This window comes from Oncorhynchus mykiss, chromosome 28 (genome assembly GCF_057628025.1).
Source record: "Oncorhynchus mykiss isolate SJ-2025 chromosome 28, ASM5762802v1, whole genome shotgun sequence".
Lineage (NCBI taxonomy): Eukaryota > Metazoa > Chordata > Actinopteri > Salmoniformes > Salmonidae > Oncorhynchus > Oncorhynchus mykiss.
The window spans coordinates 10370915-10440830 of record NC_143049.1 but is presented as its reverse complement, the minus strand read 5'-3'; the positions used below and the strand labels follow the sequence as shown (position 1 = coordinate 10440830).

General features: G+C 43.7%; 2 protein-coding genes across 3 annotated transcripts; one reads left to right on the top strand and one right to left on the bottom strand.

Moving 5' to 3' along the window:
* Nucleotides 1-8997: 8997 nt before the first annotated feature.
* Nucleotides 8998-18496, bottom strand: nop9 (NOP9 nucleolar protein). 2 transcript variants are annotated; one of them, XM_036966724.2, is made up of 12 exons: nucleotides 17923-18496; nucleotides 13247-13433; nucleotides 12434-12800; nucleotides 12101-12337; nucleotides 11772-11999; nucleotides 11587-11694; nucleotides 11306-11447; nucleotides 10735-10927; nucleotides 10236-10496; nucleotides 9879-10091; nucleotides 9618-9723; nucleotides 8998-9234 (listed from the first exon to the last, which is right to left on the bottom strand). In XM_036966724.2, the coding sequence occupies exons 3-12, from the start codon at nucleotides 12744-12746 to the stop codon at nucleotides 9080-9082; spliced, it is 1956 nt and encodes a 651-aa protein (XP_036822619.2). In that variant the 5' UTR covers nucleotides 12747-12800; nucleotides 13247-13433; nucleotides 17923-18496; the 3' UTR covers nucleotides 8998-9079. The 2 variants fall into 2 exon arrangements, with proteins under 2 accessions (XP_036822619.2, XP_021444678.3); XM_021589003.3 differs by lacking the exon at nucleotides 17923-18496 and having other exon boundaries at nucleotides 13088-13272.
* Nucleotides 18497-32774: 14278 nt separating this feature from the next.
* Nucleotides 32775-69635, top strand: LOC110508468 (protein-glutamine gamma-glutamyltransferase K). Its single transcript, XM_021589002.3, has 14 exons — nucleotides 32775-33114; nucleotides 40551-40822; nucleotides 40963-41154; nucleotides 52082-52333; nucleotides 54417-54535; nucleotides 54732-54839; nucleotides 55128-55305; nucleotides 60058-60196; nucleotides 60462-60654; nucleotides 60833-60986; nucleotides 61246-61530; nucleotides 62035-62195; nucleotides 62994-63130; nucleotides 64534-69635. Exons 2-14 carry the CDS (start codon nucleotides 40564-40566, stop codon nucleotides 64676-64678), a joined length of 2322 nt encoding a protein of 773 aa, XP_021444677.3. The 5' UTR covers nucleotides 32775-33114; nucleotides 40551-40563; the 3' UTR covers nucleotides 64679-69635.
* The last annotated feature ends 281 nt before the right edge of the window (nucleotides 69636-69916 follow it).

Below are 69916 nucleotides of genomic sequence, written 5' to 3'. Positions count from 1 at the left end.
GTCTTGAAGGCGGAGAATGAATGTACACATTTGCCATGGGGCTTTGAGAAAATGTTGCATCTTTAAAGCAATTTTTTTTGTATTCTACACATTTTGCCATATGGTGGAGATTATTTTTTCTCAATTTTATACCAAATAACATGCAATTCTACTAAGTCTGCCATGGGGCAAAGATAAGTAGTAACATTTTACAGCAAATTTGCAATTTTATCAATTTTTTCCATTTTAAAACTCATTTCCTGAAATTCTACACATTTTGCCATAATTTATGCAACGTTAATGAGATCTGAGTGAGGGTGACTAACAACATCAATGGGGTCGAGGTCAGGGTCCTGGTTGGTATTCAGAATGTGATTACTACAAGTGTAGCTAGCTAGCTATACCAACTTACCAATGTAAATCATTTTTGTTGACATGGCTAGTTGAGTGACTGTCAGGGACTGACAATTGGAAAAACCGCTGATCCACAGCCAAATTGCACCTTGTGTATTCTAACGCTCAACAGTAAATTGAGACCCCGACTGAGCCCCCAGTTGCCCATCCCTGATGTAATGGCATTGTAAAATAAAGTCATCCTAAAAGCGTATTCTGTAAATATTATAAAAATACCATTGAGGGCAGGTATGTGCCCTAGTTACATTTTCTGCTGTGTCAGTTCTTCTAGCAAAAGTACAACCTCAACACTTTGGGAGATAACTCCAATGTCAAAATGTTGTACTCCTCCAGAACGTTATTGGCCCATTAGTCTTCATCAAGGACAATTGTCTTGGCATTTGCCACTGTCCCATGGTGTACCACATGGTGTACCAACACCTACAATCCCTAAAGGAAAAGCAGTGGAGTGTCTCAGTACTGCGCAGGGCTTTCTGCTTTACCCTAGTTTGTGGGCAAAAATAACATTATACATCATGTTCCATTTCAGAGGGGAGTACACAGCCACAGACACAGATCTATTGGTGAAAGATAGTTAGCTACTGATGTTCATGGATGCAAGCTGGAGTATTTGTTAGCTACTGATGTTCATGGATGCTAGCTGGAGTATTTCACTTAGCTACTGATGTTCATGGATGCTAGCTGGAGTATTTCAGTTAGCTACTGATGTTCATGGATGCTAGCTGGAGTATTTCAGTTAGCTACTGATGTTCATGGATGCTAGCTGGAGTATTTCAGTTAGCTACTGATGTTCATGGATGCTAGCTGGAGTATTTCAGTTAGCTACTGATGTTCATGGATGCTAGCCGGAGTATTTCAGTTAGCTACTGATGTTCATGGATGCTAGCTGGATTATTTCAGTTAGCTACTGATGTTCATGGATGCTAGCTGGAGTATTTCAGTTAGCTACTGATGTTCATGGATGCTAGCTGGAGTATTTCAGTATTTCAGTTAGCTACTGATGTTCATGGATGCTAGCTGGAGTATTTCAGTTAGCTACTGATGCTCATGGATGCTAGCTGGAGTATTTCAGTTAGCTACTGATGTTCATGGATGCTAGCTGGAGTATTTCAGTTAGTTACTGATGTTCATGGATGCAAGCTGGAGTAGATCCAGGTGAACTCTTGAGTGGGAAGAAAGGGGGTAGGGGGAATGGAGGAGTGACAGTTGCTTGGAGACTGTTGTCAAGGAGACAAGGAGTCCCAGAGTCCTATGGCATCTGTCTTTTTATTTGTTTTAGCATCTTCTGGGGTAGGTTGTTTGTTTTCCTTCAAGAAGACAGAAATAGCTAGCAGTGAGGTGCAGTCTGTGGTAAAGTAAAAAGTAGGCGGGAAAAGGATAAGCACATATTCAGCCTAGGACTAATGAGAGCTTTTTAAATACACACATCTCTCTCAAACACTGACAGAGCACACACCCCTGAACACATTCAGAAATATACACTTGAGAAACACCACATTTACATTAACATATCAAAATCACACCAACTTAAAATTACCTGTGGATTCACTGTCACACCGAACACACACGGCACAATGATAAACTACAATTTTGGACTACAGGGGTGAAGCGAATAGAAAATGAGACTGATCAGGCTTCAGAATCATGTCTCAAATCGTGACTGATGCCAGATACCTTCTCTCCCTCCTCTGCTGACTAATTCTCCGGGCATAGAATGAAACAGACTGGGCAAATGAGCAGGAGGGATGGGGAGAGAGAGGTGTAGTACTATCTATGCCAGAGATAATTTTCATTCTGACTAATCTTAACTTGACAAGTAAACAACTTTTTTAGTAAATTGGAGTACTTCTACACACGCTATGCGTGCTTGTGTGTTGGTATGTTATGGAAGAGGTAATTTGGCACGAGGGGGGGATGGAGTAAAGATGAAGGCAGCTGTACTGCGCAACTAATAGCTGCCATGTACTCAAGTAACTAAGACATTGAGTAGCATTGAGTGATGCAACACAGAATCCCAGGGGAATGGATGTGATTTTAAATGCGTGGGGCACTGCCTCATTGTACCCCAAAGGTCAGTGTTCTGCCGTCTCTCATCAGTGCATATAGAGCTGATTAGGAATACACACTAATAAACAACCTAGAGCTTCTGAGGATAAATACAGTGCACTGTGGCTGAAACGGGTTATTCTTATTCATGCAGATTTTGTTGCATAAGAATTGTGCCCCACAGAGTAGAAACAGCTCATCAGGCTAAGTGATTGCATTGTGGGAGCAAAAGTGGCAAATCAACCTCAGTATCGTCTGAACTCCCACTAAATGGTCACTAAATCCCCCTAATGTTGATTAATAGCAGGTCAAGAGGAAAGAGGAAGGCCACGTGGTTCTTAAGCTCTTTTTGGCTAGAGAATTCAGAATGGGTTTATGACATTAGTACTGATTTGAATGGTTGGACATTGGCCTATTGTTGGAGAAAAAACATTGTACGCAATATGAAGAGAATGAACTAAACTGGACGTATTTATGTAACCAGGTCAACATTACGTTTCATTGATTGACCATAGACCAGGACCTCCATCATAGAGAACAAAGCCTTGAGTTTAAAATCAATAACATATCATTTATTTTACTGCCAATGCCATCAGCCTGCAAGCCCAATATTAGACTGAAAATTAACTCACAATTACATGATGTACACAGTATTATCCATACAGATATGTGCTTTATGAGCTGATTAATGGTGACGTCAATGCATGATCTGATTATTTGCTATCACACTGCCATCTAGGGGAGAGTATAGAGCATTGTGTGGTCATATTGTTTTAGTCTTCAAATGCTGAGCCGGAAAGAAGAGGCCCTTTTTACCAGACCTTCATAAAACAATCAGGTAAGTGCTCCCAGTTCTAGTTTCAATACCATTATGACCAAGCACATAGTGGAACATCATTAGAATGACAATGGTGGAGGGAATTCAATTGATTAACCAAAACATTTATTGATTCTTAACTAAAATAAATTTGAATAAGCATGACATCCTTTTCGTGCAGCTTTGATGCAAGTATAATGCGGTCACATGAATCATGCAATATTTCTTTGCAATGGAATAGCTCCTTCAAAGAGGTGCTTCCATAGTACCATCTATCTAATCAAACGTGCAGTAAGTCAAATCAATTGCCTATTTTAGGGAAACACTGAGTGAAACGAAATGAATCTCAAGTGACAAACAAACCCTCCTTTCCTTCATGCCTTATCGACATGAGTTTGCAGACGGCTCTTCAGCTGATCCCTCTTGACCAAACCTTTTCCAGATCACACTGGCGTGGCCTCGCCCCAGACTGGATCTTCTCATGTCTTCTGAGGTGTATCAGCTGGGTGAAGGTCTTCCCACACTGGTCACAGAGGTGTTCCCTCTCTCCAGTGTGGCCCAGCTGGTGGCTAGTTAGGACTCTCCACATTGAGCAGTGGTAGGGCTTCTCCCCACTGTGGAGCTATTGGTTCTTCTTCAGGTATGCTACTGAACTGAAACTCTTCTCACAGTGCAATCGTACAGCCTTCTTTCACTTTGGTGATTCCGGACATGGAGTTTGAGGTTGTTGGTGAGCTAAGGGTTTCCCCGCAGTATGGGCATTTTGTACTCTTTGGAACCGGAGTGGAAGTCTTTGTGTTTCTTGAAAGTGTATTTTCTAGTGAAGGTCATGCCACACTCACCACAGTGAAACGGTCCCTCTGTGGAGTGAACGATCTGATGTGATGTCAGAGTACTGTGAGTATTAAAACCGATCCCATGGTAATCACAGCTGCAAAGTCTCTGGTTGGCATGACTTTTCTCGTGCCATTTGAGGCCGTCAAGCCATTTTTGAAGGTCTTTCCATACTGCAGACAACAGAAGGGCCTGTCCTCCGAGTGAGTTTCCCGATGGCCTTTCAGAGTGGTCGAGCATCGGAAACTCTTCTCACATATGGGGCGGCAGGTTAGAGCGTTGGACTAGTATCCGAAAGGTTGCAAGATCGAAGCCCCGAGCTGACAAGGTAAAAATCTGTCATTCTGCCCCTGAACAAGGCTGTTCCTAGGCTGTCATTGAAAATAAGAATTTGTTCTTAACTGACTTGCCTAGTTAAATAAAAGTAAAATATGGAGCACCTGTATGGTTTCTCCTTGGTGTGGCTATGGAGGTGTATCGCCAGAGCAGCTAAATCTCTTCTCACACTGGTGGTTTTTCAGACAATTGAGAGAGCTGAACATCTTCTCACATAGCTTCTCTCCGGTGTGAGATGAGAAGGCGGAACGCGGTTGGTCTTCAAAGTGTGTCATCTGATGTGTAACAAGCTCATGTTTTCTTGGGAAGTCCTTCACACATTCTTAACAGTGGAAGGGTCTTTGTCCAGCATGTTTGCACATATGATACTCAAGGCTGGACTTTCTGTTGAATGTTGTGTCACACAGAATGCAGGAATACAGACTTTCTCTAGTGTGAAGAAATGTGTGCTCCTTCAGATGGGTTACAATTTAGGCACTGATGAGGTTTGCATCCACTGTGGGCTCGCTCCTGGTTTTTCAAGCCACTCTCAAGCCACTCTCTTGGTGAAGCTCTTTCCACATAAAGTGCAGTGATATGGCTTCTCACCTGTGTGGCTTCGACCACGATACAACAAGGCACTTTTCCTTGTGAAGCCTCACACTGTAAGCAAGGAAACAGCTTCTAACCAGTATGTCGCATATGAAGCACAAGGTCATCCTTATTAGTATAGCTCCTCCCACATGTGGTACAATGAGGCGTATTGCGTTCATGGGTGCGTATGTGAGCCTTAAGCTCACTTGTGCTTCCAAAGCTTCTCCCACACTGAGCACAAATTTCTGACTGGATGTGTCTTATCTGGTTTAGTGTCTGGATACAGTTGACCTTTGGCGACTGAGCTTCTCAGTAGTCTGGACCTGTGCAAGTTGCATCTTCATAACTTGCTGTATTGGGCTGGTTGAGGTTTTGGTAATAACAGGGGAGTTGGAACACTTACGGATCTTTATAGGCCAACTTCTGCCCCTTGTTCCATCTTAATCAGTCTTGAAGAGAAAAGAGGTCATGCACAGGACCAGTAAAATGCTAAACATAGAGAACAAGGTAAGAAGAGGAGACATATCCTACTTCGGCGGAATTGAGAGTAAATATCCACAAATAACATCTGTGATGTTTGTGAGGAAAAAAAACCCAGAGGATATATAGTACCAGTCAAAAGTTTGGACACACCTACTCATTCAAGGATTTTTCTTTATTTTTACTATTTTCCACATTGTACAATAATAGTGAAGACATCAAAACTATGAAAAATCATATGGAATCATTTAGTAACCAAAAAAGTGTTAAACAAATGAAAATATATTTGATATTCTTCAAAGTAGCCACCCTTTGCCTTGATGACAGCTTTGCACACTGTTGGCATTCTCTCTACCAGCTTCATGAGCTAGTCACCTGGAATGGATTTCAATTAACAAACGACCTTGTTAAAATTTAATTTGTGGAATTTTTTTCCTTCTTAATGCGTTTGAGCCAATCAGTTGTGTTGTGACAAGGTATGGGTGGTATACAGAAGATAGCCCTATTTGGTAAAAGACCAAGTCCATATTATGGCAAGAACAGGTCAAATAAGCAAAGAGAAACGACAGTCCATCATTACTTTAAGACATGAAGATCAGTCAATCCGGAAAATTTCAAGACCTTTTGAAAGTCACAAAAGCCATCAAGCGCTATGATGAAACTGGCTCTCATGAGGACCTCCAAAGGAAAGGAAGACCCAGAGTTACCTCTGCTGCAGAGGATAAGCTCATTAGAGTTAACTGCACCACAGATTGCAGCCCAAATAAATACTTCACAGAGTTCAAGTAACAGACACATCTCAACATCAACTGTTCAGAGGAGACTACGTGAATCCGAACTTCATGGTCTTATGTTACTTGATAGAGGGCCAGTCTGGCTCTAACCTCAATGATGATAGGCCTCAGCTCTATCCTCACACTTAATCAGTCATGATAGAGGAAGCTGATATCTCCTCTTCAACTGGCTCAGCTTTCACCTTTTACCATCGGACAACTCTGGACTTTTTACCTTTGCAACAGGCGATCAGGATAGCTCTCTTCTTTTAAATCTTTATAACCCTGTGTCCTCAAACTTTGTCATGTTGTTGGTAAAGCTTCTTAGGGCTGTTGCATTTACAAAACAAGACTCCTTTTCAAAGAAACTCAACATTCCAGGGAGGCTGAGCTTCTCCAGTGCTGATGCAAGCAGTCGTTGCAGAAGCTGTGGCCAGACCTTACATTTGATCTCCAAATCCAAGGCCTCATTTACTGTCACTAGCTAAATATTTGATGGAGAGCCTTAATAGTTGTTTTCCAACATTCACCTCCTTTGACAAACAACCAGAGAACCTTTTAATGAGGTGCCATCAACACACCTGCTGCTCAGGGCCACAATTTCCTGTTAGGTCATTTCCTCTTGATAATATAAACACATTTGTATTTTATGTTTTTATGGTAGTTTGCATAAAGGATTTTAGTAACACTTTATTTTAAGGGTCCATGATAAACCATTTATAAGGCATTTACAAACTGTATGCTCACCATTTATTAATAATTACTCCCATATTTGTAAATGTTAGTAAACTAGCTATTTATACATGTGTAAATATATATTTAAATAATCATCCTGTGTTGAGTGCTTATTCTTATAGCCGGGTACTACAGGATTGTATACCAATGGCATGCCCATCTGATTGTGGGAAACTACACTGGTCCCTCAGACATTTATAAATATACAGTGCCTTCGGAAAGTATTCAGACCTCTTGACTTTTTCCACATTTGGTTACATTACATCTTTATTAAAAAATATATATATATATCCTCAAATCTACACACAATACCCCATAAGGACAAAGCAAAAACAGTTTTTTAGACATTTCTACACATTTATTAAAAATAAGATATGTTTTATGTAAATAAGTATTTAGGCCCTTTGCTATGAGACATCAGGGGCATCCTGTTTCCATTGATCATTCTTGAAATATTTCTACAACTTGATTGGAGTCCAGCTGTGGTAAATTCAGTTAATTGGACATGATTTGGAAAGGCACACCTGTCTATATAAGGTCCCACAGTTGACAGTGCATGCCAGAGCACAAACCAAGCCATGAGGTCAAAGGAATTGTCCATAGAGCGCAGAGACAGCATTGTGTCGAGGCACAGATCTGGGGAAGGGTACCAAAACATTTCTGGAGCATTGAAGGTCCACAAGAACACAATGGTCTCCATCATTCTTAAATAGAAATAGTTTGGAACCACCAAGACTCTTCCTAGAGCTAGCCACCCAGCCAAACTGAGCAATCGGGGGAGAAGGGCCTTGTTCAAGGAGGTGACCAAGAACCCAATGGTCACTGACAGAGCTCTAGAGTTCTTCTGTAGAGATGGCAGAACCTTCTCTGCAGCACTCAACCAATTAGGCCTTTATGGTAGAGTGGCCACACGGAAGCCATTCCTCAGTCAAAGGCACATGACAGCTCACTTGAAGTTTGCCAAAAGGCACCTAAAGACTTTCAGACCATGAGAAACAAGATTCTCTGGTCTTATAAACCCAAGATTGAACTCTTTGGCCTGAATGTCAAGCGTCATATCTGGAGGAAACCTGGCACCATCCCTATGGTGAAGCATGGTGGTGGCAGCATCATGCTGTGGGGATGTTTTTCAGTGGCAGGGACTGGGAGACTAGTCAGGATCGAGGGAAAGATCAACTGAGCAAAATACAGAGATCCTTGATGAACCCTGCTCCAGAGCACTCAGGTCTTCAGACTGGGTTGAAGGTTCACCTTCCAACAGGACAATGACCCTAAGCACACAGCCAAGACAACGCAAGAGTGGCTTCGGGACAAGTCTCCGAATGTCCTTGAATGGCCCAGCCAGAGCCCGGACTTGAAAATAACTGTGCAGCAACGTTCCCCATCCAACCTGACAGAGCTTGAGAGGATCTGCAGAGAAGAGAGAACAACTCCCCAAATACAGGTGTGCCAAACTTGTAGCGTCATACCCAAGAAGACTTGAGGCTGTCATCGCTGCCAAAGGTGCTTCAACAAAAGTACTGAGTAAAGGGTCTGATTACTTATGTAAATGTAATATTTAAGTTTTTATAAATTAGCAAAAATGTGTAAACCCGTTTTTACTTTGTCATTATGGGGTATTGTGTAGAGGATGCTTTAAAAAAAAAGCTATTTTAGATTAAGGCTAACGCAACAAAATGTGGAAAGTCAAGGAGTCTGAATACTTTCTGAAGGCACTGTAAATAGCACTCACTTTAGATTAGTGACTGCAACAATAATGATTAGTAAATTATTTATTCATGTGAAAGTAATGATTGATAAATGGTGAACACACAATTTATAAATGCCTTATTACAGACCCCTAAAATAGTGTTGGTATAGTAAAAAAATGTGTCTGGATTTTCATACTAAAATGCTAGAAAAATATACTGCAATTCTATACAATTAAGCATGTCTTCTGTTAATCTTAATGTGAGATTTGGTAATTAGTGTACTTTACTATCACTCCTAACCATGCATACAAATGAAGAGTGGATGTTTATATTTTTTTTATTTGATCACGTAGAAAAATCACATTGAAATTCCATTAGAAGACAATTCCCAGCACAATTTCTCACTCTAGAATGTCACTAAAGAGCTTCCTCTTCTTCGATTCACCCGTCTGCACTTCCTGCCACTGGGCCCTCCTCTTCACAAAGTGGGTCAGTGCAAATTTGGCCCAAACGTGACGAGAAAACTGGCCTGATCTAAGCTGTGTCTCACAAGGCACTGAGAGAGAAAGAGCAAGAATGGCATTAAACACATGGTCTTAAACAGCTTTTCCAAACTCGGTCCTGGGAACCCCAATTGGTGCACACTTTGGTTTTTAGCTCTAGCACCACAGTTGATTCAAATAATCAAAGCTTGAAGACAAATGTATTATTTTAGGGCAAAAACCAAAACATGCACCCCTTGGGGTCCCCAGGACCGAGTTTGGGAAACGTTGGTCTATGTGGTCCAACCTAAGACAGAATTTGATTATATGCTTGCCCCAAACCCCAACACAATGAAATCAATACTAACCAGTAAACTAGTGAGTAGCTACTAGCAGCTCCATTCTTGGGTGACAACTTAAACGTCAGCAACACTAACACATTTTTGTCGATTTTTACCTAATTCCTTAGCGATGCTCTGTCTCTGGGGGACAGTGGCGCTGTTCCAGACTGCCTCCAACACACGGCTGCCATACCTGGAGCAGGCCATCTGGACATACTGGCCCTGGGAGCCAAGTAAGGACATGGCAGGGAGACAGAGGGGATTAGGAGATATGGGGACTGCTGTGAGAATGTGATCAACAAAACAGTCAGCTTTGGACCATGACTAACAATGAGAGGAAGTACTGTTTCGGTTATCATCTCTCCAGCAAGTACTACCTCCAGTCTCCTCAGGATCTTTCCCCTCCCCTTATCGCTGGAGGAGGTCACCAGGAGCTGCAGAACGTGGCTGCCTGATTGGTCAGTTCCCAGGGTCAGGTGGTCAGCGGGGGTCAGAGAGCGCAGGCTGTTCAGGAGCAGGGAGCGGTCTTTGAACTTGGCCAGTGACTGGACCAGACGTGAGCCATGGTAACAGATAGAGGATAGGGGGCGCTAGGGAGGGAAGAGGGAATACAAAAGATGATAGTGTTGGTCTTTTTATGGATAGACACACAATATGCTTGGTGTCAGATCCAAAGTAGGGTGGGTGAGTGCATTCAGAACATCAAGTTCATTTGGGGACTTTGAGACCAATACCTCTGTTTGTGTGTTGCCCTCTACTGCCTCGGAGCTGTAGTACACCTCGTGTGTGAGCAGGGACAGGAAGAGAGGCAGGCAGGCCGTGTGTCGAGAGGCAGGTTCAGCACAGTGAAAAGCATTAAGGAGGCGTTGCATCATCTCTCCTTGTTTCTCCTCCCGCTCTGCACAGCTGTCTGTCAGCTGGACGATCACACCCATGTGACCTGCTGCCAAGATGGCCTCCAAACCCTCGGCTAGCTCATCAAACACCTTCAGGAACTGAGGTAGGAAGGGAGAGACAAATAGTGGAGGTAGAGTTACCACTGTCATTGTAAACTTTTGTTCTGTTTTATCATGTACCCTGGTAAATACAGATTAAATTCATCAGTATCTACCATCTTATGGATTTCAGGACTAATAGTATGGTATCTGTGTGAATAACACTATTAAGTAACCATGATGCATACATATAACTTAATCACAGCAATAACTATAGGGGGTATACATATTGGCATACCACTTTGTAATTGGTGGAGGCTGCTGTCAGTCTCTGTATGGGGAAGTTGGCGATTGGATGGATGGCCAGGGTTACCAGCTGACCCTTGAGGTGGTTCTTATAGAGGTCACGGAGCAAGGCCTTGTGGGATAACTGGAGGACTATTTCAATTAGCCGACTGGAGGCCTGGTCCTTCAGAAAGACCAAGAGAGGACTAAGAGAAAGACGCAAAAAGAGAGACAAAGACAATAAAACCAAACGTATAAAAAGTAGGGCTGGGATGATACCAGTACAGCGATACTCGTTAGTATCGTGGCAAGGAAACCAAACACGAAGTGGATTTAAATTCTTCAGGAAAACAGCCCTAATGTTTTAAACAAACATCATTATGATGTCATCCAGCCACATTTATTTATTTTCCCAGACACAGCACATAATATTTTACATACAGCAGGTTTTTAAACGAACAAAGAGTCTACTTTGTGTTTTCATTTTTGGCATGGAAATATATTGCAATATATATCGTCCGGGCCCTGATAAAAAAAAGTGCAAAGATACATGGACTCAAATGTCTCGAGGAAATCTCACTGACCTGACTCCAGGAGCAGAGCTGAGTGATGTCAGGTACTCCACGATACCTTTGGTGAGCAGCTTGCAGAGCTTGGGTCGGTTTCTGTGACACACCGTCAACATGGTCTGGAACACTGTACTAGCCACGGCATCAGTCACACACACTGATGGAAGTGGAGAGATAGGTCATGTAATGCCATTGTGACTTGCTTGTATATGTACTATGAAGATCTACTATGAAGACGTACTGCGAAGTGCAATGAGGGTTTTCAATGTACTGTAGCTTGATGACAGAAGACTTACCATTGACATTATCCATCAGGGAGGTAGACAGGGTTTTTAGTTCCCACCAGAATGATGTGGGCGCCTCAAAGTAGGTCAGCTGAGTGGTGACACTCCTGTCCTTTACACCTGGAACAAAATACACAGACAAGATAAGTTATTGTGTGTATGAGTGTGTTTGGATAATTGTGTGCGTGTGTATGTACCTGGGCGTGCTGTGTCGGTGCGGGCTGGACCAAGGCAGCCTGCCAGTACATGTATGAGCGTGCGGGCCACGTGGGAGCCGTGTGTGTGTCTGATGAACTCTGCACAGTGCTCCATCACCACGTGACACAGGGACAGAACCTGGGCCTCTAGTATCCCACAATCCCCCTCTTCCGTCTCGGAATCTCCTTCTGTGGTAGCTGTCTTTTCCTCCTCTGATGAGCTCTTTTCTAAGAGACAATATAAAGGAGATTCATTTCATGTCCTTCTATTATATCTTGACATTTCAGGTGCTAGAAATTGTTTTCAGACTGGTCACAATCAGACTCACCTCTCCATCTGGGCATCTGTCTGAGGGCGCTCTCCAAGACATGACCCCCACATTTGTCACATGACACTGTCTTAAAATCGGACCCAGATTCTCCGCCAAGCTCAGCCAGCACCTCCCCCACCTGGCCGGGGCTAGCCAATGGGAGCAGACGCTGGAGGGTGACACTTCCTGTCACATCCATGGCAACCAGGGCAGCCTGCCCTTTGACCTCCGTCAGCACGTTCTCCACAAAGAGAACTATAGGGGAGGAAGAAATTAAGATGTGAAGCTATGTTGTAAAGGTCACAGCATTGTATGCTCATGCAATCTCCTTCCCTGTGCAAGGGCTCTCACCTTTCTCCTCGTCCTCTGTGAAGCCTTCGCTGAGTCTCTCTCCCACTCTGCGGAAGTATCCCACACTCAAGGCATCTAGACGCTTCTTGGCACCTCCTCCTTCACCCCCTCCTCTTCCACCCGCTCCTCCTCTCTTTCCCTCTCCATCTTCTCCTCGTTCACCTGCTTCTCTTCCTCTATTTCTGCCTTCATCTTCTCCTCTTTCGCACGCTCCTCCTCTTCCACTCACTTCTCCTCTCATTCTATCTTCAGGATACTTCCTCTTCAATCCTGCCTCTCTCCACTGGTTATTTTCCTCCATTTTCGCCAGCATTTTAAAGTAAGGACACCAACGCAACTTGATTACTTGGGTACTGGTATCTTCTGTCTGGAAAAAAACAATGTGCATGTTGTTGAATAAGATGAAAAGCAGATGCTTACCCCCTGGTCACTCTTAAACTAATACGGACCAGCCATGAATACGAGACAAAATATTTGTCAGTTGAAAGTACACTTTTGACTATTAAGAACAACCTAAATTCAAGGAGCTGTCAATACATTAACAATCGGAATCTTCTTCGGTTTAGCTAGCTAGCTAACAACAAGAATAAACTGTTTTGGTTTAGCTGACGTTAGCTAGCTAACAAGAATAACCCATAAGAATAAATAGCTCACAAGCTAGATCACTGCGACCGTTCTCTTCCAGTTCAAATCGTCTGTATATTTGATTGTCTCATAACTTATAAACTATGAATGGACTCAAAAACAAGACACATAACAACATTTTAAAAAGTTAGAAAATGTAACATCAAGCTAGCTAATAGAACAACTCACATGTGAAACGATGGTCTGTTGTTGACGCGTGAAGATGACGTCGATTTCCAAAGGTCAATTTCGTGCATTTCTTTCATCAACATGTAGGGGGCTCTTGGCTTTGCTTCATTATCCACAGGGCAACGGAACGAATCATGAATTGTGGTTGCTGGTTGTCATACATTAGGACTGACTGTATGAATGGGCTCTAATTGATTCAACAAAAATATAATTGTCACAGTGTCTAATTTCTCCTGAGTCCAGATATTTCATCACATTACAGTAAAACCAGTGGGGAAAAGTACTGAAGTAAAAGTACTTTAAGTACTAAAGTAGTTTTTTTGAGAATCTGTACTTTACTTTACTATTGATATTTTTGACAAATTGTACTTTTAATCCACTACATTCCTAAAGAAAATAATGTTATTTTTACTCCATACTTTTTCCCTGACACCTGTTACTTTTTGAATGCTTAGCACAAATGCTTCATTTGTGAAGTATGTCTGTGTTGGAGTGTGCCCCTGGCTATCCGTAAATAAATCAAAACTAATTGTGCCATGCTTAATATAGGGAATTTTAAGTTATCCATATTTTTACGTTTGATTCTTACGTATATTTTAGCACTTACATTTACTTTTAATACTTACGCTACCAGTCAAAAGTTTTAGAACACCTACTCATTCAAGGGTTTTTCTTTCTTTTTACTATTATCTACATTGTAGAATAATAGTGACCACATCAAAACTATTAAATAACACATATGGAATCATGTAGTAACCCAAAAACTCAAACATATCAAAATATATTTTGTATTTGAGATTCTTCAAATAGCCACTCTTTGCTTTGATGACAGCTTGGCACACTCTTGGCATTCTCTCAACCAGCTTCACCTGGAAATATCTTCCAACAGTCTTGAAGGAGTTCTCACATACAGTATGCTGAGCACTTGATGGCTGCTTTTCCTTCACTCTGCGGTTTGACTCATCCCAAACCATCTCAATTGAGTTGATGTCGGTGTATTGTGGAGGCCAGGTCATCTGATGCAGCACTCCATCACTCTCCTTCTGGGTAAAATAGCCCTTACAGCAATTCGACGATGAAGGCCTGATTCACACAGTCTCCTCTGAACAGTGGATGTTGAGATGTGTCTGTTACTTGAACTCTGTGAATAATTTATTTGGACTGCAATTTCTGAGGCTGGTAACTCTAATGAACTTATCCTCTGCAGCAGAGGTAACTCTGGGTCTTCCTTTGCTGAGGCAGTCCTCATGAGAGACAGTTTCATCACAGCACTTGATGGATTTTGCGACTGCACTTGAAGAAACTTTCAAAGTTCTTGAAAATTTCCGTATTGACTGATTTTCATGTCTTAAAGTAATGATGGTCTGTCGTTTCTCTTTGCTTATTTGACCTGTTCTTGCTATAATATGGACTTGGTCTTTTACCAAATAGGGCTATCTTCTGTATTCCACCTGTCATGACGTTGGCCTGGGGGTAGGTTTAAGACAGTCATAAATACCTATTCCCCCCTTTTTCCTCTCTCTACCCTACTGATGTGAAATTTGAAAACCCCTTGGTTAACATAGAGATTATGGGAACATCAGAAGGTGGGGGGAAATTAACTATATTCTGGTCATCCGACCAATTGAACATATGCGGTGGTACTTAATGAATATGATGTCAGTTCGGTTGTCATCTGAGACATTCTCATCAATGATATGACATAAACTCTACAGTGGAAAGTCTACACATCAGAGTTATCGGATTCACATGGAATTGTTGTTCAATTTAAATGTTTGAATATCAAATTATTGGTTAAGAGATTAAATGTAATTTTAGCTTCCAAATGAGAGATTTGTGTTTTCATAAGGTTAGGGCTCTGCTCAATCAGTGGCCCGCCCCTGTGAAGAGACATGGGTTATAAAACTTTTCAGACACACCCTTCTCGCTCCACTATATAAAGCCTTGGCGACAATATAACCTCCTGTTCCGAGGATGTGAGGACGACGGTCCGATGTCAGAATGGTTCAGATAATAACTACAGAACGAAGCCAACATCAGTGTGAGCTTTGGTTGCGAATGGTATGAACTTTGAACTCTTATTCACTACATAAGTGATACCTCCTAGCCGTTAAGTTAGCAACAACAGCTGAAAACGAGGGTTAGGAAGGAACAGACAGAGTATCCCGTCTATCACACAACGATGTTACTACAACGTATCCAATTGACCACCAGAGACATTCTTCAAAGGACAAAGGACTTGGTTTGGCAACACGGTCTTCCATCTACCACCAACCTACCGAAGCGCAGCTCAGAGTAAATATTTATTGCATTTTCCTTTTCCAAATGGGCGGTAATTTAGAATGCATAAGATACTGTATTTACGACAGCACAGCTTCACCCTTGGTTCCTCAGTCTTCCCGCTCTTTCACTCAAACCCAGCCCCTTTTCTTTTGTGTAACAAGCTGTCATATCTGTTCCGCCCGCTAGGGACGTTTTCCTTTATGACGTCATTTGTAATCAAGTTGTGATTAATTATGTGTAAGTGTAATTCTGTGTGACAAGTTAGGTATTTAGTAAATAAATAATTAAACCCGATTTTGTATTGCTGATTCAACTTGTTAGCCAGGGTTTGTGAAGATAACCAAGAGTTTACAACTTTCAGATGAGACTGAATTAAGGTGACGATTAATATTGACTGCTATTGATGTAAAATATTACTAGGTCTTGAAGAGTTTATTCGGAAGATAACAGCTCCATTAATATTATTTTATGGTGCCCCGACTCTCTGGTTAATTACATTTACATGATTAGCTCAATCAGGTAATATTAGTTACAGAGAAATTATTTTATAGAATAGCATGTCATATCACTTAATCCGGCATAGCCAAAGACACGACACACCCCTGTCACACGACACACCTTGTCACACCACAACTGATTAGCTCAAACACATTAAGAAGGAAAGAAATTCCACAAATTAACAAGGCACACCTGTTAATTCAAATGCATTCCAGGTGAATAGCTCATGAAGCTGATTGAAACAATGCCAAGATTGTGCAAAGCTGTCATCAAGGCAAAGGGTGGCTACTTTGAAGACTGTCAAAAATAAAATAAATGTTTTGATTTGCTTAACACTTTTTTGGTTACTACATGATTCCATATGTGTTATTTCATAGTTTTGATGTTTCGTTATTATTCTACAATGTAGAAAATAGTACAAATAAAGAAAAACCCTTGAATGAGTAGGTGTTCTAAAACTTTTGACTGGTAGTATATGTATATTTCAAACAAAATACTTTTTTCAACTTTTACTCATGTAATTTACTGGGTGACTTTCACTTTTACTTGAGTTGTTTTCTATGAAGTCATCTTTTTCTTTTACTCAAGTATGAAAATTGGGTACTTTTCCCACCACTGTGTAAAGCACACAGTGAGGCCAACGCCCTCATGATGTCACCAGATCATTATCTGGAACTTGTAAATGCACTCCATCCCTCAGACACAAGACATGACACAATAAAACATGTATGTGCAAAACATGCACACAGATCATCTGTTTTCTTCATAATTCCCTCACTCCCTTCCTGTTCACATTAATGTTGCTCTACTCATCTATAGGCTCTCTGGGCTATCTTCAATATATATTTTTATTCTATACACTTTTCGATGTGGAGTTGTCTACTTGGCTGCCTGTCAAAATTATTATCGCTCTCGTGTTATCGTTTCCTGTCAGTTGAAGGCATCACTTCCTACTGAATGTTCTCAATTGTGATGCTTTGCTTTCTTAAAACCCAGCCCAACATACAATAAGTCACTATATTAAACATTGCTTGCCCATTTCCATTTAATTTCAGGCTTCAGAACATATGACTAAAATACCCACGCTCTACAATATGCTCTATTGAAATATTGGGGAATTATGTGACTATTTCATCTCTTTCAGATTGTAATAAAAATAAATGTAAGTAATGGGCTGTGGTCAATGTTACAAAAATCGGCCCTGACCAAACCCATATCCTGTAAAAAAAAAAAAACAGATTGACAATCAAGTGATTATATGGAATCAATACCTACAATACCTGCCGCTGCCCACTAAAAAAGACCTTCACTTTCCTTACACCTGTAGCTGAAGTAGTAAACCCCTCAACAGGAATGGGAGAGGTCTGAATAACTCAGTTATTGTTTAACAAAGAGGTGTTACTAAGGCACATACCAATTCTGACTCTTGACCCTCACCCTCAATCACAAGAACTCTCGGCATTTCTAGACTGTGTTAGCTGTACAGAGACACATTTGAGTATAAATATGCAATTTGAAGAAAGAGGCGCTTTTCTGAGCTTATGTAAGACCAACTTTTTCTATTTTCCTTTACCAATATTCTCCTCCAATCATAATAATGGATTGTACTGGGACTCGATTCAGTACATCCAGATGTCTATCTCCGTCATCACATTTAATCACATCATCACGGCTAAAGGTATTACTACAGTGTATTCAGAAGTATTCAGATGTGACTTTTTTCAACATTTTGTTACGTTACAGCCTTCTACTAAAATCTATTAAATCGTTTTTGTCCTCCTCAATCGACACACAATACCCCATAATGACATAGGAAAAAACAGTCTTTTAGAAGAAACTTAACTTAAATATAACATTTATGTAAGTATTCAGACGCTTTACTCAGTACTTTGTACCTTTGGCAGCGATTACAGCCTCAAGTCTTCTTGGGTATGATGCTATAAGCTTGGCACACCTGTATTTGGGGAGTTTCTCCCACCCTTCTCTTCAGATCCTCTCAAGCTCTGTCAGGTTGGATGGGGAGCGTCACTTCATAGCTATTTTAAGGTCTCTCCAGAGATGTTCGATCTGGTTCAAGTCCGGGCTCTGGCTGGACCACTGAAGGACATTCAGAGACGTTTCCCGAAGCCAGTTCTGCGTTGTCTTGGCTGTGTGCTTAGGGTCGTTGTCCTGTTGGCAGGTGAACCTTTAACCCAGTCTGAGATCCTGAGCACTCTGGAGCAGGTTTTCATCAAGAATCTCTCTGTACTTTGCTCCGCTCATCTTTCCCTCGATCCTGAGTAGACTCCCAGTCCCTGCCGCTGAAAAGCACCCCCACAGCATGATACTGCCACCACCATGCATCACCGTAGGGATGGTGCCAGGTTTCCTCCAGACGTCACACTTGGCATTCAGGCCAAAGAGTTCAATCTTGGTTTCAGCAGACCAGAGAATCTTGTTTCTCATGATCTGTGTCCTTTACTTGGCTTTTGGCAAACTCCAATCTGTCTGTCATGTGCCTTTTCCTGAGGAGTGGCTTCCGTCTGGGCACTCTACCATTAAGGCCTGACTGATGGAGTGCTAAAGAGATTGTTGTCCTTCTGGAAGGTTTTTCCATTTCCACAGAGGAACTCTGGAGCTCTGTCAGAGTGACTTTCGGGTTCTTGGTCACCTCTCTGACCCAGGGATTTCTCCCCTGATTGCTCAGTTTGGCCGGGTGGCCAGCTCTAGGAAGAGTCTTGGTAGTTCCAAACTTCTTCCATTTAAGAATGATGGAGGTCACTATATTCTTGTTGACCTTCATTGCGGCAGAATTTTTTTGATACCCTTCCCCAGATCTGTGACTCTACACAATCCTGTCTCTGAACTCTACGGACAATTCCTTCAACCTCATGACTTGGTTTTTACTCTGAAATGCACTGTCAACTGTGGGACCTTATATAGACAGGTGTGTGCCTTTCCAAATCATGTCCAATCAATTTAATTTACCACAGGTGAACTCCAATCAAGTTGTCAAAACATCTCAAGGATGATCAATGGAATCAGGATGCACCTGGGCTCCCAAGTGGCACAGCGGTCTAAGGCACGGCATCTCAGTGCTAGTAGGTGTCACTATTGACACCCTGGTTGGAATTCAGGCTGTATCACAACTGGGCGTGATTGGGAGTCCCATAGGGTGGCGCACAATTGGCCCAGCATCGTCTGGGTTTGGCCGGTGTAGGCCGTCATTGTAAATAAGAATTTGTGCTTAAATAACTTGCCTAGTTACATAACAAAAAATGTAGTCTCATAGCAAAGGGTCTGAATACTTATGTAAATAAGGTAGCTCTGGATGTTTTCCAGTGCTTCATTTTTAAATTGGGAGGTGCCCGAAAAAAAAAAAAAAAGGAAAGGGGGTTGACCTGAGGGTTTCTGAGGTACTGGAAACTTTACATAAAAACACCTTTTTAATAAACCATTGCATGCATTATCATCGCTCTTGCATGCTGACATAGAGTAGTAGAGTATAGGTGAGTACAGAAGTTGCACATAGGAATGTATTTTTTATTTTGCCTCATTTAGCCTTTTATTAACCCATTTCATGCAATTCGACATCATTTTAGATGACTGGAGACATTAGCAGAATATTTTTTAAATACCTCACCAAGGATCGAAATGACAGGCTACTTTGACACTGACAAACTGAAAATCTGAGATCAATAAAAATGACCTTATCTTGAATCCATCAATAGCCTAGGCCTAGGTGTGTGGGGACACACATATTGTCTGTATTGATGATGAAATTAAAGCCTATCTCTCTCTTGTTTTACTTTAAAAAAAACAATGCTCTTTGTTTAATAGACCTATTTGCAAGTTTATACCATATTTGGAAACCTACAGACAGATACGTTTTTTTTTGTTTTCCCGTGATTGTACTTAAAATATTGTGAAAGGCCTGTTTTGGCTGAATGCTGTTCACTGACAGATTTGCAGCATGTTCCCGACTGTAGGAAGCCTTACCTGACACCCTAGACCCACTTCAATTTGCTTACCTTCCCCAATATATCCACAGACGATGCAATCGCACTGCACACTGCCCTATCCTATCTGGACAAGAGGAATACCTATGTAAGAATACTGTTCATTGACTGTAGCTCAGTATTCAACACCATAGTACCCTCCAAGCTCATCATTAAGCTCAAGGCCCTGGATCTGAACCCCGCCCTGTGCAACTGGGGACTGGACTTCCTGATGGGCCGCCCCCAGGTGGTGAAGGTAGGAAACAACACCTCCACTTCGCTGATCCTTAACATTGGGGCCCACAAGGGTGCGTGCTCAGCCCCCTCCTGTACTCCTTATTCACACATGATTGCGTGGCCACACACGCCTCCAACTCAATCATCAAGCACCCCCCCAAACCACATTGATGGGACCACAGTGGAGAAGGTGGAAAGCTTCAAGTTCCTCGGCGCAGAATGAGATTCACGTTCTATGATCTCTCTCCCTCTCTCTGCTCTGATAGACATAAGCCTGCAAGTCATGTATCGGGATATCATTTTAAAAATGGTAACGTAATCACGCTTATGTAAAAGGTAAGGTAATGGACAAAATAGCAAGATTATTTTTATTGGTCAAAAGGCAGCCAAGCATCAATGATCATGTCACCAAAAAAGACTAGATATTTATTGTAAAGGAGCATGAAGCCTTGCACTTTCACCATGCTGTGAAGTAGCCTAATAAACTTCATGCTTTCCCGAGGAGTCGTAGTGGGAGGACCACACAACATGTCATTGCGTGACTCCAAGTTTACTTCCTTATGATGGTTATTATACCAATATTTATGCATAAAAGCATTTCCACCGACTGAATAATGAATTTTACCGACACAAAACCCAGTGGGCAAAATCTGGTTAAAAAGACGTCAGTAGCTAGGTTTCCATCCATTTGGCAACAATCAGTGCATGATGAAGTTGCGCACTGTTACGAGATTCCTCCTGGGAAGGAGAGGAGGACCAAAATACCCCCCCCCCCCCCCCCCCCCCCAAGGAGCGGACTCCCGGCCGCACACCTAAACCCATAGGGTGGTGGCTCTGGCGCGGGACGTGGACCCCACTCCAACATAGTCATAGTCCGCTTTCTTAGCGGCAGATCCTGGCTGACTGGCTGCTCTGGCGGATCCTGGCTGACTTGCGGATCCTGGCTGACTGGCGGCTCCGGCAGGTCCAGGCTGACTGGCGGCTCCGGCTGCTCCATGCTGACTGGCGGCTCCGGCTGCTCCATGCTGACTGGCGGCTCCGGCTGCTCCAGCGGCTCCGGAGGCTCATGACAGACGGGAGACTCTGGCGGCTCATGACAGACGGGAGACTCTGGCGGCTCATGACAGACGGGAGACTCTGGCGGCTCATGACAGACGGGAGACTGGCGGCTCATGACAGACGGGAGACTCTGGCGGCTCATGACAGATGAGCAGCTCAGGCGACGCTGGAGAGGAGAAAGGCTCCGGCAGCGCTGGACAGGCGAAGCGCACTGTAGGCCTGGTGCGTGGTGCTGGCACTGGTGGTACTGGGCCGAGGACACGCACAGGAAGCCTGGTGCGGGGAGCTACCACCGGATGGATGGCTGGTGTGTGGAGGTGGCACTGGATGGACCGGACCGTGAAGGTGTACTGGAGATCTCGAGTGCAGGGCTGGCACCAACCGCCCTGGCTGGATCTTCACCCTAGCCCGGCAGATGTGGGGAGCTGAGATGTAGCGTACCGGGCTAAGCGCGCATACTGGGGACACCGTGCGTTCCACCGCATAACACGGTGCCTGACCAGTACCACGCCCGCCATGGTTAGCACTGCTAGGAGCACTGTAGCGCTGAGCTGGCACAGGACGTGCAAGGCTAGGGAGGTGCACAGGAGGCCTGGTGCGTGAGGCTGGCACAATCTTCTCAATCTTCTCCTCAGGACGAGTATGGAGAGCTGACCCAGGTGCCATCAAATCCCGACACGCTCCGTCGGGCGAATTCCGTGCCTCATGCACCAACACAGCAACTCCCTCATAACTCTCTCCTCCAATTTACCCATTAACTCCTTCACGGTCTCTGCTTCGCTCACCTCCAACACCGGCTCTGGTTCTGGTTTACTCCTTGGCTCCTTACGATAAACAGGGGGAGTTGGCTCAGGTCTGACTCCTGACTCTGCCACACTCTCCCTGTGCCATCCCCCAATACATTTTGTGGGCTGACTCTCGGGAATCCATTCGCGCCGCCATGCTGCCTCCTCAAACCGCCGCCTCTCCGCTTTGCCTGCCTCCAGCTCTGCCTTTGGGCGGCTCCTGCTGCCGCTGCCTGTCACCACGCCGCTTGGTCCTGTTTGGTAGGTGATTCTGTTAAGAGATTCCTCCTGGGAAGGAGAGGAGGACCAAAATGCAGCGTGGTTATGGTTGAACATCTTTAATAAAGATGATAACGTGAACAATATACATATACAATATAAGAAACCGCGACAAAACCGAAACAGTCCTAACTGGTGCAAATCACAGAGACAGGAAACAATCACCCAGGAAATACTCAAAGAATATGGCTGCCTAAATATGGTTCCCAATCAGAGACAACGATAAACACCTGCCTCTGATTGAGAACCACTCTAGGCAACCATAGACTTACCTAGAATACTACACCGAACACAACCCCATCAATCTACAAAACCCCTAGACAAGACAAACACATAATCACCCATGTCACACCCTGGGCTAACCACAAATATAAAGAAAACACAAAATACCAAGGCCAGGGCGTGACACGCACACAAAATGTATCGTTTCGCTTAAGTTTTCATGAACAGAAAAAACATGTTTTGACGTTAATTTGACAAAAGCTGGATCCCTTCTAGCCATGACCCAGATGCAGTGCAGGTAGGCTAGTTTACAGAGAAGGGTGCAATTGCGGCCAGCAATTCCTGCATCTGCAGGAACCCCTCTTTATATCTCTATTGGTACATTTTGAAGCTAGGACAGGTGGAAGGTGGGGTTACTCCAGTACAGTAGGTGGCGTTAATACAAAATAACGTTGGAAGCCAGCCGCAAATAAATCCCACAGAAGAAGGGGTGGGGGCAACAACAGTAGCTAGCTAGCCTGACACTGATAGACCGTGTCCTTCTCTCCCAATGGTTGGGCATGGTTTTCTCCAGTACACATCAGGAGGGAGCTAGCAAGCTAGCACACAGTGTCACTAACTAGCAAACAAGCTAGTTAGCTAGCACATGGTGTCCCCCCATCCTCCCACCTGCTGTGCTAGCGGTAGACAGTGTCCTTCACCCCTGCCAGTCATTACAAGTTTTGACCAGAAGCGGCACCTCCGCTTCACTCCAAAAGATTGGCCGCTTTGTGGGCATGGGCGTGAACGTATTCAAGTAAAGTTCAAGGAGCTAATTGTGGACTACAGGAAACATGTGGGCGAGCACGCCCTCATCCACATCAACGGGGCTGCTTTGTCCACATCACTAAGAACTTAAAATGGTCCACACACACGTGCACAGTTGTGAAGATGGTGGGATAGGGTCTCTTCCTCCCCTGGAGGTTGAAAAGATTTGGCATGGGCCCTCAAATCTTCAAAACGTTCTACAGCTGTACCATTGAGAGTATCTTGACTGGCTGCTTGGTATGGCAATAGCACCGCCATCGATCACATGATGCTACAGAGGGTAGTGCGGACAGCTCAGTACATCACTGGGGCCAAGCTAAGGAAGGCCCGGAAAATCGTTAAAGACTCCAACCACTCAAAACCATAGACTGTGCTCTCTGCTTCTGCACAGCAAGTGTTACCAGTGCATCAAGTCTGACACCAACAGGCTCCTGAACAGCTTTTATCCCAATGAAATAATAATGCTAAATGGCAAAATGGACTATCTGAGTTTACCTTTGTAGTTCATTTCATTTTTTTGCGCTGTCTCTATGCACACTCAAAGGGCCCTACACACAACGCACACTGATACTCCAACACACATACAAACACACATGCAACACACATACAAACACTCCATCATTTGCTCACATACACACATATTATGCGGACTACAAAGGGAAACCCAGACATGAGCTGCCCAGTGACATGAGCCTACCAGACATGCTAAATGCCTTTTATGCTCGCTTCGAGGCAGTCAACACTGAAGCACGCATGAGAGCACCAGCTGTTCCGGACAACTGAGTGATCACGCTCTCCGTAGCTGATCAAGACCTTTAATCAGGTCAATATTCACAAGGCCGCGGGGCCAGAGGGATTACCAGGACAGGTACTCAGAGCATGGGCGGACCAACTGGCAAGTGTCTTCACTGACATTTTCAACCTCTCCCTGACCGAGTCTGTAATACCTACATGTTTCAAGCAGACCACCATTGTTCCTGTCCCCAAGAAAGTGAAGGTAACCTGCCTGAATGACAACCTCCCTGTAGCACTCACGTCAGTATGCATGATGTGCTTTGAAAGGCTGGTCAACACCATCATCCCGGAAACCCAAGACCCACACCAATTCGCATACCGCCCCAACAGATCCACAGATGATGCAATCTCAATCGAACTCCACACTTCCCTTTCCCACCTGGACAAAAGGAACACCTATGTGAGCATGTTTTTCATTGACTACAGCTCAGTGAGCATGTTTTTCATTGACTACAGCTCAGTGTACAACACCATAGTGCCCACAAAGCTCATCAATAAGCTAAGGACCCTGGGACAAAACATCTCCCTCTGCAACTGGATCCTTGGTTTCCACATCACCAACAAACTATCATGGTCCAAACACACCAAAAAAGTTGTTAAGATGGCACGACAAGGCTTTTTACCCCTCAGGAGAGACTGGACATATTTGGCATGGGTCCCCAGATCCTCAAAAAGTATATAGCTGCACCAACAAGAGCATTGGTTGCATCACGAGCAGTTCGGCATCTGACCGTAAGGCGCTACATATGGTAGTGCGTACAGCCCAATACATCACAAGGGACAAGCTTCCTGCCAAAGAGGACCTATTTACTAGGTGGTGTCAGAGGAAGGCTACCGTACGGCAAGCAATATCGGAGGGCCAAGTCTATGTCCAAAAGACTCCTTAACAGCTTCTACCCCAATCCATAAGACTGCTGAACAATTAATCAAATGACCACCCAGACTATTTGCATTGACACCCCCCCTCTCCCATTGTTTTTACAGTGCTGCTATTCTCTGTTTATTATCTATGCATGGTCACTTTACCCTTACCTACATGTAAAAATTATCTTAACTAACCTTTACCCCCATACATTGACTCGGTACTGTTACCCCCTGTATGTAGCCTCATTATTGTTATTGTAATTTTTTTTAAACTTTAGTTTATTTCGTAAATATTTTCATAACTCTAACTCTACATTTGATTTGATTTGCACATACATTTTTACTAACCGTGGGGGGAGTCAAACAATTACGCAGGGCTGAAATGCGGTCACTCTCCATCTCCACCCCTGAAGTGGAAATGCGGCACCCTAGGAAGGAGACTGACTGTTGGAAGAGCAGACATTTCTCAGCCTTGACATACAGGTCATGCTCCAACAGTCGACCAAGCATCCTGCGCACCAGGGACACATGCTCGGTGGGTGTAGCGGATTATATCAGAATGTTGTAATTTTGTGAAGAAGCGCATTGACTGTACCTCACAGTGATTTGGTTGATACCTCGATAGTCAATGCACGGGCGCAGACCTCCATCCTTCTTCTTCACAAAAAATAAACTTGAGGAGGCAGGTGAAGTGGAGGGCGAATGTGCCCCTGCCCCAGGGATTCAGAGACATATGTTTCCATAGCCGCCATCTCCTCCTGTGACAGGGGATACACATGACTCCTGGGAAGTGCAGGGTCTACCAGGAGATTTATCGCACAATGCCCCCGTTGGTGGGGTGGTAATTGAGTCGCCTTCTTCTTACAGAAGGCAAGAGCCAAATCGGCATAGTCAGAGGGGATATGCGCGGTGGAGACCTGGTCTGGACTTTCCACTGTAGTAGCCCCGACGGAAACCCCTAAAAACCTCCCCGAGAACTTCCGTGTCCACCCCTTGAGAGCCCTCTGTTGCCACGAAATAGTGGGGTCATGACAGGCCAACCAGGGTAGGCCCAGCACCACGCACGAGAATCAATAAGGAAAATACTAATTCTCTCCTTGTGACCCTCCTGCGTAACCATGCCCAGTGGAGCAGTGACCTCCCTAATTAGCCCTGACCCTTATGGTCGACTATCTAGGGCGTGCACAGGGAAGGGCATATCCACAGGAACAATGGGGATCCCTAAACTATGGGCAAATGCTCTGTCAATAAAATTCCCAGCTGCGCCTGAATCTACGAGCGCCTTATGCTGGGAATGCGGGGAAAACTCAGGAAAATGTATAAACAAAAACATGCGAGCAACAGGGGGCTCTGAGTGAGCCTGGTGCCGACTCACCTGGGGTGACACGAGAGTGCCCTGCCTGCCGTCTCGACTCCCAGAGGAACCTTCCCAGCACCGACCAGCAGTGTGCTCTCTGCGGCCACAGATGGAACAGGAAACGGCCCCTTCTCCGGTCTCCCTAAGTGCATAACCTCCCAGCTCCATGGGCATCGGAGCGGTGGTGCTGGGGGATGGAACTGACAGGCCCCGATCAGGACGTCTGTGGGTAGCCAGCAGGTTATCCAGCCAGATGGACAGGTTCACCAGCTGGTCAGCCGTAAGAGTGGTGTCCCTGCAGGCCAACTCCCGACTGATGTCCTCACGCAGACTGCACCGGTAGGGATCGATCAGGGCCCTGTCGGTCCATCCTGCACTGGCGGCAAGGGTCCGGAAGTCCAATGCGAACTCCTGTGCGCTCCTCATCCCCTGCCTGCAGTGGAACAGACGTTCACAGACGTTGAACTCCGCGTAATGATCCAACTCCGCTTCACCTTCCCCCCCATACGGCATTGGCCCACTCCAGGGCTTTTCCTGAGAGACAGGAGACGAGGGCGGACACGCTCTCAAGTCCCGAAGGAGCCGGGTGGACAGTCACCAGGTAGAGTTCCAGCTGGAGTAGGAACCCCTGGCATCCGGCAGCTGTCCCATCATACTCCCTCGGGAGCGCGAGCCAAATACCACTGGGACCGGGTGAAGGAGGGGTGAACTGTGGTGCCTGTTGTAGTGGTGCCGGTGGAAGCGCTGGCAGAACTCCCCCTCTCTCCCATCGGTCTATCGTCTGCAGCACGCGATCCATGGCGGTGCCGAAACGTTGCAACATGCTGCTGGACGTGCTCTTCGACCGCCAAAGGGTCGAAGAGCTCCTGCTGACTCCATGTTCAGGTGCATGATTCTGTAAGGATCTGGGAGGAGCTGGTGCAGAGGAGTCAGGCGCAGGACAGCAGAGATGAGTAACAAAAGGAACTTTACTCAAAATATACATGAAGTCATACCAAGCCTTCAAACATTGGACCGAACTTACAAAAAACAATCACGCAACAAAAAACATGGGGAAAACAGAGGGTTAAATAATGAACATGTAATTGGGGAATTGAAACCAGGTGTGTAAAACAAAGACAAAACAAATGGAAAATGAAAAGTGGATCGGCGATGGCTAGAAGGCCTGTGACGTCGACCGCCCCAACAAGAAGAGGGACCGACTTCGGCGGAAGTCGTGACAGGTTCTCTCTCCTTGAATTACAACAGGGCGTGAGGTGTCAACCTTCCACCAGCTCCCTCCTCCCCCCTCTGTGGGTGAGAGAGGGTGTGGTTACTGTCATCCATTGCCAAGCTGAGCTGACCCATTCAGATCCTCACAGGACAGTCATGACACTTGCGTTGTAAATTAAATATGTATACTCCAAATGCGTTTGTAGATAAAATAAATGATAACAGAAATGATAACAGAAATGGAAGAGGGTGAAAGGATATTCTGCTCCAGCTGTCAGAAAAATGAGTAGGTATACTAGCTAGTTAGATATGGCAGGTTGTGGGATGATATTCTGCTCCAGCTGTCAGAAAAGGGAGTAGGTATACTAGCTAGTTAGATATGGCAGGTTGTGGGATGATATTCTGAAAATATTTTCCCATTCTAGTCCTAGATAGGAAGACTATGAAGACAGAGAAATAATAGTCAGAGATGTCTCATTGTAATAATGAAGCCTGTTTCTTTGTGATGTTTTCTATCCTCAGATATGGAGAGCTGCGAAAGCCTGTCTGCAGATGAAGAGGTCCCAGTGAATGTCCCAAGAGACTACTGGCACATCCTTGTATGCCATGGGTCGTATGTGTACTTATGTTAGCAAATGTTCTATACAACAATACAGTTAAAAATCACACACAACGTGGGCTACAAACTCATTACAACCGGAGCAGGCCATTCCAACAGAAGATTTTCAAGCAAACATCTGCTCCTCACCTGATTGGTTAACAGGAGTGGTGACCGCGTCTCATTTGCATAAAGTAGAGCAGAGCTGAACTGCAGAGCTGGACACTGCCTACTGGTTTAGCTAGCTAGCCAGGAGGACTCCGGGAGACTGGGGCAAAATAACGAATATAATACTTTTATTTCCCTTTTGTGACCCACATTCAAAAGTGTCACAAGCATGAAGATGCCATGAGGGACACAAAAAGATCCCTCATGGCGGATGATTAAATGTCGTGTCGCCGTTAATACAATTGTAGTGAAACGTCCTGTTTCCATCACCGCTGTCGTGATTTTGTTTTAAATGGTATGACTTGCATAAAAACTGTGGATGGAAACATGGTTAGTATGACGTATTTTTACAATGTCTTATTCTGGTCGCAAACGTTGGTTGAAAAAGTACTTTTTTTTTAAACTTCTTTTTCTGACGACCATATGACCAGTTGATCATAATTGTGACCTCTATCTGACCAGCTAGTCATAATTCTGACCACTACATTATGTGCTATATTATGTCGCCTACTGGTCATGGTTAGGACCTCATCATAACCTGGTAATGACCACCTGACTACAGCTTATTACCCACACTCTTACAAAAAAGGATTCCAAAGGACACTTCAGCTGTCCCCACAGGACAACCCTCTTTGGTTCCATGTAGAACAACAATATTCTGTGGAAAGGGTCCTACATAGAACCCAAAAGGGTTATACCCGGTACCAAAAAGGGTTCTTCAAAGGGTTCTCCTATAGGGACAGCCAAATAACCCTTTTAGGTTCTAGATTCCACATTTTTTCTGAGTGTACTGTAAAAAGTATTGCAGAGGATAAAGTTGGATATTGAAATCATTGTTCATTACATTTATATTTGTTTCCATAGTCACTAATTAAAGTTATTCTTCAACATATTCTTACATTTAAAACAGATCAAGCAATGGCAAAAACAAATCTACATCACAATTTTTCGCACATCTGCATACAGTAATTGTATTTGATTAATGATTAATAAAAGTGGTGTGATGGCGTAGATCCTCATCAAGGACCTCTGAGCACAGAAGGTGACCTAGAACGTTGTGGCCCTCTTGAAGAGTTGTGTGATTGGTCAGATCTGCATTGAAGAGAATCAGCGCAATCCGACTGATCAATTTTAGATATATACACAAACTAGAAAAGGACATTCTTGAAGAAACTTTGTGGACTCAGCTGGCTAAATGTATTTCCATGGTACTACATGAAGAATTCTGTGGCAGTTGTAGGTTAGAGATGTCTTCAGTAAGGAGCAACTTGCTCATATGCACACTTTGTGTCCTCCCTCACGGTGGTCAGGGAAATATTTTGGGACTTTCCAGAGGGCCAGCAACAAACCAACATCCTGAGTCTCTGGCCTTTCATGACACTTACTGTAAGCATAAAAAGATAAGAAAAATAAATGAGTGATTGGCATAATGTGGGCATGCAGAACACGACAGAACAGTAACGCTCAGTAAAATATTTCTAACAGTCAGAATCTACTAAAAGTGGTATCAAAGGGATGTTTTCTCCTCTGTCCCTTCCTATTGGTACATTCATTCAATGGTCATCAATCTGAAACATTTTAAGAAAGTGGCTATCAGAATTAGACAGTGGTTGGATAATGACAATTTTTAACTAATCTCTAAATGGTAAAGTTGCTTAATCCTTATACATGTTGTAATATAAAAAAAAATTAAAAAATGTATAAACATACTGCTCCATAATCCTGAGGAAATTGTCCCGGACAGAGGTTACCCCAATTGAGTACAGCTTGGCAGTCTTAAAAAAAAGAAAGCTAAATGCAAAAATTTAAGTATGTGTGAAGAGGCGACAAAGAGACAATAAAAGATGATCTTGTTCTATAGTTGTCTGTCATATCAGTCCTGCAACAAACATTGTTAGAAATGGGTGTAACTGGCTAATCTCGTCCTCTTCTTTGGAATTGTACACGTGTGAGTTTGACTGAGCGACAGGGAGAATGAGCAAGAGAGAAATGGGAGAAACTTTACATGACACACCAAGGGAGACTGAATCAGGACACAAGGGTTTTATTTGCTTTACAAACTTATATTGTTCTACCTGGAACCACATTTTTTTAAATGTTTTATTTTTTTTATTCACCTTTATTTAACCAGGTAGGCCAGGTGAGAACAAGTTCTCATTTACAACTGCGACCTGGCCAAGATAAAGCAAAGCAGTGCAACACAAACAACAACACAGAGTTACACATGGAATAAACAAGCGTACAGTCAATAACACAATAGAAAAAAAGAAAGCCAAAGATGGTGTTGGCTTTGGGGATGACCAGTGAGATATACCTGCTGGAGCGCGTGCCACGGGTGGGTGTTGTTATCGTGACCAGTAAGCTGAAATATTCCCATAGAAGATTTGTGGGCAGAACTGAAAAAGCATGTGCGAGCAAGGAGGCCTACAAACCTGACTCCGTTACACCAGCTCTGTCAGGAGGAATGGGCAAAAATTCACCCAACTTATTGTGGGAAGCTTGTTGGAAGGCTTCTCAAAACGTTTGACCCAAGTTAAACAATTTAAAGGCAATGCTACCAAATACAAATTGAGTGTATGTAAACGCCTGACCCACTGGGAATGTGATGAAAGAAATAAAAGCTGGAATAAAGCATTCTCTCTACTACTATTTAAATAGACCCTAGCTCTAAGAAGTTTTTAAGAAAAATGTTACTCCTGGGCTTATTTAGGCTTGCCATAACAAAGGGGTTGAATACATATTGACTCAGACATTTCATCTTTTCATTTTTATTAATTTGTGAAAATGTCTAAAAACATAATTCCATTTTCACATTATGGGGTGTGTAGGTGTGTAGGCCAGTGAAACAAAATCTCAATGTAATCCATTTCAAATGCAGGCTGTAACACAACTAAATGTGTAAAAACTCATACTTTCTGAAGGCACTGTAGATGGCAATGGTTTTAATGGAACTAGGGGTCTCCTTGCCCCCCAGCAGCCAAATCAAAAGGTATTGTGACGTGTTATTGAAAACGATCCTATAGAACAGTGACTGTGTGTATGTTTTCACAGAAATGTATGGAGCACATGGAGACTTGCCAGACGCACAGACAGGCTTGATACTTATGTCTCTAAATTGAGAGACCAGGCACTGGTTTTTGTTCTTGGATTGTTCTTGTATTGTCTTTTTTTATTTTATTGAATGGTATCAGTCAATATGGGGAGATAGAAACCTGGTTTATCAGGAAACTACTATACATCAGGCGGTGTCAGAGGAAGGCCAGAAAATTTGCCAAAGACTCCAGCCCCCCAAGCCATAGACGGTTCACTCTGGTACCGTCCGGCAAACAGTACCGGAACATCTGCTCTGGACCAACAGGCTCCGAAACAACTGCTACCCCAAAGCCATAAGACTGCTAAATAGTCCAACAGCTAAACAGTCAACTAATGGTACTCAAACTATCTGCACTGACTCTATCTTGCACTGACCCAATGAACACTCACTAGAATTGATATACACACTCACTCACACACACACTACACTGTCACTCTCACACAAATCTCTCACACATTCAAACAGTACATACGCACACACACACACACACACATACCGACACAACACAAACAAACATGCATACATACACACGCGCACACTCACACACACACTTTTAATCTGCTGCTGCTTATCTGTTTTTTTATTTTACTCGTATTATTATCTATGCGGATGCGAAGTCACTTTACTCTGCCTTCATGTACATATTTACCTCAAGTACCTCGTACCTCTGCATATTGTACTGGTACTCCCTGTATATACTGTAGCTCCATTCTTGTGTATTTTATTCCTCGCGTTAGTTACTTTAAAATGTGTATCATTCTTTTTTAAACTTTGCATCGTTGGGAAAGGTTCTTAAGCAAGCGTTTCACTGTAAAGTCTAGACCAGTTGTACTCATCGCATGTGATAAACTAAATTCGATTTTGATTAGATTTTGTATACGGGACAGCACACAGGAAGGTATGAACACTGAAATGTTTGCCAATATTTTTTTTTATCCCACCATGTGATAGAGAAGCAATTTTTAGAACCTTATTTTTTTAACCACAGACAGAGAAACGCACCGTTTTCACGTATGTAGACCCTGGTTTGGTGCTGAAGATGGTGAATATGAAGTTGAAAAGTGGTGGAATTGCCCTTTAATTTCTCTCCCTCCCATGGTAAAATTAGTAGAATTGCATCAAATTTGTTATAAAATTGCTACATTTTTCCTCTGCCACATGGCATAATTTCTAAAATCAACTTTAAAATGTAAATTTTTCTCTCTGCCATCAAAAGGGTTGCCACCAAAAAATGTGCCTGCTTGGTTTCCACTGCCTTTCTGCATTATAAACTAACGCGCCTGTTATTGTACTAAGTAACCTGTGGGTTTGCCGTGTATGCTGTCTGCTGGAGTGCCTTGACGCTCCACACAGGATGTCCTCGATAGAGGGCTATGGTTTATTTGATACCATAATGGTGAGGGGGGTAGGTTGGAACTGTCCGAGGCAGGGGGTGTGTCAAGTCACTTCCTATTTGCGTTCCTCCAGAGCATAGGCTAAACCTTATCCAAGAAGCGTCTGTTAGAGACAGAAGAACTGGCACGAGCTGAAACTTTTAAAGCTGATAATACACGAACAAGGATATATATATTAGAAGCTTTAAAAAGTCACTCAAACTTTTTCGGTGTATAAAGAAGCCATCACTCAACACAACGTAAGCAATTGTTCATTTCACTCTTGACAATTAGTTACACTGTGGTAGGCTACTCAAGTGAAGAACTTTCACAAATTTCGCAGTTGGGATGTGTTTTGATGAGGTATGAAGGGAAAAATAAACTTTGATTTGACTTGAAAGTGAGTAGCCTATAGGCTGAAAGCTTGCAACTAGAAGCCTGCATCCACCACATGTAGCTTATTAACTTGGCATGAAAGAACAGGCAGAGGAAAGTGCTTATGTAGCCAATGGATAAATCAAAATAAAAGGCACTTTTAAATGGCAGATAGTTATTAGCTCAGCCGACTGAGCAATATTACGTTTCATTTGGCCATTGAATTACTGAACACTGAATTGCTCTCTCTCTCTCTCTCTCTCTCTCTCACACACACACACACACACACACACACACACACACACACACACACACACACACACACACACACACACACACACACACACACACACACACACACACACACACACACACACACACACACACACACACAGGGTGATGGGTGTTATTGGTTCCAGTGGTACCAGGCTCTGCTCATAAAGTGAGAAATATTTTAGATACCTGTTCCCTCACATAATGTTGTGCGTCAACAACCAATGGAAATATGAGGTATTTTTTGCCTTTCTTTATATATTTATACAGTACCAGTCAAAAGTTTGGAGACACCTACTCATTCAAGGGTTTTTCTTTATTTTTACTATTTTCTACATTGTAGAATAGTAGTGAAGACATCAAAAATATGAAATAACACATATGGAATCATGTAGTAACCAAAAAAGTGTTAAACAAATCAAAATATTATTTTATATTTTGAGATTCTTCAAAGTAGCCACCCTTTGCCTTGGTGACAGCTTTGCACAGTCTTGGCTTTCTCTCAACCAGCTTCATGAGGTAGTCCCTGGAATGCATTTCAATTAACAGGTGTTGTTAAAAGTTCATTTGTGGAATTTCTTTCCTTCATAATGCGTTTGAGGCAATCAGCTGTGTTGTGACAAGGTAGGAGTGGTGTACAGAATATAGCCCTATTTGGTAAAAGACAAAGTCCATATTATGGCAAGAAAAGCTCAAATAAGCAAAGAGAAACATGTCTCATTACCTTAAGACATGAAGGTCAGTCAATCCAAGACATTTCTTTTTTTAATTTTAATTTTATTTTTACCCCTTTTTCGTGGCATCCAATTGTTTTAGTAGCTACTATCTTGTCTCATCGCTACAACTCCCGTACGGGCTCGGGAGAGACGAAAGTTGAAAGTCATGCGTTCTCCGATACACAACTGCACACTGCTTCTTAAGACAGCGCGCATCCAACCCAGAAGCCAGCCGCACCAATGTGTCGCACCTAGCAACCTTGGTTAGCACGCCCTGTGCCCGGCCCGCCACAGGAGTCGCTGGTGTGCGATGAGACAAGGATATCCCTACCGGCCAAACCCTCCCTAACCCGGACGATGCTAGGCCAATTGTGCGTCACCCTACGGACCTCCCGGTCGCGGCCGGTTACGACAGAGCCTGGGTGCGAACCCAGAGTCTCTGGTGGCACAGCTGGCGCTGCAGTACAGCGCCCAGAACCACTGCGCCACCCGGGAGGCCCAATCCAGGACATTTCAAGTACTTTAAAAGTTTTTTGAAGTGCAGTCGCAAAAACCATCAAGCGTTATGGTGAAACTGGCTCTCATGAGGACCACCACAGGAAAGGAAGACCCAGACTTACCTCTGCTGCAGAGGATTAGCTCATTAGAGTTAACTACACCTCAGAAATTTCAGCCCAAATAAATTCTTCACAGAGTTCAAGTAACAGACACATCTCAACATCAACTGTTCAGAGGAGACTGCGTGAATCAGGCCTTCATGGTCAAATTGCTGAAAGCACTTCTAAAGGACGCCAATAAGAGGAAGATACTTGTTTGGGCCAAGAAACATGAGCAATGAACATTAGACGGTGGAAATCTGTCCTTTAGTCTGATGAGTCCAAATGAGAGATTATTGGTTCCAACCGCCGTGTTTTTGTGAGATGCGAAGTAGGTGAACAGATGATCTTCGCATATGAAGCATGGAGGAGGTGGTGTGATGGCGCTTTACTGGTGACACTGGGGGCCTGATTCAGTTTCAACTGTCCTGCCTGCGGCTATGGAACCCTGACCTGTTCACCGGACGTGCTACCTTGTCCCGGACCTGCTGTTTTCGACTCTCTCTCTCTCTCTCTCTTTCTACCGCACCTGCTGTCTCTAACTCTGAATGCTCAGCTATGAAAAGCCAACTGACATTTACACCCACTGTGATTATTATTATTTGACCCTGCTGGTCATCTATGAACGTTTGAACATCTTGGCCATGTACTGTTATAATCTCCACCCGGCACAGCAAGAAGAGGACTGGCCACCCCTCAGAGGCTGGTTCCTCTCTATGTTTCTTCCCAGGTTCCTGCCTTTCTAGGGAGTTTTTCCTAGCCACCGTGCTTCGACATCTGCATTGCTTGCTGTTTGGGGTTTTAGGCTGGGTTTCTGTATAGCACTTTGTGACATAGGCTGATGTAAAAAGGGCTTTATAAATACATTTGATTGATTGATCGATTGATTGATTTATGTAGAATTCAAGACCACTTAACGATCATGGCTACCACAGCATTCTGCAGCGATACGCCAGCCCATCTGGTTTGCGCTTAGTGGCACTATCATTTGTTTTTCAACAGGACATTGACCTAACACGCCTCCAGGCTGTGTGAGGGCTATTTGACCAAGAAGGAGAGTGATGGAGTGCTGCATCAGATGATCTGGCCTCCACATAATTCATTTTTTCAAGTTATTATTACACATTTCACGATTTGCAATTTCAGTGTATTTTGTTCAAAGGCAGTGCTTCTCAATCCTGGTCTCGGAGACCCAAAGAGGCACACACCCCCACCCTCACTCCCACATACCTAACCCCGTTCAGAGACTTGATGGTGAGTTAAGAAGTTGAATAAAAGAAAGATCAAAATTAGCACCAACAAAAATAAAATAATAGGCAAGTAATATATGTAATGTTGTTACCCTTTCACCTATGACACACACATCCTATGACACACACATTTGTACCCCCAAAGCACACACATCCCTGGATCGCTCCTCTTTTCAGTTCGCTGCAGTTAGCGACTGGAACGAGCTGCAACAAACACTCAAACTGGACAGTTTTATCTCAATCAATTCATTCAAAGACCCAATCATGGACACTCTTACTGACAGTTGTGGTTGTTTTGTGTGATGTATTGTTGTCTCTACCTTCTTGACCTTTGTGCTGTTGTCTGTGCCCAATAATGTTTTTACCATGTTGTGTTGCTACCATGTTGTTGTGATGTTGTGTTGGTACCATGCTGTGTTGTCATGTGTTGCTGCCTTGCTGTGTTGTGGTCTTAGATCTCTCTTTATGTTGTGCTGCGTTGTCTCCCTTGTTGTGATGTGTGTTTTGTCCTATATTTATATTGTATTTATTTTTCATTTTTAATCCCCGTCCCCGCAGGAGGCCTTTTGCCTTTTGGTAGGCCGTCATTGTAAATAAGAATTTGTTCTTAACTGACTTGCCTAGTTAAATAAAGGTCATGTGGTCTAAGGACCTTTTCTGTCAAATAAGAGGGGATAAGCTACATTTTTTAGGCCATATCACCCAGCCCTATCTCGATTTTTTTCAAAGTTATGGGCGATTCACAATATATATCTCGATATTTGTACAATTAAAGGTAAAGTACACTGCATTTCAAACAGTCAGCAATAATCTAATGCATTTAGGGCTTCTGAAGTTATACCTAGGCTAAATATAAGCCATCCACAACCATAAGATCCACTGTGTCACGACTTCTACCGAAGTCGAAGCCTCTCCTTGTTCGGGAGGTGCTCGGCGCTCGATGCTCGACGTCACCGGTCTTCTAGCCATCATTGATCCATTTTTCATTTTCCATTGGTTTTGTCTTGTCTTCCTACCCACCTGGTTTCAATCCCGTTCATTACCTGTTGTGAATTTAACCCTCTGTTTCCCCTCATGTCTTTGTTCGGAGATTGTTTGTTGTTCAGTTTTTGTGCGCGACGGGTCCTCGTACTCCATTTTGTTTTATTATGATTCATTCCTTTTGGAGTTATGTTTTGATTACAATCATTAAACAACTCCATTCCATTAAGTTTGATTCTCTTGCGCATGACTTCCCTGCCACCTATACACACGACTCTGACACACTGCTTAATGAGTTTATCAAAATAGTTTAACCTGCTTTTTTGTGCAACAATCACTGATCTGGCTTTCAAGTCTGTCAATGAAAATTCCCTTTTTTGTTACAAATTTAACTAGAACCATGCATAATGCACATTCACTAATAATGACAAACTTCTTGGAGCAGGCATTGGGCTATAGAAAATGAACACAGGTCTCCACAATCTCTCAAGCCCATGTGCTAGGGATTAGCCAAGATAATCTTTATATTTTAAGTTTAGCCAACTTGGATCTATTTGCTAGCTAACAAGGCTGAACAGTGGAATTGCAATGAGCACACCCTTCAGTCTGCCTCCAACTGTTTGAAAGCATGTTAGCCTGTCCACTTCTTGAAATCAAGTGGCCTACCTGATTTCTCAGAATGAGAACGAGTTGCCAATTCCTTATATAATTGTGTTTTATGCTTATTGCACATTTATAAAACACAATTTAAAAAAGACTAGACAGCTAGTATAACAGTCTTTGGCTGAAATACTGCTAGTGATACGTGGTACCCCAATGTCGCGCACGACAAACTGAGCATTCATTTTCCACAATCGATGTTCATTGATACTCTTGTTTTACTAGTGACTGCTCTGTGCGCATTTTGAGTAGTTGAGACATAAAAAGGGTATTGATTGAAAAGTTTACTTCTCCTCTATTACAGTAAAATAATGTCTCAATGTGTTTTGGTGTCCATATGGCCAATTCTGTTTGACGAGTTCAAAGAGAGGAAGGTGTGATCTTCCAACTTTGTTGAGAGGAAAGAGCTTGGTATGTGTGTAAACCACATAGAAAGAGGCAAGGTGAGAGGTTTCACTCTTGTTCAAATCTGTTGGACGGAGACAGATCTCTGGTGTAAATGGAAAGGGGCACACAGCACAGAGGAGCGAAGGAGACGAGACCAAAAATACAATGAGAACAAGCGGACATAAACGCTCATAAAAACGAAAAATAACAAAACATTGATTAGTGGCACTATCATTTGGAATATCGCGCAAAAACATGAATTCGAATGAAACAAATTCATTCGATATATCGCCCAGCCGCACTATAGGTTGCATGTTGTGTGCCATTTAATTTGCAAACAAATGCTGATTTTTATTTATTTATTAATTTCACCTTTATTTAACCAGGTAGGCAAGTTGAGAACAAGTTCTCATTTACAATTGCGACCTGGTCAAGATAAAGCAAAGCAGTTCGACACATACAACACACACATGGAGTAAAACAAACATACAGTCAATAATACAGTATAAACAATAGTTTATAGGTGGGTGTTTTCTACATCTGGCATCAATTTGGGTGACTTTTTATATGTGTGCTGGTGAAGCAGCCTTCAACCCATAGCATTTAAAGTGTGGATGTTGTTGTTGGGAAACAGCATTGAATTAAAGGCTCTTATCTCAGTGGCCCATGTGCATTCTAACGGTGTTTGCATGGTGCTAGCTGCCAAAACACATGGCTTCTGGTTTGGGTATGTACGTACGGTCACTGTTGGGGACAATGTCATCGATGCACTTATTGATGAAGCCGGTGACTGATGTGGTATACTCCTTAATGCCATCGGATGAGTCCCAGAACATTTTCCAGTCTCTGCTAGCAAAACAGTCCTGTATCTTAGCATCTGCGTCATCTGACCACTTCCGTATTGAGTGAGTCACTGGTACTTCCTGCTTTAGTTTTTGCTTGTAAGCAGGAATCAGGAGGATATAATTATGGTCAGATTTGCCAAATGTAGGGCGAGGGAGAGCTTTGTATGCGTCTCTGTGTGTGGAGTAAAGGCGGTCTAGAGTTTTTTTTCCCCCTCTGGTTGCACATGTGACATGCTGGTGGAAATGAGGTAAAACGGATTTAAGTTTCCCTGCATTAAAGTCCCCGGCCACTAGGAGCTCCGCCACTGGATGAGCATTTTCTTGTTTGCTTATGGCCTTATACAGCTCGTTGAGTGCTGTCTTAGAAGAAAACTCTCTTGGTAAATAGTGTGGTCTATAGGTTATCATGAGATACTCTACCTCAGGTGAGCAAAACCTCAAGAGCAAAACCTCATTGCGCACCGGCTGTTATTGACAAATAGACACATCCACCACTTGTCTTACCGGAGGCAGCTGTTCTGTCTTGCCAATGCAAATCCTAAAAGTAAACATAATTGTTTACAACTCTGCTTTTATTTCTCCTAACTATGTGCAGGGCGTATGGCTCGTTAGGGCAGTGAGTGTTTACAAAAGGGATTCATCAGACCAAACTGACTCCACAGGGGCTTCATTGTTTGGGTCCTGGGAGAGAACCCAGGCCTGAGCCAGTGTTTTAGTTTGTTTAGACACAGCCAAATGAAACAGTACAGATGGAGACCATGGTTGGAAACGTATCTTGGTCTTCTTGTAAACATGCCTCATGCTCTTGTTTTTACCTCTCTTGACCTTTCACATTTGACCTTAGAACCCCCCATTATGTTTAGATTTGTAGCCTGGACTCTAGCGTGGTAGCCTGGATCCAGAGTTTCATAGTCTCATGGTTCGCTTAACCTTGCAGTTTAATGAATGGTGGTATAAACAGATGAACTAGACTAACTGAATAATTAAGCATTTTGCATTGTCATGGCAATATGATAAATGGTCCCCATCATATCTAGAGATTACACACACATCTGTGGCTGGGTGGGGGCTATAATGTCTGGTATCAGTCAAGAGGAATGTTGGGGTGTTTGGGGAATTTGGGAACAGCATGCTTTGGGAACAGCAGGCTGTTGTAAAGAGTGAGTCAAGAACGGGGTAATTGTAGGAAAAGTTTAAAAAGAAAACAAGCTGGTTTCAGGAATGGCGGGAGGAAAAGAGGTGGAGAAGAAATGTAAGCAGAGAGAACATGCAGAAGAGAGGTTTACATTGGGGAAACACAGGAGGAAGAATAGGAGTAGTAATGTTAACAGTCTTTCTCAGTAGACAATTGTGCGCTGTGTTGTCCGACTGATATGTGTGCACTTAACCCCTCTCACATTGAATTGTTGACATGCTTTTGCATCTTCATTTGATGTTATTTCATAGATTTATTTCAGTCAATTGCGCTTTTCTCCTATATTTTACTTTTTTTTAAAACTGGGCACTCCTCTTTATGTATCATTATTATTTATCCCTGACTGTCTGCATGACCAATCTTACTGTTTCTTACAATCTCAATCTTACTATCTCATCTCGAACTTGATCTTTCGTAGCACCCCTTTCAGAATGCCAGGAGAACGATTGATGGAGAGCGGTTCTGATGTGGGCCGTTTCCATGGCAATGCCCTGACCATAGTGGAGGCAACCAACCAGGAGGAGGCGGAGTCTAAGGAGCAGGGGGGCTTTCTCCAGGGTGTTCAGAAGATATGCTGCTGCTGGCCACGCCAGAGCAGCTTGTACGATACAGTTGTCACGGACGAAGTGGAGAAACAGGCCCCGCTTCCTGAGCCCCCTCAGCCCCACACTGGAGACAATCAGCTGGAAGGTATAGTCTCAGTCAAGTTAATTAGTTCATAATGGTAAGCCCATGTAGATGGGAAAAATCCTGGCCCTACCTATAAGCAATGATCATTGCATTAACTTTTTCAATGTCTCTCTCTCTCTCTCTCTCTCTCTCTCTGTCAGAGTTGATGTTGTCAGTGCACTCGGTGGATCTACTGAGCTCTAAAACGGGTCAGAACCGCATGGAGCATCACACCGACTGTTACCATGGCAACGTACTCATCATCCGACGTGGCCAGACCTTCCAGATAGAACTGGACCTGTCGCGACCTTTTAACTCCAACACAGACAAACTCCACCTGGACCTCAGGACAGGTAAGTCTGACCTTGATGTCTGTCACAAAAAAGGGAACACAGGTTAGTATTCCTTATTTAGTATGAGGTTAGTATTCCTTATTTAACCAGGTAGGCTAGTTGAGAACAAGTTCTCATTTACAACTGCGACCTGCCCAAGATAAAGCAAAGCAGTGCGATACAAACAACAACACAGAGTTACACATGGAATAAACAAGCGTACAGTCAATAACACAGTAGAAAATACATAAATAAGTCTATATACAATGTGTGCAAATGGCGTGAAGGTAAGGCAATAAATAGGCCATAGTAGCGAAGTAATTACAATTTAGCAAATAAACACTGGAGTGATAGATGTGCAGATGATGATGTGCTAGTGGAAATACTGGTGTGCAAAAGAGCAGAAAAGTCAAGAAAAAAACAATATGGGGATGAGATAGGTAGATTGGATGGGCTATTTACAGATGGGCTATGTACTGCTGCAGCGATTGATTAGCTGCTCAGATAGCTGAGAGAGCTAGTCCACACAATACACACAGAACAAACCCACAAAACAGACCAGCACGACTGTACCTCAAAAGCTAATGTCTACCTGGCCCACCACTCCACACTGGACTTGAACAGCCATTACGAACAGGTTCGCCTCTACAAGGCAGCAATCCCAACTTGTGCCAGGACCCTGAAGGACGTCACCCACAACCATAGCCCCAGCACCTCACACAGGAACAACAGAGCAACGGACACCCCGCCCAGACCAGCGAGACACCCTCCCAGACTTGCAAGACCCCCTCCTAAAGGACCTGCACCGAGAGAACCCACGTCAAGAGGACCTACACCCAGACCACTGCATCGCCAGCCAAACCCCAACCAGCTAAGACCACCCCAAGCAAACTCTGGCCACACCCTATATAGCCCCCCCATATCAGACCTATGCTCCTTCTACCCAACCCATGCCCCCCGCCTCTGCGGCAAGGACCTCAACATGACAGCAGGACATATGCCCAGGCCGTGAGCAGAGCAACAGGCCCAACCCCCACTATTACACCCGCCCAAGCCCCATCCTGCGACCTCAGAGGTATGTATCACATGCCTAACATGCTCTGCTCACACCTACTGTAATGGTCCGGACTTAAACCACACCAAATCAATACTAGACACTATGGAACACAAAGCTTTTACAATCTCATCCTGGAATATACAAGGTCTGAGGTCATCTGCCTTTGGCTTAAAGAGCCGGAACTCAGACTTCATCAAAGAAATTGAAAATACAGACATTGTCATCCATAAACATGGTATAAAGGAGATGGAACCACTGGTTTCCCTCTAGGTTAAAGAGAGCTGGTAGTCCCATCCACCAAACTACCAGGTGTGAAACAGGGAAGAGACTCAGGGGGTATGATAGTTTGGTATATAGCAGACCCACTCTATCAAATTAGTCAAAACAGAAAACTTATTATTAGGCAAGTCAGTTAAGAACCAATTCTTATTTACAATGACAGCCTTGTTCACAGGCAGAATGACAGATTTTTACCTTGTCAGCTCAGGGATTTGATCTAGCAACCTTTCAGTTACTGGCCCAGTGCTCTAACCACTAGGCTACCTGCCAGCCCAAATGAACAGTGTCAATTATAGGAATTAATAAACAAATTGACCTCTTGTGCTACCTGTATCCCCCCCCAATATAATTCCCATACTTTATACTTTAACGATGACAGCTTCTCCATCCTAGAGATTTCCAGGCCTAGGGACATGTACTAGCCTGTGGTGACCTAAATGCCAGAACTGGACAAGAACCTGACACCCTCAGCACAAAGGGGGACAAATACCTACCTGGAGGTGACAGCAATTCCTTGAACAGAGATTTGCTCAATCATGAGGCATCAAAACCAAAGATAATTTAATAATATTAAGAAATGCTCTAGATGGAAGGAAAGTAGTGTGGAAATCTACCAAAAAACAGTGAGGCAGCAGCAAATTCTAGACAATTTCCTAGACAAAATGTGTCACTGTAATAGTGAAGGTGTAACCTTGTCAGTAGAAAACCTAAACAGTATATTTGACCACTCAGCTTCCCTATCAAATCTAAAAAGGTCAAGCAGACAGCCTAAGAAAATTAACATCAATAACAAATGGTTTGACAAAGAATGCAAAAACCTACGAAAGAAATTGAGAAACCTATCCAACCAAAAGCATAGAGTCATAGAAAACCTGAGCCTACGCCTTCACTATGGTGAATAACTAAAACAATACAGGAATACACTACGGAAAAAGAAAGAACAGCACGTCAGAAATAACGTCAGACTCATACATTTCCTCAGCGAAAACTATGTAACCAAATTACCGTATGACAGACCACGTATTCACCCTGCACACTCTAATTGACAAACAAACAAAACAAAGGAAAAGTCTTCTCATGCTTTGTTGATTTCAAAAAAGCTTTCGACTCAATTTGGCATGAGGACCTGCTATTCAAATTGATGGAAAGTGGTTTTGGGGGAAAACATACGACATTATAAAATCCCTGAACACAAACAACAAGTGCGCTGTTGAACTTGCCAAAAAACACACACATTTTTTTTCACGGGCTGGGAGGTGAGACAGGGATGCACCTTATGCTCCACCCTCTTCAACACATTATATATATATATATATATATATATATATATATATATATATATATATATATATATATATATATATATATATATACAAATTGGCAAGGGCAGTAGAACAGTCTGCAGCACCCTCACCCTTCTAGAATCTGAAGTCAAATGTCTACTGTTTGCTGATGATCTGGTGCTTCAGTCCCCAACCAAGGATGGCCTACAGCAGCACCTAGATCTTCTGCACAGATTCTGTCAGACCTGGGCCCTGACAGTAATGGTGTTCCAAAGAAGGTCCAGTTCCCAGGACCACAAATACAAATTCCATCTAGACACCATTGCCCTAAAGTATACAAAACCTATGCATACCTCAGCCTAAACATCAGCGCCACAGGTAACTTCCACAAAGCTGTGAACGATTTGAGCAACAAGGCAAGAAGGGCCTTCTATGCCATCAAAAGGAACATAAAATTTGACATACCAATTAGGATCTGGCAAAAAATACTTGAATCAGTTGTAGAACCCATTGCCCTTTATAGTTGTGAGGTCTGGGGTCTGCTCACCAACCAATAATTAAAAAAATGGGACAAACACCAAGTTGAGACTCTGCATGCAGAATTCTGCAAAAAATATCCTCTGTGTACAATGTAAAACACTAAATAATGCATGCAGAGCAGAAGTAGGCCGACACCCGCTAATTATCAAAATCCAGAAAAGAGCCGTTAAATTCTACAACCACCTAAAAGGAAGCAATTCCCAAACCTTCCATAACAAAGCCGTCACCTACAGAGAAATTAACCTGGAGAAGAGCCCCATAAGCAAGCTGGTCCTGGGGTTCTGTTCACAAACACAAACAGACCCCACAGAGCCCCAGGACAGCAACACAACTAGACCCAACCAAATCATGAGAAAACAAAAAGATAATTACAACAAAACAGAGCAAACTGGAATTCTATTTGGCCCTAAACAGAGAGTACACAGTGGCAGAATACCTGACCACTGTGACTGACCCATAATTAAGGAAATCGTTGAGTTTGTACAGACCCTGCACTTTCTAACCTCCTGCCAAATGTATGACCACATTAGAGACACATATATCCCTGAGATTACACAGACCCACAAAGAATTTGAAAACAAATCACATTTTGATAAACTCTCATATCTATTGGGTGAAATACCACAGTATGTAATCACAGCAGCAAGATGTGTGACCTGTTGTCACAAGAAAAGGGCAATCAGTGAAGAACAAACACCATTGTTCCACCGTAGCATACTCCTGGGCTACAATATCCGGACCCACGACCGGTCCATCGATGTCACCGCATGAAGAGGAATAAACAGACTCACCTCATCGCGACGTCCCCCCAAAGGCTAACTCTCTAGCCCTTGCTATCTCCTTGCTTGCAAATTCGTCTGCTAACTGCTAGCTTGTTTAGCCCGGTCCGCTGACTGCTACCGTGTTTAGCACCGGCCTACTAACTGTTAGCTTGTTAGCACAGGCCTGCTAACCGTCTGAATCGCCGCGTCCCAAACACTCACTGGACCCATATTTACTTTCTATCCCTTTTCGATTTTTAATTTGTTTATACCTTCCGGTAACCTGCCTCACCCAATGTGATACGGAACCGCTATTATTTTTAAATTTTTAGAACACACTCAAGAACCTCCAGAAGCTAACCAGCTAACTGGCTACAAGCTATTTAGTCATTGTTAGTTTTCTAACCTGGATAACACTCGCCAGTCCAGCTTCCCTGCCCCATCCACCGCTGCCCCCTGGACACTGATCACTTGGCTACATAGCTGATGCATGCTGGACTGTCCATTAATCACGGTAATCTATTCTGCTTGTTTATGTTTTATCTGTCGGCCCCAGCCGCACTCAGGCTCTGTGTGTAGTTAATCCGACCCCCCCTCTGCCTAGTCAATCGCCATTCTACCTGCTGTTGTTGTGCTAGCTGATTAGCTGTTGTTGTCTCACCTACTGTTTTAGCTAGCTCTCCCAATTCAACACCTGTGATTACTGTATGCCTCGCTGTATGTCTCTCTCAAATGTCAATATGCCTTGTATACTGTTGTGCAGGTTAGTTATCATTGTTTTAGTTTACAATGGAGCCCCTAGTTCCACTCTTTATACCCCTGATACCTCCTTTGTCCCACCCCCCACACATGCGGTGACCTCACCCATTACAACCAGCATGTCCAGAGATACAACCTCTCTCATCATCACCCAGTGCCTGGGCTTACCTCCGCTGTACCCGCACCCCACCATACCCCTGTCTGCGCATTATGCCCTGAATATATTCTACCATTCCCAGAAACCTGCTCCTCTTATTCTCTGTCCCCAACGCTCTAGGCGACGAGTTTTGATAGCCTTCAGCCGCACCTTCATACTACTCCTTCTCTGTACCGCGGGTGATGTGGAGGTAAACCCAGGCCCTGCATGTCCCCAGGCACCCTCATTTGTTGAATTCTGTAATCGAAAAAGCCTTGGTTTCATGCATGTCAACATCAGAAGCCTCCTCCCTAAGTTTGTCTTACTCACTGCTCTAGCACACTCTGCTAACCCTGATGTCCTTGCCGTGTCTGAATCCTGGCTCAGGAAGGCCACCAAAAATTATGAGATTTCCATACCCAACTATAACATCTTCCGTCAAGATACAGTGCCTTGCGAAAGTATTCGGCCCCCTTGAACTTTGCAACCTTTTGCCACATTTCAGGCTTCAAACATAAAGATATAAAACTGTATTTTTTTGTGAAGAATCAACAACAAGTGGGACACAATCATGAAGTGGAACGACATTTATTGGATATTTCAAACTTTTTTAACAAATCAAAAACTGAAAAATTGGGCGTGCAAAATTATTCAGCCCCTTTACTTTCAGTGCAGCAAACTCTCTCCAGAAGTTCAGTGAGGATCTCTGAATGATCCAATGTTGACCTAAATGACTAATGATGATAAATACAATCCACCTGTGTGTAATCAAGTCTCCGTATAAATGCACCTGCACTGTGATAGTCTCAAAGGTCCGTCAAAAGCGCAGAGAGCATCATGAAGAACAAGGAACACACCAGGCAGGTCCGAGATACTGTTGTGAAGAAGTTTAAAGCCGGATTTGGATACAAAAAGATTTCCCAAGCTTTAAACATCCCAAGGAGCACTGTGCAAGCGATAATATTGAAATGGAAGGAGTATCAGACCACTGCAAATCTACCAAGACCTGGCCGTCCCTCTAAACTTTCAGCTCATACAAGGAGAAGACTGATCAGAGATGCAGCCAAGAGGCCCATGATCACTCTGGATGAACTGCAGAGATCTACAGCTGAGGTGGGAGACTCTGTCCATAGGACAACAATCAGTTGTATATTGCACAAATCTGGCCTTTATGGAAGAGTGGCAAGAAGAAAGCCATTTCTTAAAGATATCCATAAAAAGTGTCGTTTAAAGTTTGCCACAAGCCACCTGGGAGACACACCAAACATGTGGAAGAAGGTGCTCTGGTCAGATGAAACCAAAATTGAACTTTTTGGCAACAATGCAAAACGTTATGTTTGGCGTAAAAGCAACACAGCTGAACACACCATCCCCACTGTCAAACATGGTGGTGGCAGCATCATGGTTTGGGCCTGCTTTTCTTCAGCAGGGACAGGGAAGATGGTTAAAATTGATGGGAAGATGGATGGAGCCAAATACAGGACCATTCTGGAAGAAAACCTGATGGAGTCTGCAAAAGACCTGAGACTGGGACGGAGATTTGTCTTCCAACAAGACAATGATCCAAATCATAAAGCAAAATCTACAATGGAATGGTTCAAAAATAAACATATCCAGGTGTTAGAATGGCCAAGTCAAAGTCCAGACCTGAATCCAATCGAGAATCTGTGGAACTGAGATTCTACTGAGCTCGAGCTGTTTCGCAAGGAGGAATGGGAAAAAATGTCAGTCTCTCGATGTGCAAAACTGATAGAGACATACCCCAAGCGACTTACAGCTGTAATCGCAGCAAAAGGTGGCGCTACAAAGTATTAACTTAAGGGGGCTGAATAATTTTGCACGCCCAATTTTTCAGTTTTTGATTTGTTAAAAAAGTTTGAAATATCCAATAAATGTCGTTCCACTTCATGATTGTGTCCCACTTGTTGTTGATTCTTCACAAAAAAATACAGTTTTATATCTTTATGTTTGAAGCCTGAAATGTGGCAAAAGGTCGCAAAGTTCAAGGGGGCCGAATACTTTCGCAAGGCACTGTATATCCATCCTGCCCTGCCTATCTAAGGTCTTCGAAAGCCAAGTCAACAAACAGGTCACTGACCATCTCGAATCCCACCGTACCTTCTCCGCTGTGCAATCTGGTTTCCGAGCCGGTCACGGGTGTACCTCAGCCACGCTCAAGGTACTAAACGATATCATAACCGCCATCGATAAAAGACAGTACTGTGCAGCCGTCTTCATAGACCTTGCCAAGGCTTTCGACTCTGTCAATCACCGTATTCTTATCGGCAGACTCAGTAGCCTCAGTTTTTCGGATGACTGCCTTGCCTGGTTCACCAATTATTTATAGAAGGACTCTTATGCATTCTCATTTCAACGCCAAACCCACCACTGCTGTGCATGGCCAAATAGCTCTATTTTCATGTCATCCTACAAATGTAAACACCTGGAGTTTGCTATACGGCAACGGCACTTGGGTTGAAATCAGCGCTATGGTCAGATTACATGAAAATAGAGCTCTTTGGCCACGCACACCAGTGGTGGGTTTAACGTCAAAATCAGGATGCATGAGAAGAAAATAACCCCATACCTACTGTAAAATATGGTGGTGGATATTTGATGTTACCAGTAGCTGTGAGTGGGTAAAATCACTGAGGAAGCCAAGCCAGGACAAATATATATATTACAACCTATGTGTTGTGATATTTGCATAGTTTGCTCAAATTTTTTAAAACTAGGCAAGTCAGTAAAGAACACATTCTTATTTACAATAACGGCCAAACCCAGGACTACACTCGGCCAATTGTGCGCCGCCCTACAGGACTCCCAATCACAGCGGGATATGATGCAGTCTGGATTCGTACCAGCTACTGCAGTGACACCTCTTGTACTGAGATGCAGTGTCTTAGACCACTGCAGCACTCTATAACCTGTTAGCTCACATGCCTTGCCACCGTGATATCTAAGCCTAAGGCCAGAGACAATAAGAAGACACCGCAGCAGAATAAATTCAACCACACCTTTGTCATCACAAAACCGGAGAGCAACATCTGTCCAGTGGAGTCTACAGAGCATATTGCATTTAACAAACAGTTACATGACCTACAGCACGGTCAATCAAGTTCATGTTTGCTCGCTAGCCTAAGGGAGGGTTTAGCTGGCTGGGTTGTCCTTGTCTCATCGCGCTCTAGCCACTCCTGTGGTGGGCCGGGCGCAATGCACGCTGACAAGAATGGACGCTGACAAGGCTACCTGGTTAAGTGAGTATTGTGTCAAGAAGCCGTGCAGCTTGGCTGGGTCATGTTTCAGAGGACACACAGATCTTGATCTTTGCCTCTCCTGAGTCCAACAAGACCTTAACTACCAATTGAATATTGCAAAAATAAACATTTGTTATTTCACCTTTATTTAACCAGTTGAGAACAATTTCTCATTTACAACTGCGACCTGGCAAAGATAAAGCAAAGCAGTGCGACAAAAACAACAACACAGAGTTACACATAAACAAACGTACAGTCAATAACACAATAGAAAAATCTATGTACAGTGTGTGCAAATGTAGAAGAGTAGGGAGGTAAGGCAAAAAATTGGCCATAGACGAAAAATAATTACAATTTAGCATTAACACTGGAGTGATAGATATGCAGATGATGATAGAGATACTGGGGTGCAAAATAGCAAGAGGACAAGTAACAATATGGGGATGAGGTAGTTGGGTGGGCTATTTACAGATTGGCTGTGTACAGGTACAGTGATCGGTTAGCTGCTCTGACAGCTGATGCTTACAGTTAGAGAGGGAGATATAAGACTCCAGCTTCAGTGATTTTGGAAATTCGTTCCAGTCATTAGCAGCAGAGAACTGGAAGGAAAGGCGGCCAACGTAAGTGTTGGCTTTGGGGATGACCAGTGAAATATACCTGCTGGAGCGCGTGCTACGGGTGGGTGTTGCTATGGTGACCAGTGAGCTGAGATAAGGTGGGGCTTTACCTAGCAAGGACTTATAGATGACCTGGAGCCAGTGGGTTTGGCGATGAATATGTAGTGAGGGCCAGCCAACTAGAGCATACAGGTCGCAGTGGTGGATAGTATATGGGGCTTTGGTGACAAAACGGACGGCACTGTGATAGACTACATCCAAATATAAACATTAGCCTACTACATATAGCTACATATTGAACTTCCATCCTCTCAAGCCAGAGGCACAATGTATGAATTTATGGTTGGATCAGACTCGCTGTCATAATCATTGGCCAGAACGGAGAATTAAGTAAAACCACAAGTCCAAATCTCTATCTCCATCCATGGCTAATTTAGGAAAGGGACAATTTTAGCTAGCTAGCTATTGAAGGACAACCACACAGCGAGTTGCAGTCATTTAAAAAAAATATGTCAATGACGTATAGCTTTTGATGTGATGTGATTGGTGTGAAGCTAAATCCAAATGGGCTTCCCTTCACCCTTTTTTTTTGGTGCGCCAGAACCATTCACAGTTGAGCTCAGTTTAGGCTCAACGCTGATTGGCTATTGTTTTATAAAGGGAGGCCAAATGCTCACTGGCTTTCCTTGCATTCAATACTACAGGCGGCAACAATGCCATACTCTTTTTGACCAGACAGCATCCTATAGATGGGATACAGAGACAGAGACAGAGGGACGTTGTTTCGCTCACTCAGATGCTTTTTTTCTGGTGAGATACATTCAGCCTCTTGCGAATTGAGGGAGAATTATGAAACACAGAGACAAAAGATTATTTTTTACATTTCTTGGTACATTTTTGGGGGGAAGTCTGGCTTCCCTTGGGAATCATGAATGCACACCACTGGATGTTATGGGTCTATTTTGCTTCCACTGGTCCTGGGGCCCTTGTTAAGGTCAACGGCATCGTGAACTTTGCCTCTGCCAGGAAACTTGGCCACAAGTGGGTCTTCCAGCAAGACCATAACCCCAAGCACACGTCAAAATCCACAAAGAAATGGTTGACCACAAAATCAACATTTTGCAATTGTCATTTCTTGAAACCCATTGAAAACCTGTGGTTTGAATTGAAGACGAAGACGCAGACGAAGAATATCAAAATGAATACTTGATCATCAAAATCTCTTTCTCTGAGCAGTTGTATTAGTATAAAATAATATATTCTCCCATATGCTTTGAGCGTACAACATAGCTCAGTATTTCAATGATGTATTTGATATGGTCAATTTTGGGTGTCAAAAAACTTCAGACCCCACTGTATGTGTGAAGACGTTCTGTGTGTTTACCCTCAGTGGAGTTTTCACAGTACTCAGCTCAGTTTACCGAAGCTGAACTGAACTGCATAACAGTGACACACTTGTGGTTCACATTTGGTTTTGGCACTGTCACCCTCTGGCACAACAGGCTCTGAATTACAGTGGTGGGGATACTGTGGTTTCCTCACTTTCCTGCACAGCAGACTACACGTTACCTTTAAAGGCCGTTCGTTGTCATTCCACTATCTTACCTTTATTTCAACTCTTTTAAGGTCAATTCAAGACAGTGTTTCACTGGTATAGTTTGCAGAGCTTTTTCTTACTGTTTCTCACATGCAATTACACACACATTCACTCTGTATAAATAGTCAGCATTGGTATTTGCCAAGTGGAGTGTGACAGGATTTGGAATTTCCACCCCTCTGGTTATGTGAAGAATGTGATTCCTGCCTCTGCAATAGAACGTGTGTGCCAGTCAAGTGCAGCTGTTAGCCGTATGGTGTATTTGACTGAAAGCAGGTTTCAATGATTGCGTGTGTATTGTGGACCTTTTCTGTGTGAAGGGTGAGGGCTTAAGTCCAAGAGAGGTGCAGGAGGAATTCGATGTGGGTTGGTACGGTTTCCATCAGAGATAAGAGAACAATCAATCTTTACGGCGGTCTTTGGGAGTAACACGATGGTCCTGAACACTGCATAGTTTGTTGAGATGGGTTTCAGGCACCACTACACTGTTACCACAATGATATTCCACCAATATAACACTGCTTCAATCCCCCTGAAGCTTTACCTGAAAGGGCCCCCCTATTCCCTATAGTGCACTGCACTATATAAGGGCGCCATTTGGCACACGCTTGTGATGACCATAAATGATAACCCGACAAACCGTTTACTAATGTGTCTGACAGGACCCCTCCCCATGGTGTCAAAGAACACGCACGTCATCATTCAATTGGTGGAAGAGCTGGAGGACGACCGCTGGGAGGCCAAGATAGTGGAGCGGAACGGCAACAGGATCAAGCTGTCCGTCAACTCGCACGCCAAAGCTGTGATTGGCAAGTACAAGCTCACCGTGACGGTGGAGTCTCCGAAGGGCGGGTCTGCAACCACACGCGACCCCAGGAAAGACATCGTCATGCTGTTCAACCCCTGGTGTGAAGGTAAAGACTGTTGGGAAATGTGGGAGGAAGGAATGAGAGAGAAGGGGGCGACAAATAAATATTGGGAGGCAAGGTCGGCACGTTAAGGACCATACCATTGCCACTGAAGTGCCAACCCCACCCCCCGTGCTCACCTATAGTTGACACAGTGAGTCAAACAAAGGTATCCCATTGTATCACAGTTCAGCTTCAATGCAGTATGTAAGTCTAATGTTTCAATGTTGTTATTCCATTGCTATGGGAACAGACCTATGACCCCATCTAAACACCAGGACCAAGTCACAGATCACAGAATAGACGTAGAGTTCAAAAGAGCTAGGGGTTTCTACACTGAGTGTACAAAACATTAGGGACACCTTCCTAAATATTGAGTTTGCACCCCCTTTTGCCCTGAGAACAGCCTCAATAAGTCGGGGCGTGGAGTACAAGGTGTCGAAAGAGTTCCATCGGAATGCTGGCCCATGTTAACTCTAATGCTTCCCACGGTTATGTCAAGATGGCTGGATGTCCTTTGGGTGGTGGACCATTCTTGTTACTCGCGGGAAACTGTTGAGCGTGAAAAACCCAGAGGCGTTGCAGTTCTTGACACAAGCCGGTGCGCCTCGCACCTACTGCCATACCAAAGGCACTTAAATGTGTTTTCTTGCCCATTCACCCTCTGAATGCCACACACACAATCCATGTCTCAATTGTCTCAAGGCTTTAAAATCCTTCTTTAACATGTCTCCTCCCCTTCATCTGCACAGGTTGAAGTGGATTAAACAGGTGACATCAATAAGGGATCATAGCGTTCACCTGGATTCACCTTCCATGTCATGGAAAGACCAGGTGTTCCTAATGTTTTGTACCCTCAGTGTCTAACAGAGGCTGGCTCTAGGACTGTGCTCTATTTAGCCTCTTGGTCTCACAGAGAAGCGCTAATTTGCACATAGGCGGGAAACTCAGCTCACTGCCCAATAATGTGCTGCTATCCATCATAAAGTCACAGCTTGACCCAGTGTGACCCAGAATGTTTGTTTCATTCTCTGGTTGCACGTCAAGACCTCTGGTTGCACGTCTCTCTCTCTCTCTCTCTCTCTCTCTCTCTCTATCGCTCTCTCGCTCTCCCCCTCTCTCCCCCTCTCTCTCTCTCTCTCTCTCTCTCTCTCTCTCTCTCTCTCTCTCTACGTGCTGTAGATGTTTATTAAGTAGTAAAGCCAGCCAAATCTCAGCTGCTAGATCCTGTCAACAGCTCAAATCTATACTGTACCTCCTCCCATAAAACCTCTACACAATCTCTACCCTTCCTCCCTCCCTCCTTGAGATTCTACCACTCCCTCTTTATAGCGTCCTCTCCCGCCATTAGTTTGTGTAGCCTTTTTGTACCTCTTCCTTCCTCTTCCTTCCCACATCCCATCTTGACCACTGCTCCCAAACTAATCGTTTAACCTCTCTGCCCCTTCTGCTAGTTCTCACTCCCCCCCCCCTAGCTTTTTCCTCTGCCTCCCCTTCTTCTTGTCCCTCCTCCCAATAGCTTTCTCCTGTTTCACAGTGTCTCACACAGATAATCATGTCCATGTGGTCAGGTCCATGTGGTCAGTTGTAAAGACAACAAACGGATGGAAAAGAGAGAACCAGATATTCCCATAGAGTCCTTACTCCACCCTGTGGTGTATTATCCATTTAGGATGATTTCACACAATCCATCCCTTTTCCTCTAAATGAGTAAGGCCCCTCAGTGAGCGCCAGCCACTGTGCTAGCAACATTTAAACCTATTCTGGCCTCTAGTAATAGTAAACCCTCTCCCGGCTTTGTGAAGTCCAGACATTTTGCTAGTAGTGATTAACCCTCTCCTGGCTACACTCACTCTCCCTGCTTTGTATGGTCCAGATATTCATCAAATAACAGTGAACCCTATCCTTGCCTCTCTCTCCGATTCTCCCCGGTGTTTATCAAAATAGTTATTTGTGGCAGATGTGACTGTGTTGTGGACTTCACACCAGATTACATTTCAGAAATGTTAAGAAAAACAGAAATCATTTTTGCCATGCATAACTGAAAAATGCATACCTAATCTTTGTCCCTCTTCCCACTCCCCCTAAGATGACACAGTGTACATGGATGATGAGGAGGAGAAGAAGGAGTATGTGCTGAATGACACAGGAAGACTCTACTACGGCACAGAGAAACAGATTGGAGATCGCACATGGAACTACGGACAAGTACGAGATGGGGAGGGAATTCAACATCAAGTGCGGTGGCCATGATGTCTTTCGGCGAATTCCAGTCATCCTGAAAACCACCGTCGTTTAAGCCATTTATGAACCACAGAACACAAGTAATTCATTCATTGGTTGACCCCTATCATGTCTTCCATCTCTCCCTGTCTGTCTGTTTCCCACTCGCTGTGCTGTTCAGTTCCTTGAGGGGATGCTGGAGGCCTGTCTCTATGTGCTGGAGAAGAGTGAGATCCCTCCGCCTGGTAGAGGGGACCCTGTCAACGTGGTCAGAGTCATATCTGCCATGGTGCGTTACCTGTCGACTTATTTGACCTCCAGTAGTGAACATACTTATTTATCATACATACACATACTTTCCCGTGTATTCATTCCTGGCGTACGTTCATTGATCTGAATTATGTTGAGGTATGTTGATGTTCATTTCATGACCATTACTATAACGTTATGGTAATATTTTTTTTTTAAAGATGTGTTCTCAGTGACCTACCTGGTTAAGTAAAAACAACCACGTGCTGCTGTATTTTATCTTACTGAAAACAAAACTGTCTCTCCCATTTTTTTTGTTGCGTTCCAGATCAACTCCCAAGATGACAATGGGGTCCTGGCTGGGAATTGGTCAGGGAACTATGTAGGAGGAGTTTCCCCTACAGCCTGGAATGGCAGTGTGGAGATCCTGAGGAAATACCACAAGGAGGGAGGCCTGCCTGTCAAATATGGACAGTGCTGGGTCTTCTCTGGGGTCACCACCACAGGTGTGTCAAATCAAATCACATTTAATTTCGTCACATGCGCCGGTAAGGTGCAGACCTTACCATGAAATGCTTACTGTCAAGCCCTTAAAACCAACAATTCCGTTTTAAGAAAATAAGAGTTAAGAAAATATAATATTATTATTATAATATAATAAACTAAAGTAAAAAAAGGTAACACAATAGAATAACAGTAATGAGGCTATATACAGGGGGCACTGGTACCGAGTAAATGTGTGTTGGTATAGGTTCGTCAAGGCAAAATGAACATGTAGGTAGGGATAAAGTGAATATGCATAGATAATAAACAGCGAGTAGCAGCAGTGTAAAGAAATGCAAATAGTCCGGGTAGCCATTTTATTAATTGTTCAGCTGTCTTATGGCTTGGGGGAGTAGAAGCTTTTAAGGAGCCTTTAGGACCTAGACTTGGCGCTCCCGGGCAGCTTGCCGTGCGGTAGCAGAGAACAGTCTATAACTTGGGTGGCTGGAGTCTTCCCCAGTGATGTACTGGGCCGTATGCACTACCCTCTGTAGCGCCTTGCAGTCGGATGCAGAGCAGTTGCCATACCAGGCGGTGATGCAACCTGTCAGGATGCTCTCAATGATGCACCTATATAATTGTTTGAGGATCTGGGGACCCATGCCAAATCTTTTCAGTCTCCTGAGGGGGAATAGGTGTTAACATGCCCTCTTCATGACTGTTTTGGTGTATTCGGACCATGATAGTTTGTTGGTGATGTGGACACCAAGGAACTTGAAGCTCTCGACCCGCTCCACTACAGCCCCGTTGATGTGAATGGGGGCATTCTCGGCCCTACTTTTCCTGTGGGCCACGATCCGCTCCTTTGTCTTGCTCACATTGAGGGAGAGGTTATTGTCCTGGCACCACTCTGCCAGGTCTCTGACCTCCTCCCTATAGGCTGTCTCTTCATTGTCGGTGATCAGGCCTACCACCATTGTGTTGTCAGTAAACTTAATGATGGTGTTGGAGTCGCGCTTGGCCATGCAGTCTTGGGTGAACAGGGAGTACGGGAGAGGACTAAGCATGCACCCCTGAAGGACCCCCGTGTTGCAGATCAGCGTGGCAGATGTGTTGTTGTCTACCCTTACCACCTGGGGGTGGCCCGTCAGGAAGTACAGAATCCAGTTGCAGATGTGTTTAGTCCCAGGGTCCTTAGCTTAGTGATGAGCTTTGTGGCACTATGGTGTTGAACACTAAGCTGTAGTCAATAAACAGCATTCTCACATAGGGTGTTCCTTTTGTCCAGGTGGGAACGTGTAGTGTGGAGTGCAATTGAGATTGCGTCATCTGTGGATCTGTTGGGGCGTTATGCGAATTGGAGTGAGTCTAGCTAGGGTTTCCGGGATGATGGTGTTGATGGAAACCATGACCATCCTTTCAAAGCACTTCATTGCTACAGACGGGAGTTCTACGGGGAGGTATTCATTTAGGCGAGTTATCTTGGCGTTCTTGGGCACAAGGACTATGGTGGTCTGCTTGAAACAAGTAGGTATTACAGACTCGGTCAGGGAGAGGTTGAAAATGTCAGTGAAGACACTCTCCAGTTGGTCCGCACATGCTCTGAGTGTACATCCTGGTAACCCGTCTGGTCCCTACGGAGAGCGTGATCACACAGTCTTCCAGAACAACTGGTGCTCTCATGCATGCTTCAGTGTTGCTTGCCTCGAAACGAGCATAAAAGGTATTTAGGTCATCTGGTAAGCTTGCTTCACTGGGCACCTTGCGGCTGGGGTTTCCCTTTGTAATCTGTTATAGTTTGCAAGCTTTGCCACACCAGACGAGTGTCAGAGATGGTCTATTAAGATTAAATCTTTGTCCTGTACTGATGCTTTGCCTGTTTGATGGTTCGTCTGAGGGAATATCAGGATTTCTTATAAGCGTCTGGATTAATCCAGCAGCTCTAGCCTTTAGCTCATTGCGGATGTTGCCTGTAATCCATGGCTTCTGGTTTGGATATGTATGTACGGTCAATGTGTGAACAACGTCATCGATGCACTTATTGATGAAGCTGGTGACTGATGTGGTATACTCCTCAATGCCATCGGATGAATCCCAGAACATATTCCAGTCTGTGCTAGCAAAACAGTCCTGTAGCTTAGCATCCCTGTCATCTGACCACTTCTGTATTGAGCGAGTCACTGGTACTTCCTGCTTTAGTTTTTGCTTGTAAGCAGGAATCAGGAGGCTATAATTATGGTCAGATTTGCCAAATGGAGGGCGAGGGAGAGCTTTGTACACATCTCTTTGTGTGGAGTAAAGGTGGTCTAGAATTTTTTTCCTCTGGTTGCACATGTGACATGCTGGTAGAAATGAGGTAGACACAGTAACAATATCATTATCCATCACATCCTGTTATGTGTCTAGTCTGTCATGCTAATTAGTTCTAATTAGTTTCTCTCTGTAACAGAACACCATTCATACTGAGTGCAGGCCAGGGTGGCCCTCACTCGGTAGCTGACCCCAGAGCAGCACATAGCAGTGCCTCTGATAGGGTCCCACAACTGATCTACCCAAAATACCCCAACAGCATTCCTTTCATTCCTAACACTTTTGTCACAGACACACAGGCACATTTGTTGCTGACTCTCTGGCAGTGGTGGAAAAAGTACCAAATTGTCATACTTGAGTAAAAGTAAAGATACCTTAATAGAATATGACTCAAGTAAAAGTGAAAGTCACCCAGTAAAATAATACTTGAGTATTTGGTTTTAAATATACTTAAGTATCAAATGTAAATATAATTGCTAAAATTGTATTAAATATCAAAAGTAAAAGTATAAATAATTTCAAATTCTTTATGTTAAGCAAACCAGACAGCACCATTTTCTATTTTCAATTTTTCTTTTATTTAAGGAGTGCCAGGGGCACGCCCCAACACTCAGAGATATTTACAAATTAAGCATTTGTGTTGAGTATGTTCTCTTGATAAGTGCAGGAATTTTATAATTTTCCTGTCCTGCTAAGCATTCAAAATGTAACGGATAAGTTTGGGTGTCAGGGAAATTGTGTAGAGTAAAAAGTATATTATTTTCTTTAGGAATGTAGTGAAATAAAAGTACAAAAAAAATGTTTAACAGCAGAGAAAACCCCCTAAATTATATTTTTTCAACAACATTAGAAAGAGTGAAACATTGCATTTGTTCATATTTCCATGAAAGCTGTACACCACCAGGGTACAAAGATTGTCTTAGGGTCATTTTTGACCCGGCAGTTATAAAATCATTTACACACCACAAAAACCACGAAGACACACACACACACACACACACACACACACACATAAATTGAGATTATGTGTGCTACTGATTGAACTCAGCCAGCAGCTACTGAAGAGGAAGATCACCATGGTTGGCACAGTTAGAAAGAACAAGCCTGAGCTCCCTCCTGCACTCCTCGCAACAAGGGGGAGAGAGGCCTTCATCAAAGTTTGCCTTCCCCCCACCACCAATCTAGTTTCTTACCTCCCGAATACGAACAAGAATGTGGTCCTCCTAAGCACACTGCCCAAAACGGCTGAGATCAGTGATCGTGAGGACAAGAAGCCAGCCATTAACCTGGACTACAACCACAACAAAGGAGGCATGGACAACCTGGACAAGGTGATTGGAACTTACAGCTGCAGGAAGACAACTGCCCACTGGCCCCTGGTCATCTTCCATAACATCATCTTGTCCAGGTTGTCCATAACATCATTCATGTGTCCTCATACAATGTTTTCATGATATGGAACAAAATCAACCCTACTTGTATACCTGATAAGCGGAACAAGAGGAGTGTGTTCCTGGAGCAGCTGGGAAAGGCACTTTTAACCCCACACATTAAAAGAAGGGAGCGCCTCCCCTGCACAGCAGCCTCTGCAGCACTTGAGAAAGCTGTTCAGGGGGCTGATTCTTGTCCTGATCCACCTGAGGCTGCAGCTGGGGCAGACAAGAAGAGGAGATGCCAAATCTGCCCCCCAAAAAGGACTGTAAAAACAAATACTATGTCCTACATGTGCCAATTAAAGTATCTTATTTTATTCTTACATATTGTTGTTGTTTATACACCTTGTGCGGGGGGGGGGGGGGGGGGTAGTTTTAAAAAAAAAGACTAGTATTTTGTAGTTGAATTCCTCATTGTACAGTATATAACAATATATCACTATGTTGCCAAAAAAGTTCAAGACTGTTGTTTCCCTTCAATAAAATGCATTCTAAACTACTTTCTGCACATTTCTGCAACTTTCTTAGGCTATACAAAACTTTCTTAGGCTATTTACACCTATGCAGTACCTTTAACAATAATAATAATAATAATAATAATAATAATAAACCTCTGCTTTAGTAAAGAAAACCATTATGACAGGTGTGTTGTAATAAAAATAAGTGGTGTCCACTGATTAAATGCAGTCTTTCTGCATTGTGAAGAGGGAAAACCCAGATATTCACAAAGTTTGTGATGAATGACAGGTTGCTTCTTCATGCAAAATAGATTTGGGGTTTAAAATTCAATTAAACTGCTTTTATGTTAGGGGTTTTAGTGAAGGCGGGTCATTTTTGACCCTTAGGACAAGGGGAGTACACAGAATGTTAAGACTACACAAGGCTCTATTTCAGTACTTTACACCCCTGCTCTCTGTACGATCTCTCCCTTTTGCTTTATTTTCATATCTGTGTCAATTTTGTTCATGCCTTGCCTCATTTTTGCTCCTCGCTCTCCCTCCCCCTCCTTTTCATTTTCTCTCCATCTCTCAGTGCTCAGGTGCTTGGGTATACCGTGCCGTAGTGTAACAAACTTCCAGTCGGCCCACGACACAGACGTCTCACTCACCACAGACATGTATTTTGACGAGAAAATGGAGCCGTTCGACGAACTCAACACTGACTCTGTTTGGTGAGTTATCATCCACTTTAAGTAGGGCCCGGTTTTCCTGGTCACATCAAATGCGTCTAATCTACCACAAGATTAAAGTGTGCCACTTTAAATACCCATTGCCTTGCCACACAAGTCATACTCTATAAAAAGGCCCAGGAGATTTTCCTGACCATGTGACTGGATCAAGAAAAACACCAGGCTCTAGTTATATAAATAGATGTCTATGGTCAAACTCCTGATCCTAACTACGTATGTAATCTCAACCCCCTCTTCCTCTCTGTAGGAATTTCCATGTATGGAACGACTGTTGGATGGCCAGGCCAGACCTTCCTCCTGGTAACGGCGGCTGGCAGGCATTAGACGCCACCCCGCAGGAGACCAGCCAGGGGACCTTCCGCTGTGGCCCTGCTTCTGTCACCGCCATCCGCACCGGCCAGGTCTACCTCAAATACGACACACCTTTCATATTTGCTGAGGTGAGTACTATGGGAAGGAGATGGTCGAAGATCTAGGATCAGTTTTTTCAGCTTAACCATCCCAAAACTCCAAATAGAAAGGGAATGCGAAAACTGACCTTGGATAACTACCTAGGTTTGATCAAAGATTGCACACTTTCCCTACTTCTCCTGTCTGTCTCTGTGTGTGTCTGGTCAGGTGAACAGTGATAAGATCTACTGGCAGAGGAACCTGGATGGTATCTTCACTCAGATCCAATGTGAAAAGAAGGCCGTGGGCCACTGCATCAGCACCAAGGCTGTGGGCTCTGACAAACGCGATGACATCACACACCTGTACAAACACACCGAAGGTACAGTCATGTCATCATACACTTCAACACACTGTCAGAGGGTAGCTTGGCAACCATACACACACATAAAAACACTAAGGTTCGGATGGTTACCTGTACAAAGAAATTAATATCAGAGTTCACATCTGAGGCTCTGAGGAAACATACGATTAATGTATTAATTGTGCAGACATCGGGGATAGATATTTACACACCAAAGTTTCCAGCAGAATATTCTCTCCGCACCCCCTTCCCTCTCTCACCACTCTCCCCCCACCAGGATCAGAGGAGGAACGTATCGCCGTGGAGACAGCCAGTCGTTATGGCACCAAGCCTGACGTGTACTCTACATCCATGGCGGAGGACGTGAGCTTGGAGGTGAAGTTGGAGGGAGAGGGGCCTCGTATGGGGGCTGACGCCCAGCTGACCATCGTGATGACCAATTTCAGCTCCCAGACCCGCAAGACCACGCTACACATCCAGGTGGCAGTCATGTACTACACCGGGGTGCTGAAGGGCACCGTCAAGAAGGACAAGATGCCTGTGGCGCTCAAGCCCAATGAAGGTTAGTAAGTGGCTGGAGGTGGAGGGTGTCCTTAACCCCTGCTACAGGGTCAGATATTTGTCATACTCCTAATGGTTAAGGTTAGGATTTGGGTAGGGTAATCTGATCCTAGATCTGGAGTACCATCTGTACCATCACTCATTCATATATCCTTATGTACATATTCTTTATCCCCTTACACTGTGTACAAGACAGTAGTTTTGGAATTGTTAGTTAGATTACTTGTTATTACTGCATTGTCGGAACTAGAAGCACAAGCATTTCGCTACACTCGCATTAACATCTGCTAACCATGTGTATGTGACAAATAAAATTTGATTTGATTTGATTTGATTTGAGTTAAGGGCAACTTTAATCTCAAGCAAACAGAAGCCAGCAGCTAGCCCCACTGCCACCATTTCAGCTCAGTCACCGTAATATGAAAAATGTTCTCCGACGTGCATCCTCCATCCTCTCAAATGGTCCCTGTAGAATGTGTAGTAATCTCTCTCTGTTCCTCCTCAGTGAAGGCCATGCAGTGGGTCCTGCCCTACCACAGCTACCAGGACCAGCTGGTGGACCAGGCAGCTCTAATGCTGACTCTGTCTGGACGGGTCAGCGAGACCCAACAGGTCCTGGCCACTCAGACCAGCTTCAGGCTACGCACACCAGACCTCAGCATCGAGGTAAGACACAGTTTAACATGAACACAATCTGTTACTGGGATTCAGGAAGTACCTTTTCCATCTTTTGTAAATTCGATGGCCAATAAAAGCAGTTTACAATTGAATTTCAAACAGTGTAGAGACACTTTTGTTTTGTAATCAATGGTGTACAATTTGCTGGTTATGATTCTATCAGAGTCATTTTTTCCCTCTGTCTCTATTAACATATACAGAAATATAAAACGCAACATGCAACAATTTCAACGATTTTACGGAGTTCAAGATCATATAAGGAAATCAGTCAATTGAAATAAATTCCTTAGACTGGGCAGGGGCGCTTGGTAAACTTGCCCACCCACTGGGGAGCAAGGACAGCTAATCAGAATGAAAGTTTTTCCCCACAAAGGGTCTTTATTACAGACAGAAATACTCCTCAGTTTCATCAGCTGCCCGGATAACTGGTCTCAGATGATCCCGCAGGTGAGGAAGCCGGATGTGGAGGTCCTGGGCTGGCGTGGTTACGCGTGGCCTGCAGTCGAGGCCAGTTGGACGTACTGCCAAACACAACAATTGAGAGAAATAAGCTTTTTGTGCATATGTAACATTTCTGGGATCTTTTATTTCAGCTCATGAAATTATGGGACCAACACTTTCCATGTTGCGTTTATATTTTTGTTCAGTATAGTATCCCAAAACAAATGTAATGCCACAGAAATGAAGTACTGATGTCTTGCCTCAGGACCATGGCACAGACTGCATACAGATGTCACTGCACAGATAAACAGCAGCGCTGGAAATAGTTAGTGTTTGTTTCCTCAGGCTGTAGGGGAGGCGGTGGTAGGCAAGAAGATGACAGCCAAGATCACGTTCACCAACCCTCTGCCACGCACACTGAGGGGCGTGGTGCTCAGGGTGGAGGGACTGGGCCTGCAGGAGGTCAAAGAGGTGGTTGTGGGGTAAGACACTAACCCGCCTCTATTAGCTTGCTATTATCCTGCTCTCTCCTCTCTCTTTCGCTTTAGAACTGTCAATTACAGTAATGATATTCCTTTCGATCTCTCTCCGTCTGTATGTCAACTCCTCTGTTTCTCTCCGTCCCTCTCCCAGTTACTCTTAGTCAGGGATGGGCAATGGGCGGCACACGAGCCGCATGCACATTCATCAATTTCCCTCCCCCAATGATTTAAAAAAAAAATAATTTGGGAACTCAGCTTACTATTGAGAGTTAGAATCAATTTTGAAATGTGGTTGTCCATCAGCAGTTTGTTTCTCATGTCAGTCACTAACAGTCACTCAATTAGCTCATGTCAACAATGTATTTATTTCATAATCATAAGTTAGTCTAGCCAGTGTCGTGGAAATGTCAGTACTGAGAGAGACTTGGACAGTTATTCAAGCAATCATCATTATTTAACATCGATTAATTATTGCAATAATGAAAGCGTCGACCCCACACGCCAAAGTGTGTTGCCGAGTGCTTGACTGATCATGAGAAAACAGATCTTATATAGGCCCTAAAAAATGCTTAGTCAATCATTTCTACCATTCCCATAAGCCTCCTTGGTCCATCTCCTGGTTATCTGCACGGGATGTTGTTTTACTTCCAACAGCTAAACTCCAGGCTCTCTCTACCTCGGGTCACACACACCACATCTTGTCTATAGAATGCCAGTTTTTAGGTTTTTAATCCCCAAGTCATTGTCAGCTCAAACTATCTCTAGCAAAAACCTGTTTGCTTGACCATACGTCCAGACTAACTGCAGGAAGCTAGAGTGGAAACCATCTCTTCAACAGAGCATTGGTAGGACAGAAGTACCTTACTGTTTGTTAAGTAAATAATTGTCAAATATCCAACAAATGAGGTAAATACATATTTTCTGTCACGCCAGCTATCTAAACTTGTAGTAGTCATGGTAACTATAAGGTTACTACAACTGGGGGGCCCCTCATTGATTTTGTTAGTCACTCTCACTCAGATATATTAAAAACTGAAAACATTTCTCTCTATCCTATGGCAGAATGTGTAGAATTGCAGGAAATGAGCTTTAAAATGGCTAAATCTTCTATCCGCCTCATGGCAAAATGTGTAGAATTGCAACAAACTTCCTTTTGAACTGCAACATGACAATGTGTAGAATTGCAGGAAATGAACTCTAAAAGTTTCTCTCTCCGCTGTCGAGAGGGCGAGCCACTAAAATGTTTCACTTAGAGCGCTGACTGCATGTGTGGGTATGGATGTTGTTACCCAGACCCTTGAGCCACTGCGGCCCCTCATGCTGAGTTCAGATGTTTTGTAGGCCCCTCATCAGTTGCTCATCCCTGCTTTAAGTGATAACTCTTGTCTCTCTCCACTCTCAAGTGATGTTGGGAGCCACTCTACGGTGACTCGGACAGAACACTTCATACCCACCCAGGCTGGACACAGGAAGCTGGTAGCAGCTCTGGACTGTAAACAGCTGACACAGGTGCACGGGGTTGCTGACATCATTGTCCAGGACCAATGAGAGGGAGCCTTCAACTGCTCTCTCCTGTCCACTTATCTGGTGTTTCATTCAAGTCTCCAAAAAGAGAATGGGAAGCTTTTTATTCAGTTTTCCCATGATTTGAGTGTAATATATATTTTTTTCATGCTGACATGTAATTATGGAAATACCCTGATCGTTGGATGAAGTTGTACACTAAATTGTTTTTACCCGTGTTAATGTTTTTAATACTCACGTCATATTTTTCCAAATCAATCAAGTTTATTTGTCACATGCTTCGTAAACAACAGGTGTAGACTAGCAGTGAAATGCTTTCTGACGGGCCCTTCCCAACAATGCAGAGAGAGAAGAAGGATCAATAGAAGAAGAAGAATTCGAGGAATAAATACACAAGGAGTAACGATAACCTGGCTATGTACACGAGGTGCCAAGTCAATGTGCTGGGGTAGGAGGTAATTGAGGTAGATACAATAGGTAGGGATAAAGTGACTAGGCAACAGGATAGATAATAAACAGCAGTAGCCTAAGTGATGATTAAAAGAGTTAGTGCAAAAAGGGTCAATGCACATAGTTAAATAGTTAACCAATAGCTACTCGGACAAACTATTTTGCGGTCTTATGGCTTGGGGGTAGAAGTTGTTCAGAGTCCTGTTGGTCCCAGACTTGGTGCTTCGGTACCACTTGCCGTGTGGTATCAGAACAAACGTTCTATTATTTGGGAGGCTGGCTGGCCTTTCTCTGACACCGCCTGGTAAGCTCGGCCCCAGTGATGTACTGGGCCATACGCACTACCCTCTGTAGGGCCTTGCGGTCAAATTCCAAGCAGTTGACAAACCAAGTGGTGATGCAGCCAGTCAAGATGCTCTCAATGGCGCAGCTATATACCTTTTTGAGGATCTGAAGGCCCATGCATAATCTTTTTAGCAATAGAGGGGGAAGAGGCATTGTCGTGCCTTCTTCAGGACTGTGTTGGTGTGTGTGGACCATGATAATGCCTTATTGATGTGGACACAGATTCTTGAAGCTCTAGGCTCCGTCCACTGCAGCCATGTGGATGGGGGGCGTGCTCGGCCCTCCTTTTCCTGAAGTCCGCGATCAGCTTCTTTGTCTTGCTGATATTGACATCGAGGTTGTTGTCCTGGCACCACACTGCCAGGTCACTGACTTCCAGATAGGCTGTCTCATCATGGTCGGTGATCAGGCCAACCACCGTCGTGTCATCAGCAAACTTAATGATGGTATTGGAGTCATGCACCGCCACGCAGTCGTGGGTGAACAGGTACAAGAGGGGACTAAGCACGCACGCGAGGGGCCCGTGTTGACGGTCACCGTGTCGGATGTGTTTGCCTATCCTCACCACCTGCGAGCGGCCCATCAGGAAGTCCAAGATCCAGTTGCACAGGGAGGTGTTCAGTCCCAGGGTCCTGAGCTTAGTGACGAGCGTGGAGAGCACAATGGTGTTGAATGCTGAGCTATAGTCAATGAACAAAGAAAGTCTATATGCAGTGTGTGAAAATGGCGTGAGGAGGTAAGGCAATAAATAGGCCATAGTAGCAAAGTAATTACAATTTAGCAGATTAACACTGGAGTGATAGATGAGCAGATGAGGATGTGCAAGTAGTGATACTGGTGTGCGAAAGAGCAGAAAAGTAAATAAAAACAATATGGGGATGAGGTAGGTAGATTGGGTGGGCTATTTACAGATGGACTATCTGCAGCTGCAGCGATCGGTTAGTTGCTCAGATTTTTTGCAATTCGTTCCAGTCACTGGCAGCAGAGAATTGGAAGGAAAGGCGATGAAAAGAGGTGTTGTCTTTGGGGATGACCAGTGAGATTTACCTGCTGGAGCGCGTGCTACGCGTGGGTGTTGTTATCGTGACCAGTGAGCTGAGGTAAGGTGGAGTTTTACCTAGCATAGACTTGGCCTGGATTCAGTGGGTCTGGCGACGAATATGTAGCGAGGGCCAGCCGACTAGAGCATACAGGTCGCAGTGGTGGGTGGTATAAGGGGCTTTGGTAACAAAACGGATGGCACTGTGATAGACTGCATCCAGTTTGCTGAGTAGAGTATTGGAAGCTATTTTGTAGATGACATCGCCGAAGTCGAGGATTGGTAGGACAGTCAGTTTTACTAGGGTAAGTTTGGCGGCGTGAGTGAAGGAGGCTTTGTTGCGAAATAGAAAGCCGATTCTAGATTTGATTTTGGATTGGAGATGTTTGATATGAGTCTGGAAGGTGAATTTACAGTCTAGCCAGACCTAGGTATTTGTAGTTGTCCACATATTCTAGGTCAGAAACGTCCAGAGTAGTGATGCTAGTCAGGCGGGCGGGTGCGGGCAGTGAATGGTTGAAAAGTATGCATTTGGTTTTACTAGCATTTAAGAGCAGTTGGAGGCCACGGAAGGAGTGTTGTATGGCATTGAAGCTCGTTTGGAGGTTAGTTAACACAGTGTCCAAAGAAGGTCCAGATGTATACAGAATGGTGTCGTCTGCGTAGAGGTGGATCAAGGAATCACCCGCTGCAAGAGCTACATCGTTGATATATACAGAGAAAAGAGTCGGCCCGAGAATTGAACCCTGTGGCACCCCGATAGAGACTGCCAGAGACTGCGCTCCGATTTGACACACTGAACTCTGTCTGCGAAGTAGTTGGTGAACCAGGCGAGGCAGTCATTTGAGAAACCAAGGCTATTGAGTCTGCCGATAAGAATACGGTGATAGACAGAGTTGAAAGCCTTGGCCAGGTCGATGAAGACGGCTGCACAGTACTGTCTTTTATCGATGGTGGTTATGATATCATTTAGTACCTTGAGCGTGGTTGAGGTGCACCCATGACCAGCTCGGAAACCGGATTGCACAGCGGAGAAGGTACGGTAGGATTCGAAATGGTCAGTGATCTGTTTATTAACTTGGCTTTCAAAGACTTTAGAAAGGCAGGGCAGGATGGATATAGGTCTCTAACAGTTTGGGTCTAGAGTGTCACCCCCTGTACGAGGGGTATGACCGTTGCAGCTTTCCAATCTTTAGGGATCTCGGACGATACGAAAGAGAGGTTGAACAGACTAATAATAGGGGTTGCGGATAATTTTAGAAAGAGAGGGTCCAGATTGTTTAGCCCAGCTGATTTCTACGGGTCCAGATTTTTCAGCTCTTTCAGAACATCTGCTATCTGGATTTGGGTGAAGGAGAAGCTGGGGAGGCTCTGGCAAGCAGCTGCGGTGGTGCGGAGCTGTTGGCTGGGGTTGGGGTAGCCAGGAGGAAAGCATGGCCAGCCGTAGAGAAATGCTTATTGAAATTTTAGATTATCATGGATTTATCGGTAGTTACTGTTTTACCTAGCCTCAGTGAAGTGGGCAGCTGGGAGGAGGTGCTCTTGTTCTCCATGGACTTTACAGTGTCCCAAAACATTTTGGAGTTAGAGCTACAGGATGCAAATTTCTGTTTGAAAAAGCTAGCCTTTGATTTCCTGACTGACTGCCTGTATTGGTTCCTGACTTCCCTGAACAGTTGCATATCGCGGGGACTATTTGATGCTATTGCAGTCCGCCACAGGATGTTTTTGTGCTGGTCAAGAGCAGTCAGGTCTGGAGTGAACCAAGGGCTTTATCTGATCTCAGTTATACATTTTTTGAATGGGGTATGCTTATTTAAGATGGTGAGGAAATTACTTTTAAAGAATGACCAGGCATCCTCGACTGACGGGATGAGGTCAATATCCTTCCAGGATACCTGCGCCAGGTCGATTAGATAGGCCTGCTCGCAGAAGTGTTTTAGGGAGCATTTGACATTGATGAGGGGTGGTCGTTTGATCGCGGACCCATAGCGGATGCAGGCAATGAGGCAGTGATCGCTGAGATCCTGATTGAAAACAGCAGAGGTATATTTGTAGGGCAAGTTGGTCAGGACAATATCTATGAGGGTGCCCATGTTTACGGATTTAGGGTTGTACCTGGTGGGTTCCTTGATCATTTGTGTGAGATTGAGGGCATCTATCTTAGATTGTAGGACTGCTGGGGTGTTAAGCATATCCCAGTTTAGGTCACCTAACAGAACGAACTCTGAAGATAGATGGGTGGCAATCAATTCACATATGGTGTCCAGGGCACAGCTGAGAGCTGAGGGGGGTCTATAACAGGCGGCAACAGTGAGAGACTTATTTCTGGAGAGATTAGTTAAAAAAAAATAGAAGCTCAAACTGTTTGGGTATAGACCTGGAAAGTATAACAGAACTTGAATGAGTAGGTGTCCAAGCTTTTCACCAGCGTGCCTTGCTCTGAAATGGATTTTCCATTACTGTTAGGGTCATCCACACTTATGAAGAAGAAACATAATTATTGTTAGGGCCACTGAAATGCTTTATGAAGAATCCTGTGGTATACTTTATTATCTAGATATACATGATCTAATGTTACCAATGTTATCTAATGCACCCATTTTCAGTAGAATGTACTGAACAAACGATGTCAAGTTTCTGTCATCAAATATTTTATTAATACACTGTATAAGCATAAGAGTGTCAAATGATGTTATTATTCAAGATGTATGCATTGTGCATTGTTGGATATGCTGTATGTAGCGTCACATGGTTTATATGAAGGTGAAGCGCTTCAGTTTGATTTCCTGATGCTTATGCCTAAAGAAGTCCTTCTCAATGTGTTTTGCTTATTTTTATATGAAAGAATTGAAGACATTATTATCTTATTTTGCTAATAGTGTTTCCTTGCCTTAAAGTGCTCTTATGAAATCACTGTTCCAAACAGCAGTCACCTCCTGAGAGTTTACAGTTGTATCCATGGCCCTTGTTGACCTTGCTCTGCTCTCATAGTTTGTGTGTTTGGACGTGAAAATACAAGAAAGGAAACATTTTAACGCATTACATTTAGATTGTATTAATTCATCTATATACATGTTTTTTTTTTCAATTGTCAATGTATTTGTTAATCAACAATCTTCCCTGTTAAATTGCCCGGTGACAATCTCCCTTTTAAAAGTTAATATTCTGTTTACTCATAACCAAATAATGTTGCCGACTCAGCCTATACTCGTATTTGTGGTCAAAGCATTAATTGGAGAAAAAAAAAAACATTTTCAAAACCCCACCTCAAACAAACCGTTTAAAAAAGTATTACTATTTCCTCATGTCATCCTGAGGAGGATGAACTGGCCAATCAGCGGTCTACTCACATAAATATTTTTAATGACCTGTATATGCACCCACACCATTCCAACACAAAAAAAAGCTGTTTTTTAACATACCTA

What these genes read in the sequence shown, in the direction of transcription:
- nop9 (XM_036966724.2), bottom strand. Translation starts at nt 12,746, where the DNA reads ATGCTGGCGAAAATGGAGGAAAATAACCAGTGGAGAGAGGCAGGATTG. An exon ending in CACAGAGGACGAGGAGAAAG is followed by an intron (nt 12,338 to 12,433) that starts GTGAGAGCCCTT and finishes CCTCCCCTATAG; the next exon opens with TTCTCTTTGTGGAGAACGTG. An exon ending in CACCGACACAGCACGCCCAG is followed by an intron (nt 11,695 to 11,771) that starts GTACATACACAC and finishes ATTTTGTTCCAG; the next exon opens with GTGTAAAGGACAGGAGTGTC.
- LOC110508468 (XM_021589002.3), top strand. Translation starts at nt 40,564, where the DNA reads ATGCCAGGAGAACGATTGATGGAGAGCGGTTCTGATGTGGGCCGTTTC. An exon ending in TCAGAGTCATATCTGCCATG is followed by an intron (nt 54,840 to 55,127) that starts GTGCGTTACCTG and finishes GTTGCGTTCCAG; the next exon opens with ATCAACTCCCAAGATGACAA. An exon ending in GGCGCTCAAGCCCAATGAAG is followed by an intron (nt 61,531 to 62,034) that starts GTTAGTAAGTGG and finishes GTTCCTCCTCAG; the next exon opens with TGAAGGCCATGCAGTGGGTC.